This window comes from Anastrepha ludens, chromosome 4 (assembly GCF_028408465.1).
Source record: "Anastrepha ludens isolate Willacy chromosome 4, idAnaLude1.1, whole genome shotgun sequence".
Lineage (NCBI taxonomy): Eukaryota > Metazoa > Arthropoda > Insecta > Diptera > Tephritidae > Anastrepha > Anastrepha ludens.
The window spans coordinates 82,822,939-82,895,027 of record NC_071500.1 but is presented as its reverse complement, the minus strand read 5'-3'; positions in this window follow the sequence as shown (position 1 = coordinate 82,895,027).

Genomic DNA, 72,089 nt, shown 5'->3' with positions numbered 1-72,089 from the left:
TGAAAACCACGCCATCCATGGCTTTGGATATTATATTACATCTACCAGCGCTGGATCTCTTCTGCAAATACTCAGCGGCCTGTTCCGCTTTAAGGCTCCGAGCGAGCTCACAATGGAAGACTGTCACATATGGGCATTCATCCATCCTCCCATTCTCTGCTTCGAAAGAAATTTCTTAATGATAATCGCTTCTAGACTGGAATGGCTTGAAGACGATCGATCATCCAACACACCCGTTAAGACTTACACGGACCGATCTAAAATGGACACCGGTGTAGCTGATCCTACATTGCGAAAAACTTTCTATCAGTGAATCGTTTAAACTACCGGATTACTGTAGGGTTTTTCAAGCGGAAATAAACGCTATTCATTAAGCCTTAAAATGGTTAGAGATCAACAGAATATCATCAACAGATATCTGCATTCTATCAGACAGCCAAGCTGCCCTACGCGCTCTGGATGCATTCCAAACAACATCAAGGAGTATCTTACATTGTCGCCAATCTCTTAATAAGATGGCCAAACAATATCGTATCATCTGATGTTGGGTTCCAGGCCACAGAGATTTACCTCTTCCTGTACAAGAGAAGATACCTGTATGTCAAACATAAGTAAATTTAAGGAGTTACCTCTCGCAACTTGTAAGCTTCTTATTATAGACGCACTAATCAGTTCTGCAAATCAAAGATTAGTGCCAATGCCTGTAAAATTGCTGGGCAAACATGACCAAGACTAAATCTACGTCTGTCCGAGAATGTTATACAATTAAGTAGACTTCAAATTAAGACCTTAGTAGGGGCTCTCACAGGACATTGTCTCATAGGAAATCATACAAGGAGATTAGGCGTTTACATGCATAATTTCTTTCTGCAGGAATGAGGAGGAGTTGGAAACAATTCAACGCTTTTTGTGCATGCTTAGCTCTAGCCAAAAGCAGGAGCCGATATTTAAGATCCTACTTCTTAACGAATATTGATAATCTATACAATTTAGGTTGATACCTTTTACGCTTTGTCAAAAGCTCAGGATGGTTTAATATGGAAGAGGAAATACCCAGCCCCCGCGGTTCACAACGGACCCATTTCCTGGTCTAAGTGGCATGGTTGTCTCTATGTGCGATGCGCCTGTCAAACCTAACCTAACTAACCTACTACTTCTACTTAATTTTCGAAAAGAGAACTTTTTTGATTTCAAAGTAGAAATAAAGTTCTTTTACGTTGGCTTTTTATAAAGCATTCATATAACAAATTATTACAGAAACTGAGTTAAAGCTTTTTTCTAATATACTTGTCATATTAATATATCACATTTCCATGGAAATAATACAGAAGATCGTCTTACCGCTACTCGGCTCTCAGTGAGTATCAGGTATTTCTTCCCCACGAAAAAAAATGTATAATTCATTACATAGAGAAAATGCGCAAAACCGAAAAAAATTAAAAACAAACACAACAAATCAACACCATTTTTGAGCTACTTCAAATTTGTACTCCCAGCTTTTTAAAAATTGTAAAAAAAAATTTAGAAATTTTTAGAAATATATAAATGTTTTTTTTTAGAAATTTTTAGGAATATATAAACGTTTTTTTTTTAATTCGCTCACAGTATCACTCTTAGAATTTATGATTGTTTTAGGAAAATTAACTTTATTGTCGAAAAAAAATTTGTTTTAATTAAATAAAAAACAAATAAGTTGACGAAAATGTGCCAATAAGTCCTAATGCTATAATTATTTAGGTTGGGTTAAGTTGAAGCGGTTGTCCTGTTGGGCACACTCAGGCTCATGCACGGAGGGGGCTTTCCGTATTTTTCTTAAAACCAGTGTGTGCTTTTTTCAAAATTTTAGAATATCTCCTATTTCTGCAGAACCGATATCTTTCAATTGGTTAAAAAATTGTCTGCCTAGAATAGTAAATCTCCGTCTGGATAGAGCACGACAATGGCACTGAAGGTGCAAGATTTTCTCTTCCTCATCAGACAACTTCTACAGAAGTCATGTGTTTACAAACCCATTATTCGGGCGTATCATCCTATTAGGGAGTGCCTCTTTATGGCTGAAATCAGTGTGATAAGACTGTGTTTATTTTGGCTTAGCAGAGATTCTGTGCGTTTAGCATTTAGAGTCGGCTACCGTTGACGGGTGCTTTGGCAGATGACTTCATTACGCCATCTTTTGTTTGTTTTCCTTACGATCTCTTCAAGGATGGATGGCTTACATGTTTGTAAGGTTGTGCCTATGTCATTGTCTATGTACTCATCGGTCAATTTGGTGCCAAGTCTCGCTAGTTCATCTGCTCTGCAGTTACCCTCAATGTCGCGATGTTCAGGAACTCATGCTATCATTAGGTGAAATAACTTAGCCATCTCGTTAAGAGATGTGCAACTTTTCATGACAGGCTTGGAGGTTGCCGACTGTATTGTGATTTTTTTCCAGATATCGCATCAACTGTACCACTGTCACGCCTTTTATTATAGCCATCAGTTAGCCTCCAAAACACGACAGTAGTCGATGAACCGAAAACTGGAAGATATCTGCAGATGGTCGGAGATGTATACTCCCTACCCTCGGGCTTTGAGCTATCTGTGTGTGCATGGATAGACTCGCCTTGTCTTACATTGTCCCGTTCCCACTCTTCCCTTACGGGTAGGAGTGTCGTGAACATTGTAAGGCGGGAGTGCATAGTCCACCAATCCGGCAAGCTCCGAAGTGCCAGCCAGGACCGTAGTTCTTATTTGACCTTTATAATTATTTGACGCACTGTATATATTCGCGAACAACACCTTACAATATTTTCCTACTATGAAATTTTATTTGATACATACAGCATTTTTATATTTCTATTTTAGGGAATATACATTTTTTTCTTTAATTCCAGTTTTCCATTCGAATGCACCCTCAGCTGTGACATACATACAAGTATTTACATTTACAAGATACTCGCAAGCAAAAACTCACTTAAGTCACTCCCGACGTCTCTCTTATCCCGCTTAGACTATCTGTTGGGTTTATCTTCTTCCACGTATTTGCATTAGCTTTTTCCCCCAATGACCTGTTGTCAAAGATACGCATTTTTCAAAGTTCTTTCTCCCACTTCTTTCGTTCTTTTTTCTTTAAACACCATTTTTTTCTACTCTTCATAATAATAATCATAACTTGAAATTGCATCTGCCATTGGATTAACTCTGAATTACAACATTAATAAGCAATGACACGCAACAATGAAGCGATTCATGGCCTGTATCACCTGGCCGATTCCGATCATCCACATTTCACTTCACTGCCCATCGCTTTGAGGCCAGCATCGGCATCTTCCCGCGGCAACTTGACTGCCTATACACCCGCAAGACACCAGGCGCTTGCTGCAGGCAATAAGGGCGCTTGAGTAGTAAATATAAATGAGTCTGTAAGCGTGAGTATATACGTAAGTGCATAATTACCCCCTCTACCAGCTCGTTAGAGGCTCCATTTGTATACAATTTTCTGTGTTCAGGTACAGAAACAAAGGCACGCATTAGGTGGCATTATAAAATTATTCACTTGCGAATATTGACGATTATTGCCATATTTATATAAAGCGGCATAATCAATTTACGACTTGAAAAAGAAAAGTAAGGAAGAAAAAAATAAGAGGCTAAGCTCAGGCGGAACAAAGATTTTTATACCAGGCGTATGTTTTTACTTGCACGTCATAATCGATGGCCTTTATAAGTGTAAGAATGTTCGAAGCAGTCTATTGGTGTAAATTGCAGTAAGAAGAATTTAGAAGTTTTAGAAGAATTGACTTTTATTAGGCAAGAGCAGAAGGCAATTAGATGTATAGAAAAGAGTAAAAGCTTAAGCACTATGGACTGTTGTGTTAATTTTAGTTCGACTTAGTTCGACGAGAATGTTTCACCAGAAAATATTAGTTTGGTCGAAGCAGATAAAAAGAAATATTGCTGTCAAGGGCTATGGTTTAGAATCAATCAGTGGAACAAACTCGAGTAGAAATACTAGGATTCACTGACTTCGCTCAATTAATATATTCTAGCCAGAGTAACCAGTTACTAAGTTCCGCTACACAATTTTAATTTAAGTTATTCGTTCAACTAATTCTCTTCATGCCGCTTTAGGTTAAATTACCGATTTTTCTGTGGCAAAGTGTGGCAATCCCTAATCGTCACCGTTTCCGAATCTTCATTGGCCATATCATTTTTCGTTCTCTATCCTTTGTTTTATTAGCACCGAAGCGTACAGCTTAGGTAATTACTTAATTTGGTACCAGGTACCGCGCAGCCAATGAGACGGAAAGAACCAAATGCGATCATTTCAATTGTTCTATGGATAACTCTAAAAGTGAAATAGAAGCTTGCGATTTTATAGAAATAAAGAAAACCTAAAACCATCCTTTCACTATGTAGATAAGGAACTTGGCTCTCCATCCACAGACCGTTAGTGAATAATCGCCATTTCGCGAGATTTAAAAAATATGAATGCATCCATTACTTTACTTTTCGAATATTTTTATTTCTGTATTAGAAGATAATTAAGCGAAATAAATTCGTCTACATCACTTGACATCTCTATGCTTTGTGATTTGAGGTTTAAATTAAGTTTTGTTTACGCATCAGATATATTACCGTTATCGTCGCTGCACGACCTGAAGATGACACTACATGGTATGAGCGGAGGGGCTATGCAGATAACCAACCGATCATAAAGGTTCATCTCCAGTCGGATTCCTAAGCATCTGTTAGCCAAAAACAAAGCAGCTCTGCTGCTTTAAGCAGCTGACTAACGTCGCATTTAAGTCAACAAAGTCGCTACCAAAATGATCAGCAAACATTTTTAAGGGACTGGAAACTCATCAGCCAGACAAAGCTATTTGGTTATCCGTTTCATTAATTTGAAATTTGCACTCTAAAATTAGGTTTCTATTAACTACTTAATGGGACACAATCTATTACTTCATCTCATGGCTCTGTTAGATCTTTCTACTGAGACAGAAAGCTTGTTTTTGTCTAGAGTTCGATGAGAGGGCCGAATATAGTTTGAAACACATCGTCAATTTTCCAAGTTCCTAACATATTTTTATTTTGAAGAATAAAATATTAAATAAAAGTTTTTGCCATTTTTGGAAAATACCGTCATGAGATATATTTTCCTATATATTTATATTTTATTTTTTAATTCTAATCTTTAATCTAACACAGTCTAAGCGATTTAAAAAAGAATATCTGGATGGAGCGAAGTTTCAAAATTACAAAAGAAAAATTTCCCAACAATATTTATAAAAATATGTCATTTTTTCTCAAATAATTATTAAAAAAAAAATATTGTATTGCAAAAATTAAAATTGTAATAAAATACTGAGCATAATTTAAGCAATTTAAAAAAATATATTTAAAAAAAACCTGCAGGGAAATTTTTCAAAAGTTACAAAAAAAATATTTTCTCAAAAACGTTCATGAAAATATATTATTTCTTTCGCAAATATTTTTTGTTTTAATAGGTCTATTTATAAGTTCGTGCGGTTTTACAACAGATGGCGTAACTTGATTATTATTCCATCGATCCACATTTCCAAACATTCATTGGAGAGCTACTGTCGTAAGGCACAAACGTCAGTATAAGTTTTTTATTTGAAGCGTAAACAACAATATTTTTACCACACTTGAAAATGTCGAATTTCGTGCCAAATAATGTGTTTTTGCGGGGAATTCTTCTTCATTATTTTAATATGAAGAAAAAAGCAGCCGAAAGTCATCGTATCTTGGTGGAAGTTTATGGTGAGCATGCTCTATCTGAGCGAACGTGCCAGAAGTGGTTTGCACGCTTTAAAAGTGGTGATTTTGGCTTGGAAGACGAAGAACGCGAGGGTGCGCCGCCAAAGTTCATGGATACCGAATTGGAGGAATTGCTCGATCAAGATCCGGCTCAAACGCAAGAAGAGGTTGCAAAAACTTTGGGAGTTGATCAATCAACCATTTCCAAACGTTTAAAAGCCATGGGAATGATCCGAAAGGTAGGCCATTGGGTGCCGTATGAATTGAAGCCAAGAGACGTTGAACGCCGTTTTATGGCATGCGAACAACTGCTTCAACGGCACAAAAGAAAGGGTTTTTTGCATCGAATTGTGACTGGCGATGAAAAGTGGGTCCATTACGACAATCCAAAACGTCGGGCAACGTATGGATACCCTGGCCATGCTTCAACATCGACGTCGGCGCAGAATATTCATGGCCTGAAGGTTATGCTGTGTATCTGGTGGGGCCAGCTGGGTGTTGTGTATTATGAGCTACTGAAACCGAATGAAACGATTACGGGGGATGTCTACCGATGACAATTGATGCGTTTGAGCCGAGCACTGCGAGAAAAACGGCCGCAATACGCCGATAGACACGACAAAGTTATTTTGCAACATGACAATGCTCGGCCACATGTTGCACAAGTGGTCAAAACATACTTAGAAACGCTCAAATGGGATGTCCTACCCCACCCGCCGTATAGTCCAGACCTTGCGCCATCCGATTACTATCTCTTCCGATCGATGCAACATGGCCTGGCTGACCAGCACTTCCGTAATTACGATGAAGTCAAAAAATGGATCGATTCGTGGATTGCGGCAAAACCGACCGAATTTTTCACAAAGGGAATCCGTGAATTGCCAGAAAGATGGGAAAAAGTAGTAGTAAGCGATGGACAATATTTTGAATATTAAATTTGTAACCATTTTACGTCAATAAAGTTTCAAATTTCGAAAAAAAACCGCACGAACTTATTCATAGTCCTATTAATATATTTTGGTCTTCAAAATTAAAATTAGTAATCATTACTATCAGGAGTGAGTGCTTTCAAAAATTAGAAAAAAAATCTTCTCAACAACTTTTATCAAAACATATTAGTTTTTTTTTCATAAATAATTAAAAAAAATTATTTTACTCTAAAATACTAAAATTATAATCATTACTAAGCACAGCCTAAGCCACTAAAAAACAGCTAAAAAATAAATGAAATTTCGCACAAATTTTAATGAAAAATAAAATTTTTTTCTCAAATATATATATTTTTTTTAATTGCATGTGTATATATAATAATATAATGAGTATTTTACCCATAATTTCACTTTTGTACGATTTTTGCATACAAAAAATTATTCGCGGAATATAGCAAAACTACATATTTATATTTTCTTTGATATATTGTGCAATAAACAAGTGGTTTTAATCGAGAATAGAAGCACGTGTTGTTAAAAAATAAAATGAAATCTTCGAACGCGTTATAAGAGGCATATTTTGTATTTTTTTTATAAAAGTGGTAAAAATGCAACAACTGCTGCTGCAGAAATAAACACTGTTCATGGAGAGGACCCCGTGAGTGTGAGGACTGCGCAAAAGTGGTTTTGAAAATTCCAAAGTGGTAACTGCGACGTGGATGATGCCCCGCGCGCTGGTCGTCCCGAAGTCTTTAACTCCGACGCCTTGCTCGAACTCGTGGAAGCTGAGCCAAATTTGACAGTCGATATGTTAGCTCAGAGGTTAAATTCATCGCATGGAATACTTCACAGGCACCTGGTTCAGTTGGGAAAGGTTTCAAAGCTTTGGTAAGTGGATTACGCACAGACTTTCCGTCGCTAACCTTCAGCAGAGAGTGAATGTGTATTCTCAGCTGCTGCAACGGCTTGAAAATGAAAGTTTTTTGAGCCGTATCGTTACTGGTGATGAAAAATGCGTCCTTTACAATAATCCTGTTCGCAAACGCCAATGTTTAGATAAAGATGAAACACCATAACCGACCCCTAAAGATGATCTTCACCCCAAGAGGATTCTACTGTCTATTTGGTGGGATATGGCCGGTATTGTTTATTACGAACTTCTGAAACCAAACCAGACGATAACTGCTGATTATTATTCCCATCAGTTATCAAACCTGAATGAGGCACTTAACAAAAATCGACCGTTTTTAGTGAATACACGCAAACTTTTGTTTCACCACGACAACGCAAGACCTCATACCGCGAGGCAAACATCAGGCAAGCTAAACGAGCTCGGATGGGAGCTAATGCCGCATACCCCATACTCTCCAGATATTGCACCTTGTGATTATTACCTTTTCCGGAGACTTCAATCCCATATGAACAACAAGAACTACTCCTCACAAGAAGCTATGAAAAGAGATATCGAAGCGTATTTGGCTCCAAAACAAACAATTTTTAGAGCAGGGATTTATTTGCCTAAATGTTGGGAAGGCATTGTGAATAATAAAGGAAAATATATTATCGATTAATAAATAATAGTTTTTATTTTTTCCCCCAAAAATATATACTTTTTTAATATACAATATTTTATGCTAAAAGAATAAAATTATAACCATAACTGAGCACCCAATGTTTTTCAAAAATTACAAACAAATTATTTTCCTAAAAATTTTCATACTTTTATTGTAAATATATTTTATGCTAAACAATTAAAAATATAATCCATACTGAGCTTTGTGTAAGCAACTTAAAACTTAAGAAATATATCTATTGGGGTTTTTCAAAAATTACAAAAAACAATGTTCGTCCAAAAATTTTCCACAAACACTATGTATTTTCTCAAATATTAAAATAAAATAAAAACAAAAATTTCCAATTTTTTTTTTCGAAAATTTTTCAGTTTACTTCCTGCTTATTTTACTTCTTCTTCTTCTTAATTGGCGCTATAACCGCTTACGCGATTTTGGCCGAGTTTAACAAAGCGCGCCAGTCGTTTCTTTCTCGTGCTAACCGGCGCCAGTTGGACACACGAAGTGAAGCCAAGTCCTTCTCCACCTGATCTTTCCAACGCAGAGGAGGCCGCCCTCTTCCTCTGCTACCACCAGCTGGTACCGCATCGAATACTTTCAAAGCCGGAGCGTTTGTATCCATTCGGACGACATGACCCAGCCAACGTAGCCGCTGGATCTTTATTCGCTGCGCTATGTCTATGTCGTCGTAAAGCTCATACAGCTCATCGTTCCATCGTCTGCGATATTCGCCGTTGCCAACGTGCAAAGGTCCAAAAATCTTACGCAGAATCTTTCTCTCGAACACTCCAAGCGTCGCTTCATCGGATGTTGTCATCGTCCAAGCTTCTGCGCCATACGTTAGGACGGGCATGATGAGAGTCTTGTAGAGTGTTAGTTTTGTTCGTCGAGAGAGGACTTTACTACTCAATTGCCTACTTAGTCCAAAGTAGCACTTGTTGGCAAGAGAGATTCTACGTTGGATTTCAAGGCTGACATTGTTATCGGTGTTAATGCTGGTTCCTAAATAGACGAAGTCTTTTACAACCTCAAAATTATAACTGTCAACAGTGACGTGGGTGCCGATACGCGAGTGCGCCGACTGTTTGTTTGAAGACAGGAGGTACTTCGTTTTGTCCTCGTTCACCACCAGACCCATTCGCTTTGCCTCTTTATCCAGTTTGGAGAAGGCAGAACTAACAGCGCGGTTGTTAAGGCCGATGATGTCAATATCATCGGCATACGCCAGCAATTGTACGCTCTTATAAAAAATTGTGCTTGAGCGATTAAGTTCTGCGGCTCGCACGATGCTCTCCAACATCAGGTTTAAGAAGTCACACGACAGGGAGTCACCCTGTCTGAAACCTCGTTTGGTATCAAACGGCTCGGAGAGGTCCTTTCCAATTCTGACGGCGCTGTTGGTGTTGAGCAACGGCATCTTACATAGCCGTATTAGTTTTGAGGGGATACCAAATTCAGACATCGCGGCATACAGGTAACTCCTTTCCGTACTGTCGAATGCAGCTTTGAAGTCGACGAAAAGATGGTGTGTGTCGATTCTCCTTTCATGGGTCTTTTCCAGATTTGGCGTATTGAGAATATTTGGTCGATGGTAGACTTTCCAGGTCTGAAGCCACACTGATAAGGTCCAATCAGTTGGTTAACGGTGGGCTTCAGCCTTTCACACAATACGCTCGCTAGAACCTTATAGGCGATATTTAGAAGACTAATCCCGCGGTAATTGGCACAAATTGCAGGATCGCCCTTCTTATGGATTGGGCAGAGCACACTTAAATTCCAATCGGCAGGCATGCTTTCATCCGACCATATTTTGCATAGGAGCTGATGCATGCACCTTACCAGCTCCTCGCCGCCATGTTTGAATAGCTCAGCCGGCAGTCCGTCGGCGCCCGCGGCTTTGTTGTTCTTTAGCCGCGTTATCGCTATTCTCACCTCGTCATGATCGGGTAGCGGAACGACAATTCCGTCGTCAACGATTGGGGTATCGAGATCTTCACTTTCTCGGTGACATGCGCAGCTGTCACTGTTTAATAGGTTCGAGAAGTGTTCCCTCCATAATTTAAGATTGCTCTGTACGTCAGTCACCAGTTCGCCGTCTTTGTTCTTACAGGAAAACGCCCCGGTCTTAAAACCTTCTGTAAGCCGCCGAACTTTCTGGTAGAATTTTCGGGCGTTGTTCCTGTTGGCCAGCATCTCAAGCTCTTCGCACTCACGTATTTCGGCCTCTCGTTTCTTCTGTCGGATAATACGTCTCTCTTCCTTTTTCAGCTCTCTGTAGCGATCCCACATGGCTCGTGTTGCGCCCGATCGCAGCGTGGCTCTATAGGCGGCATCCTTTCTTTCTGCGGCAGCATGACATTCCTCGTCGTACCAATTGTTTTTTCGGGCTCGCCGGAATCCGATTTCTTCTTCGGCGGCGGTACGTAGAGAACGAGAAATGTTGCTCCATTGTTCGTGGATGCCGGTTTGTTGGGCAGTACTCTCTGAGAGCAGGAGTGAGAGTCGAGTGGCGAATCTTCTGGCTGTCTGTTGTGATTGCAGCTTTTCGAGGTCGAACATTCTTTGCGTAGGTAGATGCACGTTTTTTGCTGCACAGAGGCGCGTGCGCAGTTTGGCTGCAACAAGGTAGTGATCCGAGTCAATGTTGGGTCCTCGGATCGTACGTACATCTAATACACTAGAAGCGTGTCTTCCATCTATCACAACATGATCGATCTGGTTTCGCGTTTTTCGATCAGGGGACAGCCAGGTAGCTTGGTGTATCTTTTTATGCTGGAATCTGGTGCTGCAGACTACCATGTTTCGGGCCCCGGCGAAGTCGATCAGCCTCTGTCCGTTACCGGATGTTTCGTTGTGTAGGCTGAATTTTCCGACTGTGGGACCAAAAATTCCCTCCTTGCCCACCCTGGCGTTGAAGTCGCCAAGCACGATTTTTATGTCGTGGCGGGGGCAGCGCTCATAGGAACGTTCCAGGCGCTCATAGAAAGAATCTTTGGTCGCATCGTCCTTCTCTTCCATCGGGGCGTGGGCGCAAATTAGCGATATGTTAAAAAAACGGGCTTTGATGCGGATTGTTGCGAGACGCTCGTCCACCGGAGTGAACGACAGTACTTGGCGACGAAGTCTCTCTCTCACAACAAATCCGACACCGAATTTGCGCTCCTTTACATGGCAGCTGTAGTAGACGTCGCAAGGTCCTATGGTTTTCTTTCCTTGCCCCGTCCATCGCATCTCTTGGATGGCAGTGATGTCAGCCTTTACTCTCACGAGGACATCAACCAGCCGGGCAGAGGCACCCTCCCCATTAAGGGACCGGACATTCCAGGTGCATGCCCTCAAATCATAGTCCTTAGTTCGTTTGCAGGGGTCGTCATCAGTATAGGGAGGTCTCATCCGAGGCTTTTTTAAAGTTTTCATTGGGGGCGATTTTTAAGTGGCGGGTCCCAAACCCAACGCACAACCAGCTATCCTGGAATGTTTCGCCTTCTCACTTTAGCTCACTCCCGAACGGGTGTTCGGAAGCTACCCAGAGGATACGTGGGCTAATCCCGGCCGTTGTGAGCTGCTTGAACCATATGTAGAAGAATCGTCCTGGCCACTCCCAAGTGAATGGCGATCAGTAACTTTCCCCACTTGCGTGGACTTCTACACGTGGAACCATCCTCCCTTATTTTACTTAAGCCTTCAAATAAACCAATTTTTACTTGATATGAAGTCGCTCATTTATTGATCATTTTCAAGTTCTTGAAACTCTCAAAATTATTGCCAGCATTGTCTAAAGCCAGCAGCAACCTGACGAGATCTTCTGTGCTTGACCCCTTTCGGTCGTATTAAATTTGGACCTAGGTGTCGTACTGGTCGGAATTAATGAATACAATATATAATTAGTATGAGTCATTGCTACTTAATGATGCTACAAAATGATATGCTTTGGCATGGAAAAAATGCACACCTCTGCTATCGAAAATGCCCATGTCACTCTGTGCTTTACAAATAAAAGTTTGTTTAAGCTAATTTATAAGTTTAGGTTATTAAATTTGTTGTTGTTGTTTTTATTTTCGTGGGGTCTTTAAAAAGTAAAGTCTATGTGAATAAGTCAACAATGATACCAGAGCTAAAGCACAACATTCCGATCGAAATTGCTGAATTCAATGCCATAATGTTTGCCATAATTTAATTCTAATAATCGTCCGAATGAAAGGATTACCTAAAGGTTGGTGGAAAAATGTTAAGAAACTAGTTTTGTTGAAGATAGGAAAGGACTGGCAAACCTAAAGCTGGAGGTTCAACATCAATATCTCAATGTTCTCACCAATTAGGCATTTATGAATTCTTGAAAAAATATCCAAATAAAAACACACTTTCCTATTTAAAAAAAATGTATTTTTGTATAAATTTTGAACTTTATTGCATTACACAGCTGCAACAATATCTAAAAATATTAAGAAAACAACAACACGAATTTTATCAATTTTCTCATCACTGAAAATGTGATAATCCAATTAAGAATCGCTTTAATTTTCACACACCAAAGCATTGAAGCCGAACTTTTAAATCTGGCTAAAACTAAAGTAAACTGGCGCAAAAAGAGTCAAGTGGAGTTTTCGTGCGTTTATTTATTTTTTAATTATTTTTGGCGCTTGAGCGTGAAAATTGTTTGCCTTCACCATTAATAGTCGCGAATGCAATTTATGAAAATTACTTAAATGTCAGGCGCAATGTAGCGTAGCGATTGTGTAGTTATTACCAACAACAAGCAAATAGTTTGTTTTTGTTTACGGAATGGATATTAAAAGCAAAAGCGATGCTACTGGCGAAAAGATAAATTAAAAAAAAGAGAGGCGCGCTATAGCGCCGTTGAGGGCCAGAAGAAAAAAATTGAAAATTTAATTGTTTGCTACATTTTTTCACGCACTTGCAGTGTTGACAGTTTTCTCTTATTGCCGAACATACTTTTTATTTTATTGAAGCACGTGGTTTATTGCAGGCTTGTTTGTGTTTTTAAATATTAAATTAAATATTAAAAAATTGAAAGAACTACAAAACCTTGAAAACAAATTTGCCTAAGGAAGTTTTGATCAATTTGCAAACGAGACTAATATACGAGTAGGTGTGGAAGTACATCGCAGATTTTGCACTGGTTCGCTGTACGTATTAGAATATAAATAAAAGTTAATGGAATTCCACTTTGCACTGAAACTTTCAGGGGTTACTGAGCATAGAATCAGCTATTTACAAAAAAATAAGAAAAATAATTGAGGGGCGTGTTTTACAAATCACAAATAAAGTCCTCTAAAAATTTTTCACAAATGGAAAAAAATCCCTCGAAAATTTTTGGAAAAAAAATTTTTCTAAACAAAAATGTTTCTTAACAAAAATGATCTAAAGAAGATCCCTCAAAAATTTTGCCAACAAAACGCCTCTCAAAAATTTTTTCTTAAAAAAATTTATAAAAATTTTGCACAAAAAAATTTTCTAACAACCTTTCAAAATTTTCAAAAAAAATTTTTCTAAAAACAGAACTTTTTCAAAAATTTCTTTCAAAATTTTGAAAAAACATGTTTCTAAAAACAACTTTTAAAATTTTTGGAAATAAAAATTCTAATAACTAAAAAATTTCTAATCTTTCACAAATTTTGGCAAACAATATTTTCTAAAACTTTTGAAAAAAAAAATTTGAATAAATAAAAACCATGAAAAATTTCTAAGAAAAACTGAATACATTTCTTATAAAAAAAATGCTACAAAACTTACAGAAAAAACAATGTTTCTAAAAAAGTACATTTTAGGCCCCTAAAAATTTTTCACAAATGGAAAAAGCTCTTTTAAATTTTTTTAAAAACATTTTTTTCTAAAAAATTATTTCTAAAGAAATCACTCAAACTTTTGGAAAAAGCAGTTTTCTAAGTAATTTTTTTTTTGTTTTTTAAGTATATTTTAGTCCCTAAAAATGTTTCACAAATGGAAAAAATTTTTCACAAATTTTGGAAGAAAAAATTCTACACAAAAATGTTCAAAAAAAATTTCTCAAAAATTTTGGAAACAAAATGTTTCCAAAAATTTTTTCCTAAAGAAAATTCTTTACAAATTTTGCAAAAAAATTTTTCTAAAAGCAATATTTTTTAAAAATTTATTGTATCCAAAAAATTAAAATAATAAATTTCTAAGAAGAGCCGAATACATTTTTTCTCAAAAAATTCTTAAAAAATTTTGTGAAAAAAGCGTTTCTAAAAACAACCTTTAAAAATTTTGGAAAAAAATTCTAGTATATAGAAAAAAAATAAAAAAATTCTAAGAAGACCCAAATATATTTGTTCTAAAAAAAAAGCCCTCAAACACTTTGGAAACAAAAAATGTTTCTAGACAAGTTTTTTCTAAAAAAAGAATATTTTATCCTAAAATATAAGAAAAATTAAAATTTTCTAGAGAGAACCGTAAATAATTCACTTTGAAAAACTCCAAATACTAAAACTTTTAACATTAAATAAATCTGAAAATTTATGAAATTTCTTCATTTCACTTTTCAAGCCAACACCTGAACCATGTACAAAATACTTTGCTAACTTGGCACGCAATCACACACCTGTTTTCCTCTATCTTAGCGCTGCCTAAAGAGCACTCCTTGATCTGGAGGTAGATGTCGATGTTGTTGTTGTAGTAGTAACTGTTTCCAAGTCTCTGTTCAATGTGGTGAAGGCATCAATCCTAATTGCCATTTTTTTCTAAGAGTAGGCGCAGGAAACCATCTTTTTCAAACGCTTGGATCAAAAGAATTGAAGTCTGCATATCTGCTTTTTAGTGTCTCTCTTGGCTTGCGAATATTTGAATACTTACATGTTTGTGCTTGATTCCTCACATATTGCATTAGGCACTTTTCTCGTTATACTCGTCGCATTTTTGGTTCCAGAACACCGCTATTTTCCAGGGATTAATTCATGTTGAGCTAAAGCAGGTGAAGTAGTGGTATCCTCTATTTATGTGTACGAGAATACTATGCGAGACTATGACACCCACTTTACCGTTTGTATTTGTAATAAAGCCGAGTTTTGAGAGAGAAAGAACGAGAAATAGAAATAAATTCATTATGCGGAATAATAAAATGGCATATGGAATAATGAGATGTACGAGTAAGTGCCTTAAGGCGACATAGACAGGGTGCAGTGAATAAAAATGCAGGCTAGATCGTATCGTTCTAATGAATACAAATATTCCAGCTCGGAAAGTATTCCATGCGGTATCTGCTGGTGGTAGCAGAAGAAGAGGAAGGCCTCCCTTGTGTTGTAAAGAGCAGGGGAAGAAGATCTTGGCTTCACTTTGTGTGTGCAACTGGCATGAGAAAGACGCTGTTGTTGGCCAAAATCGCTTAAAAGGTTATCGCGCCTTCCAAGAAGAAATTCTTGTAAAGGAAATTTAAGCTAAGTCAACTGAATTGATTTTTCTACGCAGCTTTTCATATTATAATTGAAGATTTACATTACATGATTAAGCGCGCCGCCCATATGTATATGAATATACTCACATAAAGCTTAAGGCCCAACTGATATAGTTCCTAACACAAATAGCTTATAAGATTTATGTATGTTGTAAGCTAATTTTATATAAATAAATACACAATGGAGTATCCCTCCTTCTTTGACGCAAGCAAACAATTTTAGCATATTTTTAAGAAAGTAACTCTGCCTTTCTACGAGCATACATCAGAGCGAAGATGCCAGCATCTCCCTGATGTGGGTAAGAGTTTATACAACAAAAGCTATTGCAGCAATACATTAATAGTGCCTGGTACTTTAATAAAAAGAAAACCCACAAAAAATTGTACTTTTCACATAGAAATATTTTTATTTTTCTTTTAAAAAAGTTTATCTTGGTCGCTCTTACGAACATCCACCGAATTGGTTCAATTCTTCAAGTGCTTTCGAACAACAAGCAAGGAAACTTTAAGAAGTGCACTGCCACTAAATGTGTGTAATTTTCTGCTTCAGCAGCTGATAAAACTTTCTCACTCATTTTCATTGCATTTTTTGTCTCTTTCATACATAAGCAAATATCCTGTTTCTATTTTTATCGAACTGAACTTTTTAAGTAACTGATCTACGTAAGAAAGAGCTGCAATGTTGTGATGTGATATGAAAGTAGATGTTTGTATGTATGTATGTATTTAAATAAACAAAGTACTTCAGAGGATATGTGTTTGGGTGTGTGCGTGTGGGTGGCATCCCTGCAGAGAAAAATTAAACGAGTATGTAAACTTTCTAGTTCAGAGACTGGTATTTAATAGAAGAAACCAAACTTTTGTGGCCAGTTTTGTTGGACTTATATTTTTCTTTTACTGCTAATGACTTAAGCTTTCAGATACAATACATTCCTAAGATTTAATTTTCTATTGATTTATGAATATAACTTTTTAAAAATAATCCTCAAACCGGACGAAAAAAGCCAAACCCGAGTGCCCAAACGCATGTTTGAAAAAAGGTGCCCAACGGAGAGTTAATTGTTCGCGGTGAACTTTTTTGATTTTTCGATAAAGTCTCCTTTTCGCTTAACATATAAGCCTTCATCCAATTCCGTTTTAGTTTGTTGATTCCTTCCGAATAATAGAGTTTGTCCAAGACTGAACAATAGCTATTCGTTTCTGCAATCATATCTTCGTTCGAATAAAATCTATTTAACGCTAGCCATTTCTTCAAATTGGGAAACAAATGGTAGACTGAGGGATTCAAGAGAACCAAGTGTGAAGACGAAAAGCGGATGTGAAACGAGTTAGAACCCTATTTTTATAAATTTTCCGACCACAACTGCTGAGGCGCGAGCTGGTGCGTTGTCGTGATGGAAAAGGAATTTCCTTCGGCTTCCTCGATTCATACGAATGTTAAACACAAAGAATAGCAGCGATCTGCCTGAAGCTTGGCGTTTGGGTTCTTCCAAGTGAGGCTACTAACTAAGCATTACCTGGATACGCCAGTAATGTCATCTCTCTGACTGGGCACGGGATTTTCAAACGACCCCCGTAGTACGTCATTGACTAGAATAACACCGGCAGTATAATTATTGATTTGCCTGCAAACTAGTTGATTTTTTTCTTTTTTAAGTGAGAGAGTTTGAGGCTGCTCTATAAACGCTCCAATGCACCAATTCGTACGACCTACGGCCCTTTGTTCCCCTCTCAAACTATAGGAAATAATATTATAGTAAGATTTTTTGACAGGGTTGGACTCTGTAAAAGACTTAATTAAGGCGAATGAAAAGGTGTTTCCCTAAAACCATACCCTGATGATGTGTATTATCTTCGATCACAAAAAAAATTACAAAAAGCAAATCTTTAAATTTTCCTTTGACATATTTCTGCAATACAAAGTCATTTTCAGCATTTTTCCAGCAAAAATCTTAAAAATGTATTTAACACCGCTGTAGCAATGGAGTATAGTCCAGATGGGCCCAGACGGAAAGAGGCCCTAGGAATATAAAAATTTCTATACATTTTGCTTTTTTTTTTTTGTAATAAACTTTTAAATAATATCAAGATAAATGTAAATATGTATTCCAGTTCATTTGTTTTTTTTTTTTTCAGAATGTATCGTAAGCTTCACCTGCGCCGATGAACCAGAAATGCATTTAACAAAAGCACTTCAGTTAAACCAAAAACTGGTTTTCTATAATTTATATATTCCTAGAAAAATCCTCGCAGTAACCGATTACTTCAAATAGGAACCCGAGACTTAAGTTAGGTTGGGTTATGATGGTAGTTGGTCTGCACGACGAACTGACTTAGACCTTACAGATCCGTTGTGTTCGTAAGAGAATTGAAAACGTTTCTACCTAGAAAACCTGCTCTGATTTTAATTAAGGCTAGACAATTGCAAAGGAGGTGCGCAACTGTTTCATCCTCTTCCTCATCTCTACAACTTCTTCAATATTCATGGTAGAAAACTCCTAGTCTCAAAGAATGTCTGCCAAATAGTCAATGACCCGTCACACAAGCCTCGACCTTTGAGATATCCTCTCCTTAAAGGCTAAGCAGTTTCTTTGAATGTTTCGTATTTATTTGCGACCATAGTAACCTAACTGTTACGCATGTGCCGTCATCTCTCCGTGACTTATTTGTCTCTTGGATAATGTTGTTCTGAGTTTTAATTAATTTGCTCAATATCCCATTGGTATTTCTGTCATTGAGGAGTTGAAGAGCAGTAACTTTCCAGGCTAGCGCATCGGCTTCACAATTTACCTAAATATCCGAGAATATATTTATAGTAGTTTTTGTTACGGCTTACGTATTTAGATATATAGCTACTTCTTTTATTGCTAGAACTCCTGCCTGATGCAGTAGTCTGGTAGTCGAACGGATAGTTGAAGTCCTAGAAATAACCCATAGCGAACCTTATCGTCTAGCTTGGAACCAGCTTTTAAAAACTTAATTTCCCGGTTCTCAGTGACCTTGGTAATTATTTTAGCGTAACTTGCCATTTGAGTAGATGACCACCATACAAGTATTCCATGTATTAAGATTGGCCTAACTTCGGAAGTATAGAGTCAATGTGTAGCACGAGGTGTTAACTCTCCCGGCTTTTTTCAAGTAAATATATAATGCAACGTCGGCCTTCTTCTTGATATTTTCCTCAATATTAAGTTCCACATGAGTTTCCACGTGAGTTTCCAATCTAATATGAGCCCTAAGTGCTTGACATTCTCTCTCAAAGGAACCTCCACACTCTTAAAGACTAGCGGTGGGATTAGATGAAGTCTTGTTTTGTTTGTAAAGATAATTAGTTCAGTTTTTGCGGGACTTATACCGAGTACCCTACTCTCCGTGCCCATGTTAGAGTGCAGAATATATATAAGGGTGTTATCTTTAACAGCTATTGATAGATTATCTACGTAGGCAGTGACCCGAGACTTAACTAGCATTAATTTTATTTATATCTCTAGGGATAAGTCCCTAAATTGTATTTCTTTATTAACTGGTGAAATTTTAACTGACCTAAAACTGGGTATTTTAAAAATATATTGAACAGGATTTTTTTTGCTGCTCTCCATTGATATTTTTACTGGTAGGTTGCTAATGTGTTAAAAATAGCACTTTCTATTTTGAAAAAAAATAGAACAGAAACGGGTTGAACTGTAAAGTAAACTGGCATTATTCCAGTTCACAACTAGTATTTTTTTCCTGCAGGTACACTTAGGGTGTAGGTGTGCGCGAACTCATTTGAAGTAAACTGTAATTGCATACTAAAGCGTCAAGCTGTTAAAGCGAACAGCGAACAGCGAAAGAGCAAAATATACATAAAAAAATGAAGATAGTAAATAAATTAGTTTTTCTCTCAAACGTTAAAAAGCGTGTTTTTTTTCATGCAAAATTAAGAAAATAAATATGAAAATAGCGAATGCACCGTTAGAATAAATATTTGTTTTACTAAAACACAAAGTTTTTTACTGCCAAAAGCTTACAACTTTAAAAACATGCGTTTACATTTTTTTCCGCTACAGTCTCTTGCTCTTTGAGCCACCTGAATCTAATCCAAAGTGCTTCTCTGTAATAACCATAAATGAACTGTCTTTATGGTAATGCATAGTTGCAATTTTGTTAAAAAACAAAGATAAATACTAAGATGCTGATAAGAAATGTCGCAGAAGTGGTATTGAGACCTTCCTAGAGGCAAGTGGAAAAAAGGAATGAGACAGGCATTACCGCCACTGGACCCAGCTGCTTTTCACAGAAAGAAAATTATTGGATTTTTTTTCCTGTCTTTCTTAGTTTAAAAAAATGCTTGCTGGTCAGAGGTTGTTACGCCACTTTGGCAGGCATTTTACGTAGGAGCATAGAATATTATTTTGTATCACTTAGCAAGAAATGTATACGCATTCGCGGAAATTTTTCTGCTACTAAATGTGCGTACTGAATTAGTACCTACCAAATGTTTTTAGGCGTTAAAAGCATCCATTATATTTAGGTAAGTTGGAGGGGTGATCGTAATTGGAGAGACCACTTGGAGGTATTAGTACAAAAGTGAGGACTAGGATCGATTACATACCACTAAATGGAATTCTCATAGCAATGTTCTTTTAACTCATTTATTAACTCCATTTATGGAACAACATTAAGACGTATACCACAAACCACCTCTGAAAAACACCCAATAAAGGGTATATATAAGAATATCTCAGCAGACACATCAAACTCCGTTGTCATTTCTGTCATAGCAGTCAAAAAACTTGAATCCTAGTATTGAAGTGTTTATGTTGGAGCCCTGAATATTGGCTCGCTGTACATATTTGCATATAACTCGAAATGTTATAGGAATCACACTATGAAACTTGCAGGGATTACGCAGTTTAGTCTCAGCAATTAAGCAAAAATACGGCATAAATCTGACGAGACGGCGTTCTTGATATATGGCAAAAAATATTCTTTCCCTGTAAACTTTTAACTCTTTTCTGTAAAAATTAAATTTTTTTCCAAAACAAATATTTTTGAAAGGCATATTTAATTTAATTAAAAAATTACAAAAAAGGTTTTTTTTTCTAAATTTTTAACAAAAATATTTAATTATTTCGAAAACAAAAATGTTTTTTAAAAGAATGTTTTATACTAATATATATTACAATAAAAAGGAAAAAAACAAGTTTTTAAGAATATTTTAACCAAAAAAATTTTTTAAATTGAATTTCAAAATGGCAAAAAATATTTTTTTCTTGTAAATTTTTAGCAAAACATTTAACATTAAGCAAAACAAATATTTTTTTGAAAAGTATGTTTTATCTTAAAAAGTTAAAAGAAATCTAAGAATATCATATATTCAAAAATTAAAAAACAAAACAATTTTATTTAATTTGAAAACTTTTTTACAAAAATATATTTTTTTTCCAAAATTAAAAAAAAAATTTAAAAGCTATGTTTAATACTAAAAAGTTAAAAAAATTGTTCTTAGAATACATTATATTGAAAAATTAATTTTATTTAATTTAATTGATATATGACAAAAATTATTTTTTTCCGAAAAGAAAAGTATTAAAAAAATATATTTAACTCTTTCCAAAAAAAAAATTTTTTTAAAAGATATTTTTTATACTAAAAAGTGATGTATAAAAAAAAAATTATTTAATACAATTTAATTTAAAAATAACAAAAAAATTTGTTTTTCCGGTAAGTTTTTAACAAAAAAATTTTATTAAAAAAGACTATTTTTTTTAAAAGTATGACTTATCCTAAAAAGTTAAAAAAAATGTATGAATATTAAATACTAACAAATTAAAATGAAAAAAACATTTTATTTAATTTAATTGAAAAATGGCATAAATTTATCTTTCCTATAAATTAAAAAAGAAATTATATTGTATTTGTCCCAAACAAAAATTTTTAAACAGTATATTTTATACTAAACAGTTAGAAAAAAAATTGTTATTGTAATATATTTTACGCTAAAAAAACAAAAAAAAAAACAAAAAATAAAACATTTCTAAATTTTATTTTACACTAAAAAATTTAAAACTTTACTCACTTAAGTTCACATAGATTCGGGAATAAAGCGCTTTAAAATTTTTACCACATTTTCTTGATTAGTTATACTAACAATTTATGCAAAAAAAATCGTTTTGTTTTGAATTTTCACAGTGACGTTCCGTCTAAAGCAAACTACTCATAACAGCTCACACTAAAACTTGGCATATTCGACCAAACAGCTAACAAACGATGTACGCAACATATATGAATATAAATATCTTTCTTTCATTGACATTTTGTAACAGTCATGACATATTTGCTGGTTTTTAATTCCAATAATAGTAGAAGTGCTCCGTTCGTTTTGCCAAGTCATACCGGGCATCCTCGTCCCCTATTTCGTTCCATCAATAAATATAATATCAAAAATCAATATATTTACACAAACATTGAAATGTTAATTTTGCAATTGATAGATCAGAAATACAAGTAGTGACCCTCGTATTTGAGGTCACACGCCTTAATACGCGTGTTTCATTTTAAAGATGGCAGCTTTTATATATTTAAGGCTGGCAGTAGATAAGAAAATGTAAGAGTTTGATAAGCTGAGAGCTTCAAAGCACGGCACTGCTGAGATGAAGCGCTGGAGTGCATCGCCTCTGACCGCAAGGAATTTGAAAAATTATTCGCTCATTACTGCATTTGGTACAATTCAAATGAACCTTCGTGTGATTAGCGAGATTGGAGAGTTTTTTATTAAAAAAATGTATTATATAGTAGTGGGCTAACATCTTAGTCGCAATTACCAAGCTCAGCTACAGCATAAAACAAATTTTAAATATAAGTGAAAAAAGAAAGAACGTTTGAAGCTTGATTCCTTAGGAAATTATTTCTTGTTTTTATTATTATTAGTAACCTCAATGCACAGTTAACCCAGTTGATCAAAGCTATCAGCTACTGCTACTATTTCTCCCATTTCATCTGCTGCATGCCCCCAACTATTGCATTGAAGTAACTGTAATGATTGTAGCAACTACAACATAAACAGGAGTCATAGTTGAGTAAAAACACCAGCAGCTGTGGTGACTAGCAGGTGCGCCTTTGGTATTGTTTATCACCTATGCAATACTTCCCACAACATAGTTACATGGCATTCATACCCGCTCACAGGCACATCGACAACAAATGCTTCACAACTACTATTTACTTACAGGCGCTAGAGTTGTTGCTTTTTGTTGTTATCGATGTTGGTGTTAAAAATCTTTAGCATGCCACATATATCAACACCTTTACGATATTTTTCTTTTACATTTCACACCCAACATCCTTCAGCGGTTGTGATGGGTGTACAACTATGGGCGAAATAATAACAGTTATATATAAAAGTATGAAATTGTATTGCAGCGCAAGCTAATTTTCGAATATACGTCCTTGTCCTTTAGAGCCAGGCAGGAATAGTTCTGGCTGATGAGACTGCAAAATATGTAGCCGTCTAATTTCTGCGATCTCGAGCAAATTAAATTTTTCTCGGCTACAGAACGTGGCACTATTTTTTAGAGAAAATTTTGTGGATACCCTCTACCTTGTACCCTGTAAATTATTCAGGGGTGCTTGAACGTAGTTGTTAGATGGGCAGCGGATTACAGCCTATCGGTTTATTCTCTCAAGATGGAGCTCGACCTATTGAAAAACGCACAGAGTTCAACTCCCCTCAGTAGGAAGTTCTCCGTTAGTGCTTTCTGGCAAGGTGAGACATAGGTTCGTCTAATCGTGGACAGTAAGCTAACGTGAATTCCCAACATTGAGGAGGAGATAAAGAAGGCAAAGCTTAACTTCAATTACGAACACTCAAGTATACTGCGGAACTTTTTGTTCATCCTTTTGGCGATTAATCAATGCGTACATCTGCTTAGTCCGAGCGGAACATTCTCCCCTCTCAATCCTTCAAATGAAGGGTTGGCAGAGTACGTTATTTGGAGGCAGGGCCTGCTGAACCTGTTCACAGAAGACGCGAAATTAGATGAAAGGATTGGCAGAGGAGTATTCAAGGCTCCCTATCAAACTAAAGTATCAGTTACCGGACCGTGGTAGTGTATTCCACGCAGAGGTAGCGCTAATTAAAGAAGCAGCTGATTGGCTGCCCTAAGGCATGCCTCGCTTCACTTTCGATTGCATCGTAAGTCTTCGATATAAGGCTCATCTGGGTAGCTGGTCATAGCTGCACTACAAGAAATTGCGGAGCAAATGCGTTGGCTATACAGGAGACCTGTGAGGTGCTTATCCCGCGAAATAGGAGGATTGGAATCCCGTTGACTACTTGCTGTCTGCTCCTGGAGAGGTGAGCTTCGCGCCATCTTAGCGAACGCTGGGCAAGTATACAAACTTGTAAGGTCGCAAAATCTTTCTGGACACAAGTGGATCGAAGGCGCTCGAGGGATCTCCTGAGGTTAACCAAATCTCAACTCTCAGATTTGGTGGGTATCCTTACATGACATTGGTCGCTACCATGCTGGTGTACATGCTGTGAAACTCGGCATTACTTCGAGTCCCTTTTGCGTCAGTTGTATGGAGGATGAAGTGGAATCATCTCAGCGCTTTATCCTTAACTGACCTGCTTTCTTGGTTCTCATCTCTTTGCTATGCCTGCTGATATAGCAGGCTTTGATATTAAAAACCTGATGATTTTCATCAGTAGCAAGAAGCGGCTAACACCACCGTATATCAGTCATCGTTCGGGTGTCGTCACCAAATACACATTGAATATGCTTTTTTTTCAAATTAATGACATTAAGTTTTCTTCCACTAACTCGAAAACACATGTACGAGTTAAACAAAGCGCGCCAGTCCTTCTCCACCTGATCTTTCCAACGCAGAGAAGGCCTTCCTCTTCCTCTGCTACCACCAGATGGTACCGCATCAAATACTTTCAAAGCCGGAGCGTTGGTATCTATTCGAACGACATGACCCAGCTAACGCAGCCGCTGGATCTTTATTCGCTGCGCTATGTCTATGTCGTCGTAAAGCTCATACAGCTCATCGTTCCATCGCCTGCGATATTCGCAGTTCCCAACGTGCAAAGGTCCAAAAATTTTGCGCAGAATCTTTCTCTCAAACACTCCAAGCGTCGCTTCATCGGATGTTGTCATCGTCCAAGCTTCTGCGCCATACGTTAGGACTGGCATGATGAGAGTCTTGTAGAGTGTTAGTTTTGTTCGTCGAGAGAGGACTTTACTGCTCAGTTGCCTGCTTAGTCCAAAGTAGCACTTGTTGGCAAGAGCGATTCTGCGTTGAATTTCAAGGCTGACATGGTTATGGGTATTAATGCTGGTTCCTTAATACGCGAAGTCTTTTACAACCTCAAAATTATAACTGTCAACAGTGACGTGGGTGCCGATACGCGAGTGCGCCGACTGTTTGTTTGAAGACAGGAGGTACTTCGTTTTGTCCTCGTTCACCACCAGACCCATTTGCCTTGCCTCTTTATCCAGTTTGGAGAAGGCAGAACTAACAGTGCAGTTGTTACGGCCGATGATGTCGATATCACCGGCATACGCCAACAATTGTACGCTCTTATAAAATATTGTGCCTGAGCGATTAAGTTCTGCGGCTCGTACGATCGTCTCCAACATCAGGTAAAAGAAGTCACACGACAGCGAGAAATCGACGAAAAGATAGTGTGTGTCGATTCTCCTTTAGTGGGTCTTTTCCAAGATTTGACGTATTGTAAATATTTGGTCGATGGTAGACTTTCCAGGTCTAAAGCCACACTGATAAGGTCCAATCAGTTGGTTGACCGTGGGCTTCAGCCTTTTACACAATACGCTCGCTAGAACCTTATAGGCGATATTTAGAAGACTAATCCCGCGGTAATTGGCACAGATTGCAGGATCGCCCTTCTTATGGATTGGGCAGAGCACATTTAAATTCCAATCGGCAGGCATGCTTTCATCCGACCATATTTTGCATAGAAGCTGATGCATGAACCTTATCAGCTCCTCGCCGCCATGTTTGAATAGCTCAGCCGACAGTCCGTCGGCGCCCGCGGCTTTGTTGTTCTTTAGCCGCGTTATCGCTATTCTCATCTCGGCATGGTCGGGTAACGGAACTTCAATTCCGTCGTCAACGATTGGAGTGTCGGGGTCTTCACATTCTATGTGACATGCGCAGCTGTCACTGCTTAACAGGTTCGAGAAGTGTTCCCTCCATAATTTAAGATTACTCTGGATGACAGTCACCAGTTCGCCGTCTTTGTTCAACTTACTTGCCAGGTATTTACGGCATGTCTATATCCAGTCTATGCGATTCAAGAATCTTATTAGGTTGTTGACGTCTAAGCGAGACAGGGCATTCCCAGAGGAAATGGAAGGTTGTTTCCTTTTTCCGGTTGTTTGCAACAGTGACAATATGTGTTGTGAGCGATGCCCATTTTGGCTGCGCCCAGGCGCCCCATCGTTTCATGCTTATTAACATCGACAATTGCTTGAGGTTGTAGGTAGGTCATAACGTTATACTAATTTTGCATTTCGTCTGGTCTTTCCATATTTTTACAATCCGCTAGACGGCAAGACGGACTACTACATTACCTAAAGGTCTTGCTTCCAAAGGAATTATCGGCCATTTTATCTTCGTAACTAAGTTTTTTGGTTTCCGTAGCTCCGCTTCTCTGAGGATTCCAATCTAGGGTCAGTCTTGAGGTAATATGGTTTCTAAGAGCCTGGCTTAGCTATACTTGCATGAAATTAAAAAAAATTCTGAATTTTATACAAGGCTTGGAACCATAGTTTATTTGAGTTACGTTATGTTATGTTAAGTTTTTATTGAAAATTAGTTAAAATTAACTTTAAGGAATTAAGTCGCAATATTTTGCATCTCATGTTGGGCGTCGTTTTTTTTCACCAGGTGTACGTAAATAAGTAGTATTTGAAAAATATTTCAAAATAAAATGCACAAATATTAAAGATAAAATCGTGAATTGTGAGGAATCGAAGCTAAAAATACACTCATGTATGCCACCTTTTCTAGCTGTTGGTATATGCAGCAGCCAGCATCAATTCGCAATTCACACAAACACTTGACTTAGACATTTCCAGGTGCTGTACGTGGTAGTTGTTTTATTTCTGTTTATTCTCTCTTTCTTTGGCTTCCCTAACACGGCAGAGGATGCCAACACTTCTTCAATCATCTATAGAAAGCTGCATATTTTTGCACTTGCATGCTTTATTCATATTTATTTGCATAGCAAAAGTGTGAAGTGCCAATACCGGTACAAATGCCAACAGAAGCATCTGCGCACACGCGCACATTTATATGTTTGGGTGTGTGCGAGTGCGGGCATGCATGTAGGAGTAAATAAAAATGTCTGTCTGCAAATGCTCGAGTGTAAAATGCTTGAAATAGTTTCGTTGTAGAAAAATTGATTGCGTTGCTTCTTGACTTTAGAGACTCGAACAGGAAAGTGCGTTTAAAAATTCACTCACACATGCATGTGTATATAGATGCGTCGTATAAGTTCAAGTAAGTATGTAATGTGTATGTGTGTGTATGTGCTCTTGATTAAAAGCATGCATTTTGGCTTAAATAATTGCACCGGTGTGAATTTCTAGTATCAGTCAGATGTGGTATTTTATTCGGTGGTCTGCATGCTTGTGTGAAGTTTTTAAGTGCGACCAGGTCGAATGATGTGTAACCCTGTTGGCGACTAATTTGCTTTTCAATGTTTACCATAACCGCTTATGTTTTCTAATTTGTTTTTAAATAACTTTTTTATTGAATAAAAAATAATACTTTTGAGTGATGGACATCTTTATTTTCACCTCTACCTGCTCCATTGCGTGTCTATTTGCACAAGGTGAAGACCAAAATAAAGAAGATTGAGCTAAAATAGAAACGACAGGAGCATTGTGCTGATTACTTCGAGTTTATTTATTCAAAATAGTCCCCTCTGGCCTCGACACAATGTCTTGCGTGATCTAAAGGGTGTTTCAGGTCATTGACCGAAATGTCCCTTAGGATGTCGAGGCGAGCCTTTTGGAGGGCCTCTACGGACGCAAAACGTTTTCCTTTCATGACCAAATGCAATTTTTCGAAAAGGTAGAAGCACAGGAAGCCATATCAGGTGAATATGGTGAGTAATTGATGGTTAAAATGCGATTTCTAGTCAAAAGAATCAGTCACAATAGTGGATCGATGACATGGTGCATTATCATGCAATAAGCGCCAGCTTCCTCCTTCACGATATTCAGGGCGAGTTCGACGAATACGATGCAACAAACGCTTCAGTACGCCAAGGTAAGAAATTGCATTGACGGTTTGACCCGTTGGCACGAACTCTTTGTGGACAATTTTCTTGGAATCGTAAAAGCAAATGAGCATCGACTTGATTTTTGACTTCCCCGAACGCGATTTTTTGGGTGGTGGCTCACCTGGGGCCTTCCATTCGGCACTTTGACGCTTAGTTTCAGGTTCATGTAGGAAACACCACGTTTCATTACCAGTTACAATGTTGTAAAGGAAGTTCTCGTCTTTTCTTGCCTCTTTAATGAGGTCTTTCAAATATTTAATTTTGGTCTTCAGTTAATTTGTGCGGCATGAAACGTGCACAGACCTTTCGTAAGCCCAAATGATCAGTTAAAAAGCGATAAATCGATGTTTTGGAGATATTCAACTCCGACTCTATGAATTTCAACTATGATTTCGGCTCATTTTTGATAAATTTACCAACAATTTCGATGGAGCTTTCCTTGATTACTGATTTTGGGCGGCCCATATGTTCATTGTCATTTATGTCCTCATAACCATCTCTGAAATGTGTGAACCATTCATGAACTCTGGCACGAGATAGACAATGATCGCCATAAATTTTTTCATCAATTCAAAAGTTTCGGTAAACGTTTTACCGATTTTAAAACAAAATTTGATATTAGCGCTTTGTTCGAAACTAATTTTTGTACTGACGACACAAACATACCGACCCTTTAGACGCAATAACGTCGCTTTCACTGAACCGAATATCGCTAAGCTTTCACCGGAAGTCAGCTAGGGATATAAGTCAAGCTCTTAAACTTACTTAAACTCATTTAAACTCTTTTAATAAATAATCTTTAATATACTGAAAGAACAGGCCGGTTTGCAAAACAAGTATGTATGTACGTAGCTTCAGAATTAGCTCTACAAAATACTTTTGCTGTATATCAAGTGCTTTAAACCACTGAAACCCCCACACCTGCGCTGCGTATAACTGTATTGAACGACAAACTGCATGTAAAAGTTGCTAATTAACTTCCATTGAAATATCTTTCTTGTTTAAAAGACAAGTCTACGAAGCGTTAATACGATTTTTTGCAGCAACTGTTCTGTTTTCACAATGTTTTTTTAAAATTGATCTGAGCATTATTTCCACTCCTAAGTAAGTATATCGAGACACAGTCTATATTTTTCCTTATTACTATACCATTTCTACTCCTTGCTAAGTTTCCACCCTTTCTGAATTGCATTATTTTTGCCTTGGAACGATTTACTTCAGGATTCCGTCAATTGTAACTAATTATTAATCATCTCTTGTAGTTTTCCTGGATGATTCGCTAACAAAATGATATCATCCGCGTACATTATAAGTCCAATATTTTTTCCTTTCTACGTTTAGTCCTCCTTCTAAGGTCTCATGTAAACTTCCATTTATGTAAAGCGCAAATAGTATTGGCGACTATAAGCATCCCTCTTTGACGCCTGAGTTTGTTTTGATTGTATCTGAAATTTCTGAGCCATTTCATACAACTGGCTTTGTATCGCTGTATGTATTCTCTATCAGCTTCACTAGATCCGTTGCAACCGGCAAATATGGTACAGCTTATATATCAAGACGTTTTGGGATACTCTATCAAATGCCGCTTTAAAGTCTACAAAATACGCTTAAGCTTTCTACTTTTCCTCAAATTCTAAATGAATAAAGGCAGCTAAATTGAATTTATTGTCGACTGTGGAGTAATTCTTTTGGAGGGCAGCTTGATACTCGTTTAGAATACTGTTCAGTCCAAGAGGCTATTCTTTCATTAACTGTGCGCTTTCAGGTCTATATGATCGCTTTTGTGTTCCAACCACACTATTTAAGGGTACGTAGTACAAATAACAGAAGTGAAAATTTCAAGGCAGACAAATTCACAACATTTGCAGAGAATACAAATAGACAAAACTAAAAAAAAAAACGGAGAAGGGTCGACCGGTGTAGGTAAACGCCGGACACAAGCCGTGGCAACAACGCGCACTACAACGAGCGTTTATCACCCGCACAAACGCAGCGATTCCAGGACCGCAGCAACGGCACAAATTACCACAAGGCAACCAATAAATCCGATGCCGGAATGGATAGCACTTTATAGTATGCGCAAGCACTAGCCAGGAAACGGAAATGAGCGCCAAAAAGTAGGCACCAAAAAGCGCCAAAAGCATTGGGATAAAAACGACCCAAACAGTAGGGACCAAGGAAATATAACGCCAAAAAGTAAGCACCGTAAATATATTTCCTACAAGTTTGCAACAACAAGCAAGCGCCAAAAAAAAAGGCAGTGTTAATTCTCACTAGAAATTAGCAACCACAAGGAAAAGCTCAAGAGAAACAGCTTAAAGTGTATATAAGATATATATAAGGTATAGCTTTCTCTCTCTCCTTTTCCTCTACGTTATATCTTTTTTCTCTCTCGCGGAACGAAAATGCCCAAAACGTTGCATGGCCTTGAAATTTTACTCTCCATTCTCGCTCGTCCATTGACGACTAAGAAGATTCACTTCCAAAAATGTATTCGTAAAGTATGCGTTTACGTCATGAATATCATACTTTAATTATTTTTATCATACTTTTTAATAAAAATAATAAAAATCTCGCAGGACAGACTATAGATAAAATTCTTTCAAATATTAAAAAAACGCATCAAAAATATTAAAAGCTGTATGAGTTATCATGCAGACCGTGGCGGAAAAAATAGCTTCGAGAAAAATTAGCTAAAACTTTGTAGTACATTTCGCTCGAGGTCATGCGCATTTAAAGGAAGAACTTAAAATGCATTTTTAATTTTATTTTGCTAACTTACGTCTAATCTCTCATTCCTGCCTCATATTATTTGCTTGCCCGATGAGTAAGCATATGTTGTTGTTTACTTTTTTCCAATCGACGAGATGTTCCGGCCTCTTTTGTTGCCTTCATAGCCTTCACTCGTGCGTGTTTTAGAAGGTGCGAATTTTCTCCTAGACAGTAGTGGTACCCCTCATATCCAATGGTTGTTGTATTTTGTTTCACTCTCTACTTATCTGGCCTCTGAGGAGGTTTGTTCTTTCCAGGACGTGAAAATCGATCACTCTTACTGCCTTTACGATCTATACAACGACGTTTTAACATTTTCGAAAATCACAAATAAGACACACAACTGTTCGCTTCGGACGATCATCCTTAGCATATCGACCCTAAAAATACTCTCATAATGTTTTATAGATGTCCTTTTACATACTTTAGAATAACTAAAAAACCGACAGACTGAAATTCTCCCAAAGTAACGGCCAGCTGCCTCAACCGAATGACAGCTACCTGTGCGCATCAAACTCTCGTCGGGCAGTTACATTTTCTGCCATAACATTTGTGGGTAATTTTTACAACCGACTTCCACAAAAATACGCCTAAACTATAAAGAATAATAATCTGTAAAAAATATCGATTTTTTTTTTTAATTCTGGACGTATGTAACCCCTTAAATGTACTGTACTGCGAAAATACTAAGACTGTATTTTCTGATAAAAGTCCAATACGATTCTTTGGTACAAAGCTTGAAGTATTCTTTACAAGAGACCTCATCCCAAACGACTTCTTTCAGTTCAGCTACAATTTTAACAATGAGAATTTCCACAATAAAATTAATGTTATCCATTATTCTCCATAAGGGCTTAGTCTATACCTTTCAAGTCTTGATACATGAATATTTATACAGATGGAACGATATTTATATAAGCTTAATGATATTAAAATCTCTTTGATGAATTTGAATAACTTTCAAATAATTTTTTTCCTAATGGAAGCTCCGTGGAGAAACCAAAAATTAAAATTTCTGAAAAAAATGTATGCAGTTAGCTCAGGACACGATGCGTCTCTTCAATATTCATTCAAAAACTAAGAAAATTCTTAATAAAATCACCAATCTAACAATGAGCCCATGCTGAAGAAAAATCTATAAGAACGAGCAGTTCCAAAAATGTATGAACAGTGCCTGCACCAGTTTGCTATTTTTATGAGTTTTATATAACAAAACCTGGCATTCAATCCTTAACTTATGCCACTCAATAAATATGAGCTTATTGAAGCTTAAATGTGCCCCCATTTGAAATTTTTATGAATTTACATTATCTTCTTAATGTATACCATTTAATTGTGTGTGTGTGCGTTTGTGACCTTTTTATGCATTTAAAGATTTTTTCATCATAATAAATTTCCGAAATTAGTTGTCCAATTTTTTTCTTATGCGCAAATTACTTAATGTACCCGTCGAACTGTGAATGTGAAATGCAGATATTTGCAAAACTTGGCACTTTTCGTGCGCAAACGAGTATTAGCTCTGTTGCATAAATATTGCGCGCACTTACGTCACGTGAAAACACACGCCTGTGAACTAAGGCAGAAGTGCAACCGTATGAATAAAAATATCTGAACCTAATACCAAGTGATCCAAGCCAACGCGTTAGTCTTTAGCTGCCTAAAAATTATAACTAGCGTAATTTCGAAATATTTCTTACTTAAATGTGCTTGTATGTGTGAGCATACCTGGCTTGTAACATTGCCAAATTCCCATTAAAAGTACCTGAAGGTGATGTGTAAGTTTCTATATACCTACATTTTGAAACGCTTACATATTTTTCCACTAACTTCCACCAGCAATTTTTAAATATGGAAGTGCGCTGAAAAATTTAATAGTTATTTATTGGTCAACGCAGTTGAATATATCGGCTGTTACACCTAGAAATTTTCAGCCGATGTTTATTTTAGATATTCATCACTGGAAATATAGAAAATAGTGGCGTCTGCTCGGCTGAGAAATTCCGAACAAGTCAGCTGGTACTACTGCTGTGTGGTCAATTACGAAGCATCCAGCACGAGCTGATCAGCTGATTTAGCTGCTACCCACAGTTGCAGCGTTGGGTAAGCAACTAGCAGAAGCAAGCGGCATTCGATATGATTCCAAAACTTTCAATCAAGTATTTGAGAATTATTTTGTGCCAAAGTCTATTATAAAAATATGTAGTATAATAATGCTAAACCCGCCAGAACTAAGGCAAGAATGCATAGACGATGGTGACTTGTATTTTGAAGCCACTAAAATTCTTGAATGCAAATGTGCACAAAAATCACTTGAGTGTTCTCACATTTTCACTAGCGAAAAATTGTTTTTATTTACTATTTTTAAGCGCAAACGTGATTGCTTTGATATTCGTAAATTGCGAAGCTCCAAATGTTTGCGATTTCAAACTGGCTACTTTCCTGGCGGTGGCTACAAAACTGTTTTTCTAAAAAATCTGCCAAAAGTGGGAAATTTTGATGAGAATTTGTTGGTTTTTTCTTTAATTTCGTACAATTGAAACTTTGAGTCTTATGGTTACAACAAAAACCAATTTTTATAAAAAAATAAAAATTAAAAAATAAATATTGGGTATGGCAATAAGTTTCCGTCCTTTCTTAGTCAAAGTTGCGAATTATTTAAACAATTAAATAATACACGAAATTATGTGAAGTATGTGCCATTAGAAGCTACAACTTTACTCCATCTTTCAGGCAACATACGGATTCCTCTGACGAAAAGTACGACATCTTTTGACTTGATCCATTCATTGAGCCAGTTTGCGATGCTCTCTACTGGTGAGGTGAACCGCTCTCTAATAAGGGCTGACTGCATTGATCGGAACAGATGGTAATCCGTAGGAGCAATGTGTCGAAGATTCGGCGGGTGGCAATTCAGTTCCTCTAAATATTTCTGGACCGATTTAGCAACGTTTGGCCTGGCGTTGTCATGCAGCAAAATTCTGTTTGTCATGTCTACCGGCCACTTTTCTTTGAGAGCCCTATTCAAATGCATTAGCTGCAGTCGGTAAGGACCGCCAGTGATGGTTTCGAATAGTTCAAGGAATTCATAATAGATGACATCCTTCTGATCCCACCAGATTCACAAAATAACCTTTGAAGCATCTGTATTTGTATTAGCCGTCGATGGTTCAACTGGCAGGTTGCAACCTTTTCGACGCTTAGGGCTATCATAATAGATATATTTTTCATCGGCAGTGTCGATGCGATGCAGAAAACCTTTTCTTTTCTGCCGTTCAAGAAGCATCTCTCACGTCACCAAACGTCGCTCGATATCCGCCTACTTCTATTGATGTTACCTGCTGATCTAGTCCATCGCATGCAAACGTTTATCGACGGTTAATCTCTCAACATTTAAATCTTTAGATATATCACCAAGGGTTCGACATTCGGCTTCATCCAATAATTGTGGTTGAGTATCTTCAAATTTGTTAGGTATGGCGAAGGCATATATCGCTTATGTACATCGAAATTGCCACTTTGGTAGTGTCGAAACCACTCTTTACAAGTGGTATTTGATGGAGCGAGATTATGGTAAACATTTATCAATATACGACACGTTTCAGCTGCATTTTTTTTAAAGGTAAAAAATGAAGCGTGTCTTCCGCCAAATGCTTTTTTTCGGGCCCTACATGAGGTCGTAGGGACTGTTGAAAAATCTCTGGAAGGCAAACAATTCACTTTGGCGGCCTTCAAAGATATGAGGGGTGCTTTTAATAACATCAGGGCGGAGTCAATTATCACAGCGTTAGATACACTAGAGGTGGAAAGATCTATCTGTCTCTGGATCTCGTTCCTGCTTGGCTGCATGGAAATTAGTGCTGTCGCAAGAGGGGCTAAAGTCACTAGATTCATTCACAGGGGGACGCCGCAGGGAGGTGTCTTTTCGCCCCTACTTTGACCAGTTGTAATTGACGAAGTTCTGATAATGCTCAATAAGGGTGGGGTTAAGATAGTAGCATACACCGATGACTTGGACCTGATGATATCGAAACCGTTTCCCTCAGTCATGGCTGAAATTTTGGAAAGTTCACTGGCTGTACTCAGTCGCTGGGCTGCCTCTTGTGGCCTCCGAGTCAACTCTGATAAAATGGAAATGGTAGTATTTACCAGATAATATAAACCTCCACCCTTTCGACATCCCAAATTACACCACCACGTTCTCCCGCTCTCATCTTGGAGTGATACTTAACTCCAAACTCCATTGGAAGATACACGTTGATAATCGGGTAAAGAAGGCCAGTATAACCTTCTACTCCTGCAAATCTATGTTTGGTAAACAATGGGGACTCAAGCCCACGTGTGGGTCGTGCTGTGGATTTACAGCGCATTGGTTGTACCAATTTTAACGGATGCATGCCTGGTTGGGTTGGAAGCTCTTCGCAAGGGCTATAATATCACTAAACTGGGGAGGGTGCAAAGGGCTATATGCGTTGGCATCACCGGAGCGTGTAAAACCTGCCCCAGGGCGGCCCTGAATGTCCTTTTGCACATACTTCCCATCGACTTTTCCGTCATTTCCATCGCAACTCAACGTGCAGTCAGGTTAAAGGAGATTGGCCTCTGGAGACAATCTCTCAAAGGACATGATAGCAAAATCGGGCAGTTAACACCGTACCTCCCCGAACTTCGAACAGATCTCTCTATCCACAAACTAGAGATTGAGGGTCGTGCTAGAGCAGTATTTCCAAATAGGCAGGATTGGATCGAGGGGAAAATCTGCACCGTAGCTTGCACCTCTGTCTTTCCTGACGGTTCCGAGAAGGAATCGGGAGCCGGAACGGGGTTTTTCTCTAAATCAGCAAATTTATCTATCTCCTTTAAACTGTCAAACACTGCTAGTGTTTTTCAAACAGAAGTCTTTGCGATCTTGCAGGCATGCAAAAGGCTTAGAGAATGCGGGAGCAAGGGAGATATTAACATTTTCTCCGATAGTCAAGTCACCGCCAAGGCTCTGACGACGCCATGGTGCAGAACGAAACTAGTAAACTCCTGTAAGGAGGAGATCAAATCAATTGAGTGTGCAGATAACATTTTTCTGATCTTGGTTCCAGGTCATAGGAACATAGAGAGAAATGAAATTGCTAATGAGCTTGCCAGGAAGGGGACTAAATTGGCCTTAGAGACCTCCTACCCGGTTATCGGCATTCCCTTCACAGTTGTTAAAGGGGTACTGCACAAATTTTTTCTCATGAAAGCGCAGAAAATATGGAGCTCCATTTCTTCTTGTACTATTTCGAAAACCCTTTGGCCTCAATACGATACACGAAGGACTCAGGAAGTTTTTTGGACTTCTCGCCATTCAATTTCCAAACTCGTAGCTGTGTTTACCGGCCACTGAACGATCAGCACGCACGCGGAAAGCTAGGGTTACCATTTAATCCCCATTGCAGAAGCTGTGGGGACCTTTCAGAGAAGAAGACTGTAGAGCATTTTCTCTGTAAATGTCCGGGTTTGGCAGCTAGACGACTAAAGTCACTGGGAGCTCCTTTCTTTGACAGCCTGGGGCAGTGCACCAACCTAAATCGAATCAATCTTCTCCATTATATCAAAAGCTCTGGTTGGCTGTCGATATCTACCTATTGGAGGTCTCATAATGTTATCAAAACGGCGCCATAGTGCTACTTGAGAAGTACCAGGTGCACTTTAACTATTTTACTTACCTATCTAACGTAAACATTTTTGACGACAGTGAAAAAAGGATCTTTACGCTTCCAACGAATGTCAACTATTGCGATCGAGAACTAACATATACACCTTCAAATAACCAGATATTACTAGAACGAACACAAAAATAGTATCAGCACCTCTTTTACGTGGGCGGAAACTTATTCCCACCTACAACCTCAAGCAATCGTCGAAAATGATAAACATGAAATGACGGGACATCTGTAGACTCACGGCAGTCATAACTGGCTTTTGGTCTGTCGGAGAACAAGCGGCCAAAATGGGCATCCCTCACAATATATACATACATATTCACAGTTAGTTGTAAACAACCGGAGAAAAAAGAAACAATCTTCCATTTCCTCTGTGAATGCCCTGCCCTATGGAAGGACAGAATGTTAACCCTGGGCAAACCGCTGTTCGAGAATCTCGACCAACTGTCTGGCTTAGACGTCAACAACCTAATAAGGTTCCTAAACCGCACAGACTGGATATAGTGCTGCTGCAAATAACTGTTAAACAATTTGGTAACGAGGATGTGGCAACAAAATGGTGCGGAAGTGCTAGTTGGATTCTGGATGAATCACCACTCTAACCAACCTATTCCCATACCCAATAAATCAATGGTCAGAACTTTGCAATGCCTCGCGCTGCTTATAATACCTACGGCCACTGGTCTTCCAAGTACTCAAATCTACTTCAAGTAGCGTTAAATATTTTTATTTTTAATAACCATCGAAGTTCCAGTTTTACATAATTCAGAATTTTTGTAAATAATACTTCTTCTGATACAATCTAAAGTCTATGAATCTAAAGCATATTGATAAGGATGCTCAAAATATTATTTACGACTGATTCAACTTCCAAGCAAATCCAAACGAACCGAGTGTTTTTGTTTGAATTAAAGTTGTATATTCGAATTAAAGTTCCACAAATATGTAAAGTTTGTATGTCACCTCTTTTTTTCATACAAAAACAGTTACATTTACCCACTTTATTCAACCAAACATTTCCTTCAACTCCAGTATTGACTCGTAGATTTAGTTCACTCGTAAACGACTGCGGAAATAATATTTCTGATGTATGCCAAATGTTGTTTGCTACCGGTTGCAAAGTTGGCGGCGCCAACGAGCCCATATGTCACCATGTACGATATGTGCACGTAAACAATAAGCGTCAAAATAAAGTGTACCTGGCGTGCCATATTGACCAATTTTGTCTATTATTTTAGTTATTCTTTTATGTATTTTTTTATAGGTATGTAGTTTTATAGTCTATTAAATTTTAATACAACAAAGTGCAAGTTTTAAGGGGGGAAACCGGTTTAGATCGATCAAATAATATATTTTTTTTTTATTGCATAAATCGTTAGTATAACTACTCAAGAATATGTGGATTTTAAACCGAAATTCGCATTTTTCCCGATTCTATGAGCACTTAAGTGTCCGCCCCTTCGGTTCCGCACCGTAGCGCGCGTTAGTTAGAACGACGTTTTTCTCGAAACTACTTTTTTTCAACTGGTGGGCATTCTAGCTTAAAAATTTATCGACCAACCGTTCTAAAATTTTTCGGGAGTTTTTCTTTATTCAATTCTAATCTATATAAACCTAATAATGGGATTATATTATTATTTGAAATATGGTTTTTTAAGCAAAATAGATGAAAAAATATGGTATAACAAAAGTACATTGTGTTCAAGCGCCTCAAAAGCATGCAATTTTCAATATTTTTTTACCACAATTAGATTCATATTCTTAGGAAATATGTTGTTAATAAAAAAAAATACTGTTGATTTCAGCGAAAAATTGCAACTTCAGGAATTCCCCACACTCGGATGGCGTCGTCCATGGACAGCACGCTCTAACGCCACTATCTCCCGCGGAAATAGCTTCAAAAATTTAAAAGTGTACCTAAAAATATAAATAAAATATCCCCTAAACTTAAACAATTTCTGATTATTCCTTCTTTGTTCAAAAAATTCTACAAAAACACCAAAATTTTGGCCTCCTAAACCGATAAGTAGTTCGAAGTTTGCATTGATATATGAGAATTTTTTTTCACAGGTAATGTGCATTTCTCCATAAGACGAATAAAAAATATCTTTTCTGCAAAATCCAAATGAATGAGAGAATTTGAATAATTAAATTAATAGAAGAAATGAAGAAGAATTGAATGTAATTCATTTTTTATTTTATTTTTTACTTTTTTTATTTTTTTTGTTTAGCCATGCAGTTTTACAGCTCATTAAAATTCAATGTAAGAAAACTCCAGTTTTAAGTAGCCAAGGTTTGCGTTGATTTATACGATTTTTTTTCACGATGTATTACGCATTTTAGCATGAAACTTTCTTTTTTTTTTATTACAAATATTTAAATATTTATAGGTATGCAATACTTGTTGACACTACAACTAAATAGATTAAAGGAAGCTAACAAGCAATCTGATTTTAACAATTTTGTAGGGTTTTTATGAAGATAGTTTAAAAATTCTCTTATTTACATTAACTACCAACAAGATGGTATGGTTTTTTTCGCTGGAGTCGTCGGGTTAGGCCTGCGGTGATGAGAAGTTTGCTGGCTTCCCCGTTTACGTGCCTCCGAAACCTCTTAGAGTGAACTTCTGCTTGTATTTTAATAACTTCAGCGAACGTAGCAATGTTGAGGTCACGATGAATATCAGCGTTGCGAAGATACTAAGGTGATGCTTTCCATTTCAATTCAACCGGGCTATTCGGGTCATGTTCTTCGATTTCGATGCAACTCATACATGACCCGAATAGCCCGGTTGAATTGAAATGGAAAGGTGTGTTCACAATGTTTTGAGAATTTTATTTTGAAATCGTTGGATTATGTTAATATTATTTTGACTGGCACAACCCCAAATTTGTGCGCCATAAGACCACACATATCATTTTTTTATTATATATGGCCAGTTTTGAATTCCGTCCAATGAGCCAATTCATTTTTAGTATTTTGAAATTAAGTTCGCTTCATTTTATTTTTATGTGCTCCTCCAACGTAGCTTAGCATCGAGGGTTACACCAAGATATTTGGGTGATGGTTTGCTTTTTTAATGGTGAAGGTCACATGAATTGATTTGTTACTGATTAATTTTATTCACCAAATTTTCATCCATCTTTCTACAGCGTCTATAGCGGTTTGAACTTTAGCTACCGCTACTTTTTTCCTGTTGCCAGAATTGCTTACATGCAATTTTATAAATGCATTACATTACAGTGGAAGGCATAAGTTCAATATCTTGATAAGGCCTTCATGCCAAACCTTGTCGTATGCTTGCGCGAAGTCCAGCAACACTGCTGAGCAGATGTTTTTCTCTTCAAACGATTTTTCTATTTCAGCCGTTATTCTGTGCATCTGGTCTATGGTGGAGTATTTACAACAGAAACCAATCAGATTACGAGATTCTATGATAAGTTTTGAGCGATTTAGGATGAGCTTTTCTAGTAATATTGAAATTTGTGGCACCAAGGAAATTGGCCGTTATGAAGAAACAATACGTGGATCCTTTCCTGGTTTGACAATCATAATCATCTCCGCAACTTTCCACAGGCTTGGCAAATACTGGGGTCGGATCGACGAATTTAATAGCTTGGCTAATTAGGCTTTTGTTGGGTAGTTGCTTTAAAACTCCGCTGTGATTAAATCAAATCCAGGTGCCTTTTTGGCCGCCGTAGCAGAATGGGTTGGTGCGTGATTACCATTCGAAATTCACAGAGAGATCTTTGGTTCGAATCTCGAAGAAAGCAAAATTAATAAAAAACATTTTTCTAATAGCGGTCGCCCCTCGGTAGGCAATGGCAAACCTCCGAGTGTATTTCTGGCATAAAAAAGCTCCTCATAAAAATATCTGCCGTTCGGAGTCGGCTTGAAATTGTAGGTCCCTCCATTTGTGGAACAACATCAAGATGCACACCACAAATAAGAGGAGGAGCTCGGCCAAACACCTAACAGAAGTGTACGCGCCAATTATTTATTTTTTATTTATTTAGGTGCCTTTTTGTCTTTTAGTTGCTTGATTTCTCTTTTCAGTTCGCTTATAGTTATATGTGGAATTAGAGAGCTTTGTTGATCTAAAGAGGAATAAAGTCATGGCATTGGTTCTCGTACGGTTGAAAGGTGTTGGATAGATGCTTTGCAAATGTTATAGCTTTATTCTTATCCCTGCTCCCTCAAGTGTCATTTGTATGTTTCGCTGGCAGAATGTGACAGTTTGGTCTTTTTAAATACTTCATCAGCTGTTAACTCAGATAAATATCGACATATTGACTCATTTTCTAAATTTTCAAGTTCCTGAGATGCTTTGTGATGGGACGAATGCAAAATATTTTTTCTGAAAAATCAGCGTGAATTTCACTACCATTTGTATAAATAAATTTAATGCACTATAGTACCACATACATAGAAAAAAACTACAAAAAGTAAATTGATAAAAACTTTAAAACTTGTATGTCAATTTACCGACGTTTATTTAATTTGCTGAATTTTTATAAACTTTGCACAAAGCTTGAAGCTTTTCATCATATAGCTTTTTTGTAGTATGAACAATATTTTTATAAAAAAAATTTTAAATTCAAAAATAAGTAAATCAATAGTCAAACCTAGTCAATATATGATGAAAATTTTATTTCTTCTTGCTGACAGTAGGTGTACATATTTATATGCTACGCGCGCACGAGATTAGCTTTGCCAAAATGCATGCCAACCTGTGCCAATAGTGTTGTTGCTAATAGCTTGTTTTACCATTTCAATGCAATGCTTTCGAGGAGACATGGTTTTTTTCTACTACTGATGGGGATGGAAATAAAAACTACAAAATGTCTTCTAATGCGCTCCAGTGGCTGTTGTTTGTCATTTGTACGTAACGACGCCGTGGGAAGGCATTTTTCTCATTTTCATTGATAAGCACGGAAAATTTGCATATATTCGAAGTTACTCAATGTCGAAGAATATCTAATAATAATTCCTTTAATTCTATAAAGAGTTTATAAAAAGAAAGCGACCAGTCAAAAATTCGTGGAGGTGGCTCTAGGTAAGTAGGTACAAGGTGGCGCAAAAGTAACCTTGCGGTGTTTTTTGGCTGTAATTTAAAAAAACAATGAAAAACTTTGAATCTTCTTGTGGATTATTTTTATTTGGTCTTTTAATTTTTTTTACATTAAGTGGAGAATATGATGTCATGTAAGTGGCCGCCGCCACAGTTGATTGCCATTTGAGCCCTTTTTATGGCATTTTCCATCACTTTGGCCAAAACTTCCGGTGATAGGTCCCCACATTCTTGACGGATATTGTATTTAAGAGCTGCAAGAGTCTGAGGCTTGTTGACATAAACCCGCGACTTCCAAGAGCGTCACAAAAAGAAGTCTGGAGTGGTCAAATCAGGCGATCTTGCTGGCCAGTGCAAATCGCCCAAACGGGAGATTAGGCGCCCGGGAAATACATCCTTCAGCATATCGGTTGTGGCACGTGCAGTGTGAGCCGTTGCACCGTCCTATTGGAACCACATGTTTTCCAATCCCAATTTATCAAGTTGCGGCAAAAAGAACTCGTTGATCATTGCTCTGTAGCGCTCAACATTCACAGTAACCGATTGGCCCGCGACGTCTTCGAAGAAAAAAGGTCCGATGACTCCTCCAGCGAAAACAGCACACTTTGAGCGGGTGTAATGGCTCTTCGTGGGTTACACGCGGATTTTCAATGCCCCAGAAGCGTAAGTTTTGCTTATTTACGTACCCGCTAAGATTGAAATTTGATGAAAAATCATCTTCTTCTTGGTGGTGATTAAGGATGGCTTGAGCGTATGTTAGACGCGATTGGCGGTCAGCAGCTAACAGCTGATGCACCGTCTGGACTTTGTACGGAAACATCTTCAAATCTTGTACCAAAATTCGTTGTAAAGACCGTCAACTGATACCCATTTGCGTGACACGTCGTCTACAGCAGCAATATTCTCTGCAGAAGGGCTACTCCGGCTCCGCCAGTCTCTTCGAGGCGAGCGGCTAAACGTCGCAGTGTTTCACCAGTAGGCGTTGGACGGCGAGGAAATCTGCGACGAAATTCACGTTGTGCCAAAGTCACCGACCGATTATTGGTCAAATAAATAGTCAGCAATATTCCGCGTTCTGGAGCAGTGTAGCGTAACATTGTTTATTAACGTGTATTTCGCATGTGTTTACTACACAAATGTCAAAACAGAACTGACATTAGGGGCCAATCGCAAAATTTATAGCATTTTCTGATAGAAGGATTACTTTAGCGCCACCTGTTAGATGTAGTGGTTATCAGTTGACACACCCCGGCCTGCTGTAAGCCCATTATGATACCACCAGGGCTGTCCCCTCTCCCCACTATACACTGTCCTCATTGAACCAACCTGTGGCTTTAATATATCTAACAAGACTTGTTATTTTTATACTGGCTACTTCTGCCAAGTTACTCAGAGAACTTTTTTTTTAAATATTGAACCTTCTTCTATCTAGAGCCGTGCACCCGCATAGAAAGTGTTCTATAGTCCCTTCTTCTTCAATGTCATTACAGCTTCTGCAATAGTCGTTATAAGGCGCTACCAGTCTACTGGCATGGCTGCCAATCAGACAATGACCTGTTAGGACCCAAACCGATTTCTCATGTTCTTGTTGTCCACTTTCAACAGTCGATTTGTGCGGCCTGTGTTCCACTCTGGTAACATCATTATACATACTAGTTGAACAGGTCAGAGACTGAGACCATAGCCTGTTGGTAGCACTAATAGTGAGTTTATCTATAAGCATCTTGCAAGTTGCTAAAGGTATAGTTATGTTCGCTTTGTCTGGTTGGATCGGTAATGTGGTACCCAATCTCGCTGGTTCATCTGCTTTTCAGTTACCTTTTATATCTCTGTGACCCGGCACCCAGAGCAGGTTTATTACAAAGTACTTTGATAGTTCTATCAAAACGTAGATACATCCTTTTACTGTCTTCAAGCTAATATAAGGCGATTGTAAAGCTTTCAGGGCCGATATTCAAATGCCCAATATATATTTATATCCCTTGTAGTGGGAATACTTTTGTTTAGGGCTAACAGCTCGTCCCTGATAGCCAGAATTTCAGCTTGAAATACACTACAGTGATCCGGTGGCCGGAATGAGATATTGGCATTCATTTCCTCAGAGTTAAGGCCTCCGTCTACTTGTTCGTTTAGGTGGCTTCTAAATTATCTCGAAATTTAGATAAATATTGCAGTAGTTTTTTTGTTAAACTGGCCTTGAGCTCTCAAAGTAAAAATACGAAAACTGTATATTTGGACGCACAGTTCAAGCCAAACGAAACTCATTTTGGTGGCATGTTTCTTAAACTCTTCCCTGAAGAAAAGTAAGAATATTCGAATCCTATGTCAGTTCTCCTAAAAGGAAAAGAAGCAAATTCAAATTCAAATTCTCAATGTTGATCGGAAAGTTAAATAGAGTTTTTTTCTATATTTTTGATTTCATAGAAATGGCTCTTCTCCGGTGGCAAAAATATATTTTAAACTAAAATTTTTCTCACATTTCTTCTGCTTATTTACTGTATGGGCGCATGGCATGCAGATTTTTGTGGATCAAGTACAGAGTTTAGCTCAGATGAGTCGAAAATCGTTCTTGAAAGATCTAAGGTACTATCATTCTTTGCGAAGCCAAAAAAATTGATAAACTCCATCTTTTTTTTTCAGCTCCTCTATTGCATTTATTTTTTTGATGTGTGAGGTAGTGTTCCAAATGCCTTCGCACTCACAGCGGCTATCGTCTACTGCGTTGAGTTGTGTAGCCAATAAAACAATCACTCATCTTCTTCTGCAAAGTCACTCTCCCCAGGACTACTTTCTACATTACTTTCAGAGGGCCCAGAACAGCATCTATAAAGAACCAATTCTATTCAGCCACGTCTGTGTCCACTGTATTTCTAGGCAGCTTTCCGGATATAGCCTCGCCTTCTTGCTTCCTATTAAGTAGCTTCGCTTTGCAGCATTCTGCCGAGGTCCATCCTTTTCCGCGTAGTACGTCTTCTAAGTACCTCTTTACCGCATTCCAGCTGTCCGCGTGTTCGGCAAAATTTGCGGATTATGTTGCTCGGCGCGATGTCGCCAGTCACAACTAAAAAACGAGTATTCAGCATTATTTCTCGCAGTGTATGCACTTGGCATTGGTTACCTTGCCCATGCAGTATATAATAGGCATCTCCGGTAATAGCCGTGGTTCGAGAGGATCTGAGTTAAGAAGTCATTCACTTCCTTGAAATTCTTTTGAAAAATAAAAACAAAATCCGCTTCTGATGTTTTTACTATTTTATAGAGGGAGCCAAAATGGAGTCCTTTAAAAATTCTCATCGCCTGGTGGACATTGTTGTTTTTTTTCTATGTTCACTCCTCTCGAAGCATAGGGTCTCGACAAGATTCAGTCTTTCGTTGGTTTCGTTAATCTATTTAGATTTCTGACAGGGTAGGTGATTAGCTTGCCACTACCAGTCCTAAGTAGTGGGAATGTCCACCTGTCGTTGCTTAGGAACAACGCCTTCTTACTGCTTGGAGCGCCATCTGTGTTTCACATTTTTCTGCCAGAAGGAATGCACAGATGGTTGAGGGCTTCGCTAAACTTTGTGTGTCAGCGCTATTACCGCTGTTACCCACTTCCTCTTGCTGGTGCCACTGATGCATTGTGCAACTGTGTGGTTTTCTGTGTTTTTGCTTGCTTCTTTTAGCAGCTACAATGCAAATACTGTGAGTAAGGATGGAAAGGATAAGTTTTTGGATTAGAGAAACGATTTTTTTGTTGTTTTTGTTTTTGGTTTTGAAAAGCAAGGAAAGTAAGTAAATTTGTAAAGGTGCGCGGACCGTGCTTTACGTGGGATCCGAACCCACAAAGTTTGGGATGGCAGGCTAGTTCACTCACGCCAGACTACCGCCAAAATTTGATCTCAATGTGGCTTTTGTTGTTATAAAAAGGGATTTGTCTGTCTTCATTCCTTAAGCATAGACAAAAATGGCAAGCTTCGAAAATACCGTGATTGGCATTCCTTATAGGCGCTCTGCATTCCTTTATTACCTTTGCCGCTCACTTTTTTCGAAAAGTGTTTAGCCCACCCGATTATGGCAAGTACAAGCGGATTTTTGCTTTCAAGAAGTTTCTGCGTTTTACGCCAATTACTGTGGCGGCCTACAAAATAACTTCAATTACAAAGAAATTAAATTGATTAGCTTTTCTCTGTAATTACATTCCATTTCACACATTTATTTTTATAATTCATACCCAATTAAGGCGTTTAAGATGCTGCTTGCCCACAATGAAAATTATTTAAGTGCTTTCACTTGAGTGCGATGAAATAAGCAACTTATCATAAGAGCGCAGAGTGAAAAATCAACTCAATTATAAATTCAGCAAATTTTAATTATTGCATAAAATAAATCAGATATTTCTTTTGACCACTAATAAGTTGTTTATTTGCACATTTATCGTGGTTTATATGCATACACCTGTTTTATATGAGTGTATATGAAATTGCCTCCAGTAAAACTTTCATTAATTTAACGCAAAAGCGGATGCGCCATTGACTGCAATTAAGGCACTCATACACACATCTGAATACAAATGGATTTATACACGTGTTTGTAAGCAGTTGAAAAGTGAAAATGTCAAGGCCACTGGTGGACGCTGCTGCTGCGTACACCGTTCAAACTTGCAACTTGCCTGCAAACAAGTAATTCCTCTCTCAATAACTTTTGCTCGCCACCGTGGCGTATACGTAACCCACATTTGGTCGTGAAGCCGCCACCGTCGGCTATGTGTTAATGCCAAATGACTCTATTGACTTGCTATTTGGTATATCTTTCACCTTTTTTCTTTGCTATTTTACGAAATTCATTTTTGCTGAGCTCCGTTTATTTGTGCCATTCTGTAGTTATTTATTGCTGCGAAGTTTTTGTCGGTGGAAATGTTTGCGCATATTTTCTGCAGCGATTGCTTCTTTTACTGGCTTGATTTTGACTTTTCAATACCTGCAAATGGTTTTTTATTCTACAATTCTCAACTTTAAATTTATCTACCTTCACGCCCAGTGTAATATTAATTAACCCTGAAGAGCAGCAAACGAGCTTGCGCAAGGAAATTTATTGTTCACTCACACACAACCCCAGCGCACACACGCACACAAGACAATTGGCACTTACATATAACCTTCGCAAGTAGCTACATACACATTTGGCATAGTGTAGATTATCGATTTGCGGAATTACTTTCATTGCACAGCCGATGGTAAATACTTTAAGGTGCGTAAAAAATTTTGTGATGGGATTTTCATTATTCTGTATAATTCTACAAGTAATTATCTCTTTGTAGCGTACTTTTTTTACACAACAAAAAGCTCGACGACTGATGTAAATATGAGGTAAAGTCGCTCACAAAGCTATTAAACCAATGTTATTATACATAAATCAGCCAGTGCCAGAGGTAGTGCTACGTTCAAAATCACGCACCATACGACACGGTTCATTGCGTCACTCCTCCTAGCATTTGTAAGGCGTAAATCTACATCAACATCATCTGCCCATCTTCTTGGCGGTCTTCCATCCTTTTTACTGTCCGGTAGTTTCCGTATGTCAGCTGTCGTCCATTTTGAGTAGGTGTTCGAACCATCTCAGCCGCTGAGCTTGAACAAAATGCACAATATTTTGTCCTAATATAAGCTGTTCGATTTCATCATTGTGTCTGATTCTTTAAGATCCATCAGCTTCCCGCACTGATGCAAATACCCTGCCTAAGATTTAGAGATGTCAATACTCATGCTTAGCAGCCATATTTTACTACTGGTCTTATTAGCGTCCTATAGATTTGTAGTTTACGCGACCCCCCGCGAGTTATTAATTCTTTAAATGCAATTATTTTTGATGCAAATGTAGAAGACGAGATGTAAATCTTAAAATTACATGACAATAAAGTTTGAGAACCTACGCCTTTCTTAATTGGTGATGGAGGAATGATTTTGCACTTTTCGCAATATATTCGACAATATATTGGACTTCATCAAGGGCAGTTCCAACCATTTGAATCGGACAGCTACATCGGGATTTGCATTCAAGTTGCTTCCAACAACAATTACAGGCGCTTTACAAGTTGTGTTGTACATTATTACTACCATTTGAAGCAGAGCTCAAGCCAACAGAGGCAGCGGCGTCAGCGTACTAAATAATAGAAGCATAACCTACGGCAAAAAATGCAACATTCTTTGCACATCCAACATTACCAACAGGTGCAGTAGTAGTTATTAGTATTAGTAGGCGCAGCAGCAGCTACCTCCAACGTCAACGTTGACGTCGAATTCCCTCGAATTGCATTATTGGTGTAAACGGCATGAGAGCTCAACGCAGTCAGTACACTGGCATTCCCATTATGTGATGCGATAATAGGCGAATAAGGAGGCAAATTAACCAAGAGGGGGCGTTATCATTGCAGTGAAAGAGAGAGAGAGAGTTATTGCAACGTTGCCTTTGTTGGTGTCTTCGATGATAGAGATCAACGTTGGCGTCGAATTCGCTCGAATTACATTATTGGTGTAAACAGCATGCGAGCTCAAAGCAGTGAGTACACTGTGATTCCCATTGGATGATGCGATAATAGGCGAATAAGAAGATAAATTAGGCGATTAAGAGATAGCGTTATTATTTCAGAGAAAAAGAGAGAGTTATTGCAGCGATGCCTTTGTTGGTGTCTTTGATGATAGAGTTCTGATGCTTCGTTTTCGCTGTCAAATACTTGCTGTTATTTTTCGTAGCTGCATTCGTATAGACTCTGTTTGCATAGATAACAACAACATTGCGTAAGATTGTAAGTTCCGAAGTTAACGATTGCTTATTCCGCGTACAGGGCGAGCTTCAGCCAAAAGCTACCACACTTTTGTAATAACTGAGAATTAACAGTACCCAGAGCAGTGTTCCACAGTAAGTATTTGTGCATTTTCAGAGTGCAGAGTATTCAAACATTTAGCAATATCAAGCAGCATTATTTCTCAACTATTGAATTCATCACTTGAATTTTCACTCTGCTCAAAGTTTTTATCAGCAAAAGAGAGGACTATTGAGAGCGGAAAGCGAATAGATGCCCGACAATCAAGTGAGCAAAAATTAGAATAGAAGTATCTTTTTCATGTAAGCACAAAATCAAGATTATATAAAAGCATTTCAAGTGAAAAATGTCATTGCTTCTTCCAACATCAACTTTTTGATTATATATGATTTTATATACTTAGATTTTTATACATTTAGTTAAGTTCGCTAGGATTAATTCCTAAAATATAGTCACTGTCTCAAAGCGTGAAATGGGCATGAATTTAATTAATATTTATTCATTCATCAAATTTAGATTCACTAGAATATAAACAAGGCAGGCAATGGCAAACCTCCGAGTGTATTTCTGCCATGAAAAGGCTCCTCATAAAAATATCTGCCGTTCGGAGTCGGCTTGAAACTGTAGGTCCCTCCATTTATGGAACAACATCAAGACGCGCACCACAAATAGGAGGAGGAGGAGCTCGGCCAAACACCTAACAGAAGTGTACGCGCCAATTATTTATTTTTTATTATTTAGAATATAAACAAAGACTGCGGAGCGAACCAAAACACGTTCATATACTGCAAAGATTGCTTTTTTATATCATAAAGACCAAAGATTGACAAAATTTAAAATTTTCAAGCAGACTTGAAAAAAGTAAATTCAGCCCAATAAATCTTAATACAATAGAACGCAAGTTTGAAGTGGTTCAAAATTTCTCGTGATGTTTGATAATTATTTTCCATCTAAAGAACTCACATTTTTAAATACCCTCCATTAGCCATATTAAGGATTATTCACTTCATTCTCTATACTTACATTTTGTTAATCAGCCAGCCAGCGGGTCAATTTGAACTTGAGGATATCCTTAAATGCGTTTTCATTTCGCTTTTTAACAGATTTCGGCGTCCGCAAAATTCTAATAATGTTCTTGAAAAAGTACGGGCATCAATGCAACATCGGCAATGTTGGTTATCTTAGTCACCCGATTCAGTTCCACACCGAAATAAATTTATTAATCCACTAAGCTGAAAAATGGTAGAAAGGCAGCGCCTAACCTCTTATGAAATATATAAATGCGATGATACCTTGATTTTGCTGAATTTTCTGAAATTAAAAAAATGTTTGCCCCAAGAAATATCTGCATTAAAAGAATAAAATGAGTGTCACTTAAACTTTACATTATGCTTAGGGGATTCGTAGATGACTTCACTACTTAGAGTAAATGTCCAACTATACCTAAAATAACCTAAAAAAACATCCCTATTCAAAACCTAAATTACTGGCGAAAATGTTGCTTTTCTATATAACTTTTTTCTTTAATAACATCTGGGAAGCTCAGAAAAGTTGAAAAACGCAAAAACATTTTGTAATCAAGAGCAACACTACCTTCTTGGCTGGTTAACTGGTCACATTGCTGGCTGCTCGCTTGTTTGTCTGCCACAGGCAACTTGTAGCAATCAACCGCTGCAGCAGCAACACAAAACTCGCAGCAATGAAGTTTTTTCTCCGATAACCAACGCATCCCGCGTGCGCGGTCTGAGGAGGTAATTTTGCAGCAAGCACAACACCAAAAGTTTCTCACCAACAAACAACGGAAAATGAATAAGATTAAAAATGGCGAACAAAACAAATTCTTCGTAAAGTTTTTAAGATGAGAAGGGGCGTAAGTACAACTAAGAGAGCTTGTAGATATGAGTGAATAAATGGTATGAGTCAAATAGTAACGGAAGAAGCGAGTAGATAATTTTGAAGAGAACCTAAATGATCGAGTATGTAAGTAAATGAGTGGCGAGTAACTAAACTTGCTTAGCAAGAATGATAGAAACAAGATTGCGCCCACCAGAGCGTACGTGACGTCACGTTTGCTGAGTTGTGCAGTATTGCCAACCATTTGCTCTTCACAATAAATTTAGTGCTTTTTTATACCGAAAATGCGACAATTTTTAAGTTTGGTGTTTGTTTTTTTTTGTTTTTAATTTACGGCTAGCGAAACTTTAGGTTAAAAAAAACTGTTTTTAGAAGTTTAAAAAAGGCCACTCTGAGAAGATTTTAGTGCTAATGAAAATTTGTTTATTCCTATAAAATTTGATAATTTGAAAGTGTAAATTAAATTTTTGGCTCCATTTAAGGTTATGCAAAAATATTAAATGCCCCTCTCTTAACTCTTCTTAAGATTGAAAACCTTTTTACACATTTTAAAAAGCCTTTGAACTTATTGAATGCGAATTAAAACCATAGAGGTGTAATCGTTTATTCCGGTCATCAATCCTTAGTGAGACATAGAGCATCAAGAGGTGTATTCATAGTAAAAATAAGCAACAAAATACCAGAAAATACTAAAGAAACCATACTGACATTTTTACAAAAAGAGTACCTTATCTAGTTACATAACTTCAAATATAGCAAAAAAGTCGTTCCCTTAACAAAAGAGTTTCGCTTAACAAAAAAAAGTCATTAATTAAATTGTACATAAGCATAACACATTTATTTAAAAAAAACGCACATTCTACAGACAATTTGTCACGCTCAATATCATGACGCATACAAAGTTCTTACTTAACACAATAATCTTTCGTGTTTTATTTTCTTTAAATGGGCATTTAGTGCGTTTTTATATCCAAAGCTAGGCAACTCTGCAGTAGCGAGAGAGAGATTTGACTGCCGAAAGCAGAAGAACACCAACAACACCGGCAATCGCGGGCAATGCCACCAGATGTCAAAAAAAAGGAAAGCTAAATAAAACTGAGTGAATTATTTAAATAATTATTAAAAAATGTATATTTTACAAAATTATAAACATTACTTTTAATTAGAATAGGCTAGAAAAATGTCATGTGAAATGAACTAAAACTCCGAGACAAAAAATAATAAAAATAACAAAAAAAAATGCTAAATCAAGTTACGAAAATGGTAATCTGGCCATACTGAAGCTAAAATCACGTAACTAGTTGTCAAATTCGCTGAGCGCAAAGTAACGGGACCACGATGGGCGCCATCTCATTATTCTTTGCATCATGCTTGCTTAGTATCAACGAACAATAGCGTGAATGGGTGATTGAGTGAGTGGTTTGACGATAGAAAGAGTTTGAGTGAGATATTAGAATATTCGACAGTAATAGAAGAAGAGAAAATTCAAATACTCTGAGCATGAAACAGAAAACGGAGCTCCTGAGCTTAGTCTTTTCATTGGATATAATTTAGTGAGAGAGGCAAACATGAAGTGACTAACTAGTTGTGGTTTTAGTAAATAGAGTTTTTAGTTGATGAAGGAAATAGTTTACTAAATGCCTGCACTTACAAAACTTCAAGTTAAAAAACTGCTGAACTGAGTGACTCAAGTTCTAAAAAATGATAGTAAAGATAAAGACAAAAGTAAGTTATAAATAATTCTGAACTTCTGCTTGTTAAATTATTATAATGGTTGGAATGAAAAACAACATCAATGTGAAGAGAATAAATGATTTTACAGCACCTTACAGACTAAATTTAAATTCACAATATTAAGTATCGGATGTTTTTTAGCTGCACGAAAACTATCATAAGTGATATCGTAATTATGGTTTGACAGCTAAGAATGGCAAACTGTGTTGACATTTCCGTTTAGTGAGGTGTGACAAGTCACCCTGAATCATTTGACGTAAGAACAACGCTTCGAAATTGTGGTTCATAGAGCAAAGTGTCGATTCATCGACATATTTTCACACTTTTATATATATATATTTTTTTGGTTTTGAATTTCGTGGAATCAAATATACCTTAAACAATTTTTTTCACATTTTTAATTTTTTTTTTAGCTGTACATAATTGAATACACTAGGAATGCAATATTATAGGAATTTCATTATGAATCTTTCTGGGATTTCTGCTGTTCTCGAAAGAAATAAAACAATAATCTAAAGCGGTACTGTTTTTAAATTACTAAAAAATCTTTAAGGCAGAAAAGACATTTGTCTCCAAAAATTTCAAATTTTTCCAAAAACTCTTCTAAGCTAAAATTGTATAAAATTTGTAAATTTGTGTATAAAATATAATGAATTTTTTTGTATATAAAATAAACGTTTAATTAAAAATTAAAAAACGTGTAGAAAAATGTAAAAAAACGGAATGTTTCCCTATAAACCAAAAGTTTTGATATTGATTAAATCTTAAAATTACATTCTTTTTTTAATAATCGGAAGGCGTGTTTTTTAAAACTTAAAAACCAAACTCCAGAAATCTTTAAGAAAGAAAAAAAATTTCAAGGTTTCCAAAAATATATTTGAAAAAAATGTTTTATGTACCGAAAACAATTTAATTGGAAACTAAAATCAAAAATTAGAAAAATTTTAAAAAAGGAAACTATTTCACTGTATTCAATTTTCGTATTCAATTTGCAATTTTGAATAAACTCAAATTTAATAATTTTTTTCAATAAAAATGAAGAAAAACAAATCCTAAAAACTTTAAGATAGAAAAAAATTTGCCCAAATTTTTCCAAAAATTTTCAATTAAACCTTTTTCAAGTTTTCCAAACATATAAAAAGATAAATCTTTCTCTGTACAAAACACAATTTGATTGGAAATAAAAACAAATTAGAAAAAAGTTAAAAAAGGAACTATTTCCCTGTAAACCAAAGCTTCCCACGTTAAATAAATCTCAAACTTACTAATTTTTTCAATCATCGCAGATATAAAAGAAAAAAAAAATTTAGAAAATTGTTAAAAAAGGAAAATATTTCACTGTAACCGGAAATATCTAATGTTGAATAAAGCTCAAATGTACTATCATCAAAATTAGAAAGAAACAGAAATCCTAAAAACTTAAGACAGAAAAAATTTGTTTCCAAATCCCCAAATATTTCCAAAAGATTTGAATTTTTTTTTTTTTGTATATAAAAAAAATTCTTCCGAAAATTAAAACTAAAATTGAATCAAAATTTCCAATATTAAATAAATCTCAAAAATATTAATTTTTTCTATAATCGGAGATATAATATAAAATAAATAAAAAATTTAGAAAAATGTTAAAAAATACAATATTCCACTCTAATCCAAAATTTCTAATATTTAATAAACTCAAATTTTGTACTATTTTTTTCAATAATTTCAATTAATTGAGAAAAAAAAATCCTAAAAACTTTGAGTTGGAAAAAAATTTGTTTCCAAAATTCCAAATTTTCCCACAAATTTTTAATGAAAAATTTTTTTATATTTAAAAATCACAAATTCCTCCGAAAATTCTGCCAAAAGTTAAAAAAACACTTTTTATTGTAAAAAAGAAAAGGAATTTTAATTTTTTATTTAAATTTTTAATTTTGATTAAAAATTAAAAAAAATTTATGAAAATATTTAGGAGAACCCAAGATATTTCACTGAAAATTAAAATAGCCAATATTAAATAAATCTCAAAACTATTAATTTTTTTAATAATCGGAGGCAATGTTTTTCTTTTATTAAGAAACTCTTAAAAACACAAAAGAAAATGTGTTCCCAAAATTCCAAATATTTTGAAAAATTCTTCTAAAAATTTTACAAAACAAAATTGTTTTAATTTAAAAAAAAAATATTTTTTAATTAAAAAATAAAAAATATGTCGGAAAATTTAAAACAGGAAAACATTTCACTGTAAACCAAAATATTCAGTCTTGAACAAATTTCAAAGTTATTAATTTTTTTCAAAACTTTTAGTTTATTCTTTATACTCAAACCAATACATAAACGAATTTTCAAACAAATTTACAACAATGTGAAAAATATTTGTATCACTTAACATAGAATCTCTCATATCTACTGAAGGAGCTGGTAGAAAGAGTCTTCCTACACTGAGCGCGCAGAGATTTGTGGTGGTAGGCGAGATGTGTATATGGCATTGAAGGCGATTATAAGTAAAAATGTGTGAAACCAAATTAAAATATTTTGCAGTGGCAACCTCGTTATTTAGTATAAGTGCCACACCTTATATGCGTCAATTTAGTCGAAACAGTGGAATATTTTCCTTTCACCTTGATTGAATTTTATAAAATATGTCTTATGTGACATTTTCACAGTTAATAAGTACCTGAACTAAAAAATATATAAACAAACAATAGGGTATTAAATTTAATCAATCTTAAGGTCAAACTTGATATTAACGAACAACTTTTTTACGATTAATCTGCATGCCATTTTTTCGTTTCGCTTGTCCTTAAAGCTCCTTGCATTTTTTAATATTTTTATTTTCTGATAAATATCCCCCTTTCCTTAAGCTAAATATTTTCATTTTTCCCCTAGGCACAATCATTCATAAACTGAATTAATCTCTTTCATAAAATCCGAAAGAAAACAAACTCATTTTTGTGCAACGCATCCAATCGAGGGACATATTAGGAGCACAGCAGCAGACAACAACAAAAACACAACAAAGAAAGAAACACAAAAACAAAAAAAAAACCAATATAATTATGTAGTACACTCTCGTCTATAAAAATATTTTTCTTTTTCGCAGTACAAACAAATGCTGCAAATAACCAGTTAACAACAACAAAAACAAAATTTCAAATTCAAGACAAAGTTTTGAGCGCAGCAACTGCAGTTACGAGTAAAATTCCCTGTGGACATACGCCATAGCAGAGTGAAGAAGATCTTGGATTCATAGAAAAGAACGAGAAGACGAAGGAGAAGAGAAAGAGGAAGAAATTGACTACAAGCCAACTTCACACTGCTAAGAGGGCAAAGTTTAGCAGGAATGTGTGCTTGTACGCGTGTGCGCGTGTCTAAATATTATCAGCCCTGTGGGAACTTATTGCTGCTGCAGCTGCAAACGAATTTTGCACCAAAACTGATAAGTATTGCAGTGAGCGTAGCTGTGGCTTACCTCATCAACCTTGCGCATAATTTTGTACTTTTTCGTGCTTTTGCTTAATTTTTTTTTTAATTCTCAGATGCAAAGGTCGTATTCTCCTTGGTGCTTCTAAGAAATTTTCCGCAACCGATAATGCTTTAACTCTCCGTTTGTCTATTGAGTGGGGTTGGGAATTTTTTTAATTAATATATAGATAATTAAAACATATATTAAAATGTTGGTCAGAAAAATTCAAGACAAGTAGATTTTAAGAGAGCAGAATTATGAATTATTTTCCACACGAATTCAGGGTTAAAAAAATGTGCATATAGGTAGGGGAAAATGGGGAGTTGTGAGACACAGGGAGTTGTGAGACATTGTTACCTTTCGGCATTATTCATTTGTTTACATTCGATTTTAAGTGTCAACAAGTGTTCTCGATGCGATCTCTCTTTTCAACTAGCATTGGTCATATTTACACGCATTCGACGCGTCTCTCCAGATACTGTGTTTTGGAACTTCTCTGTAAGTTTTTTTCATCATTTGTTTTGCGATACATTCGATCAGTTGTTGAAGCGAATTGCAAATGTTAATACATACAAATTATTAATTGTCCTATTAGCTTTGAATTTACACATTCACTTCGGCATGAACGTTCGATGTGTTTATGACTACGCGGCCATTTATAAAAAAACGATTTGGGGAGTTGTAAGACAACAAATGTGGGGAGTTGTGAGACACCATTTTTTTCGACGTTTTAACGCATCTTTCATCAGTACTTCGCAATATTCATGCATGAAATTTTTGGTTAAATTTGAGTTTTTATTGTTTTAAGTTAAGCAGAAACAACTCCATTCATTGCAATGTATGCGATCGAGCTGTGCACCTAAAGTGCGCCAATTTACGAACTGGTTATTATACATGTTCTCACTGCGAATCATCAGATTGATGGTATTGCATTTTTTATACACTTTTTTATAACAATTGTCTTTTCTTTTTTATTTTTCATCTTAATAAAGAACTAACAACTAAAATAAGTCATTTTTATTGATTTAAACCATGGTGTCTCACAACTCCCCACATTTTTGTATTTTGTATTATATTTTATATTATTATATACAATTTTAATTTTAAGGAAAATTGTAGTTTTGTTAAATAGGCCATACCAATAGCTTCCAGTATTCATTGACTAGAGATTCCATCGTTGACATATGCAGAATATTAATATAAGATTTTGAGTAATACGGGTCCAAAAACAAAACCCGTCTCAAAACTCCCCATTCTCCCTTACCAATGTATAGCTTTTTTTCAAATAACTGTATGTAAGCTAAAAATGGTCGCACGTGCATTTTAGAAGAACAATGTGAAACTTCAAATCTCTGTTTCTTCGATCTCTTCACGATTTTTTTTTTATTTTTTGATGCTACGTGTTGAGTATCGTACAGTTCTACGAATGGCAAGAAAATTTTAGATTTTTTGGTTTTAGATAATTTGGTACCTTCTTTGGGCTCACGAGCTTGTGACTAAGCCACTAAATAGACCAAATAACTATTATATACAGCTTAATTTTTTTGTTTTTTTGTTTTTGTAGCATAAAAAACTGAACACTGGTGTGAAGAACTCAGATAAATTGTTTTTAAGGATTTTCAATAGCTTTCGATTTTTTTTTCCTTCTTGGCATTATTCTGAAAAAGCAAGAAAAAGCGACTCTAAGACCTTGTTTACCAATACATAACGACTTGTGTTAGCGTGCCTTCTCTGCTCACCATAGCCAGAATAGCCAAATGAAGTTTCATCTTTATTCTCTCCAGGCGTTCATTTATTGGTTAGGTCGAGTTTTTGAGAAAATTAAAGAATCACTTCTTTTTTTCTTAAACGCTGCTAACCTACCAGATTTTTCCGCATTTTTAAGGAAGACAGTGTTCAAATTTATTAATATATTATAAATATTTTTTTTTCTAAATAAATTAAAATTTTATAATTTCGAAAATTTTATTTTTATTGAGAGCCCTTAATTTTATTACTTGAATCAAAGTTCGCAACTTTTGAAAATTTTTAAAATAATCGGAAAAATATATATATATAATTGGCGCGTACACCCTTTTTTTGGTGTTTGGCCGAGCTCCTCCTCCTACTTGTGCTGTGCGTCTTGATGTTGTTCCACAAATGGAGGGACCTACAGTTTCAAGCCGACTCCGAACGGCAGATATTTTTATGAGGGGCTTTTTCATGGCAGAAATACACTCGGGGGTATAGCATTGCCTGCCGAGGGCCGACCGCTATTAGGAAAATGTTTTTATTAATTTTGGTGTTTCATTGATTCGAACCAACGTTCTATCTCTGAAATGAAATTATAAACAAACATAAATTGCAAAAATTTCAATAAAGGTTTGAGATTTTTTTTAGCAAAATTTTCAACTTAAAATTGTTTCTTACTATTTTTTATAAATTAAAGTTAAAGTCCCAACCCTTTTCAAATAAATAATAAAATAAAAATTTAATTAATTTAAATAAAAAAATAAAAATTTTAATAGCCACAAATTTTTTTTTTTTTAATTTTTGGGAATGCAATATTTTCATCGTTAACTAAAGGGTGATTTTTTGGCTATTATCTTTTTAAACAGTTGGTTTAATCAGCTGACGCGCATATGGTGTTTTGTTTCACTGTCAAACATCTTTAGTTTGGTCTATAATTTATCCATGAATCGTCTTACAAACGAACAACGCTTGCAAATTATTGAAGTTTATTATAAAATTGCGTGTTCTGTTAACAAAGTTTAAAATAGAAAAATTGTGTTCAGCGACGAAGCTCGTTTTTGGATCAATGGGTATTTAAATAAGCGGAATTGTCGATTTTGGAGTGAAGATCAGCCAGAAGAATTGCAAGAGCTACCAATGTATCCAATGTGGAAAAGGTCACAGTTTGGTGCGGTTTATGGGCTGGAGGCATCATTGGACCGTACTTCTTCAAAGGTGCTTCGAATCGCAAGGTAACTGTGAATGGTGAGCGCAACCGTGAAATGATATCCTACTTTTTTTTGCCCAAAATGCAAGAGCTTGACTTGCATGACATGTGGTTTCAACAAGACGGTGCCACATGCCACACAGCACGCATAACAATGGACTTGTTGAGAGGCGAGTTCGGTGAACATTTTATTTCACGTTCGGGACCTGTCAATTGGCCACCCAGGTCGTGCGATATAACGCCTTTAGATTATTTTTTGTGGGGCTATGTTAAAGCTCATGTCCATTCAGACAAGCCTGCTTCAATTAACGCATTGGAAGACAACATTAAAGCATTTATATGTGACATACTGGCCGAAACGTTGGAAAGAGTATGCCAAAATTGGACTAAGCGGATGGACCATTTGAAGCGGAGTTGCGGTCAACATTTGCATGAAATAATCTTCAAACATTAAACTATATGGGCTGTACTATCGATTTAATTAAAAATTTCATACATTTTTCTGAATTTTACGTGTGCAATTTTGAAAAACTTTACTATAGCTCTTAAAAAATCACCTTATATTTTTGCAAACCTTTTATGAAAAATTGGTTCATTTTCTAGCTAAGGTACTATGAATCAATGTATTTTTTTCAAAAATCTTAAAAAAAAGATGAAAATTCATCGAAATTTCAAATTTTTAAAATTTTTGTTTTAATATTTTAGAACCTTAGCATTGCTTACTTGCTGGGTTTACTTTTTTCGCTATTTTCTTAAAAAGTGTGGTTGATATTCTAGCAAAAACTAATTAAAATTTAATTTCATTTTTAATTTAATTGAATTTAAAGTTTAAATATTTCAAAATTTAAAACTTTTATTTTTTTAATTTAATTAAAATTTAAAGTATAATTTTTTTTATTTTATTTAATTTAAATCAATTTTTTTTTGGTTAATTCAATCAATGCCCCCTTTCTTTCAACTGTTCAAAAATCATAAATAAATATACAAAATTTAGCCAATATCAAAATTTTTTTTAATTTTTTTGGCTATACAATGGTCTCAATTATTTCTTTTTCTCTTATTTTTTATTCAAAGTGCCGAATCATACTAAACTTGAAAATGGGCATCAAGTGTGCAAATATCAGCTAGGCATAGCTTAACATTTTTGTGCAAAAATTTAACCCTCTAACAGCCTTTTCAATGAACTTTTTTTGAATCTTTAATTTAAATTCCTTCTCTTATTTACAAAAAAAATTTTATTTTAAATCTTTCCAAAAATTTTCGAAAGAATTTTTGATTTTCATATACAAAAAAGTTTTGTATTCAGAATTTGTGAAAGAATTTTCGGAAAAATGTGAGATATTGGGAATAAATTTTTTTCTGTCATAAAGTTTAATGTTTTTAGCATTTTTTTTCATAATCTTTATCAAAAAAAAAAACTTAATTTGAATTTATTCATTATAAGAAATATTAACTGTGAAATATTTTCTAAATTTTTTTTTGATTTTATATCTCCGATTATTCAAAAAATTTATAATTTTTAGATATATTTAAAATGGGAAATTTTAATTTTTTTAACATTTTTCTAGTTTTTTTTAATTTCCAACCACATTTTTTTTTTGTGCATAGAAAAATTTATATTTCTATAGTTTTGGAAAGCTTGAAAGATTTTCGGATTTGGGTATTTTAAGTTTTAAAAAATGCGCCCTCCGTTTATTGAAAAAAAATTATATTGAAATGTGGTATCAAAAAATTCTCCTTTATAGAAAACTGAGAAAAGATATTATATTTGAAGTCATTTTAAAGACAATATTTTTGATAGCCTCTATCACTTTCGCCCAAAAATTTTAAAACTTCAGCTCTCAGTACAAAAGAACTCATAACCTGTGGACTACTAATGTCTTCAGCAAAATTGCTTCTAGCATCTCCCTTCATAATTATTAGCGTTTGTTTATGTTGTGTAACAATTTTATAAAATTGTTGAACTGTGCTCTTAATTAGTAAAAAAAATCAAAAATGACAATCAAATCTAAAATATCGTTTATTAAATTTTTGCACTAATTTTAAGTCATAAAATAATCATGCAGCGTGCAAGATTTTAATTGAACTAGACTTCACTTTATATCTGCTTTTTTCCGTAACATTTTGACAGTTATTCTCTTTTTAATTTTCTCCCTCCATTTCAGGTTCATCAAACTCAACGTTCGGTGAACTCTCCACTCGAGCATTTTCGATAAGCGCTTTTTAATTATTTAATGACCAAATGCCAGTCGGACCAAAACACTAACTCATTTATAAAACGTCTGCGCTTAAGCCGCATATTGATGCACGTACACGCATACATACATATACATGCACATCGGCTGGGAGAATGAAAGTTAAGTTTCATAACAAACGAAAAAAAGCGATGTTCATACACAGCTGCTGCCACTACAAACTACCGCCGCCTCCATGCCGCAGAATCGTACCTTTTACGTAATTCGTTCATTTCACTTTAACTACAACCACAAATTTCATTTCTGAAAAATTTTTAAATTCAATTGGAAAACAAACTTTTCCACACTAATTTGTTTCAAACTAAGCGGAGCTCCAATTTAACAAATTCAACAATTTTCGATATTGCAATGAATTTGCCACAGCGCCCACTCACACACACCCAATGCTGCCTGTCAGCAAATAAACACACATGCACACACATCGATTAGTTAGTTGAATGGTGTATTTGACACTCAGCTTCTCGCCCACCCATCCATCTAAATATTTGTGTGGGTGGCAGCCGTTATCGCCGGCGAATATCTAGCCATTTAGAGCAGCCATCGATAACGAGTAGGTAGCTAACGCCTTCAATCAAAGTAACGAAAAACAAAAACAAAAAAAAAAAAAAATACAACAGCAGCAACTAATCTTGCCAAAGACTAAAAAAGCTCTCCAACAGACTGTTACTCACAGGCTCACTTGGCTCATTCAAACACTCGCAGCTCTAACAAATCAGCTAACAACCCCTTTAACTTTTTCGTATGTATTTCGTTTTTTTTTTTTTTGTTTTTCAGCTCTACTTCTTGCTCTGTTCACTATTCAATAAAACTGTTTTTCTTTTTATTTTATCTGCTTCCTCCCCGTTTTTTTTTTGTTGTTTTTTATTTCAATCGACATCGATGTGTGCTGATCATCTAAATCCCATGTCACACCCCGTCCATTTGTTATTTAGTGTGTCAGTCAGTCAGTCAGCGGGCGTAAATGTTGAAGTGGGTTTTATCTGCTCTTGAAGTTGCAGCGATGTGTGTTTATGTTTGAGTTTCTATGGGTATGTGTACGTGATTTTTAGCTATTTACTGCCTTTTTTACATTCTTGGTTTTTTTCTCTTCACTTACAAACTACAAATCTAGTCATAATATTAAGCACATTTTTCAATTTCCTCTCACGCTGCCCAACGTGGTTTGCGAAAGTGTGCAAGTTATCTGGCTGGCAAAGTATTTCTCACATCGCTTCTAATTTTCTTGTTGTCTTGTTTCGTTTCTAGTGCTTTTCACTTTTTATGCTCTGCATGTATGAAGGAAACATACAACTACTTCATATATTTTGTGGGCAGCTGCGAGACAGATGTCGAAAAGAGGCGATTAAATATTCGCAGCCTGTTTATCTATTTTAAAGCTTGAGTCAGTACTTTGAAGTTTTAGTTGAGTAAACTTTGGGCGTGTGTGTAGTAGTAATTAAAAGTAGGCATTTCATTTGAAAAAGAAATTCAAAAAAAGGGTCAAGCTGAAAATGCTGAATCTTTTTCGTTTTGTTGCGACGATGAGCCTAACATAGCTAAGATTGTCCCACTCAGACAAAATGTGCTTCATTTTGTTCTGCAGCTGTTTTCTAATTTGAATTTAATTTCGCAAAATAGCGATTGCAACTCTCATCACTACATATACCTATTAAAAAAAAGCGTCATGTGTTTCATATGAAAGAAAAATGTGTAAATTTTATATGGAAGAAAATGCGTAATATCACCAATAAAAAGGTTTTTTGCAATGAACACAATTTTCAAATCACTTCAAGCCCACACTTTATTGTACTAAAATAAATGATTCATAGCTCGGAAGATGTCCAAAAATTCTGAATAAAAAATGTAAAATTTTTAAAACAAAATTTCGGAAATTTCCATTTCTTTATAATATTGACCAGAAAGACAACAGCCTCGCTATCAATACGTTCCGAACCTTACGTTAAATGGTAAACCTAGCTTTTCCACGTGTGTGACCAATACAGCTCCGCGTTCGGAAATCGAATGGCGTGGTGTCCCCGTCTACTGTACTGGGGCCAAAGGGTTTTCGAAATAGCACATGAAGAAATACAGCCCCATCTTTTCTGAGCCTTCGCGAGACATAAGTTGTGCGATTCTCCTTTAACAAGAGTCAGGGGGATGCCGTTGACCGGCAGGAGGTCTCTGAAACCAATTCAGTCGACCCTTTCCAAGTAAGCTCATCAGCGATTTCATTTACCTCTATGTTTCTATGTCCTGAAAACCAGAGGTAGAGATTTTACCCAGATTTTGGAAATTTTAGAGTTTTCACCCAAGAGATTTTACCTCCTCCTTACAGGAGTTAGCTAGTTTGGATCTGTACCATGCCACGTCGGAGTCTTGTTGGCGACTTGAGTATCAAACAAAATGTTAATATCTCCCTCGGCCCCTCATTCCCTAAGCATTTTGCAAGCCTGCAGGATCGCAAAGACTTCTGCTTGAAAACACTCGCCGTATTTGGGAATTTTAAGTAAACAGATAAATTGGCTGATTTAGAAAAAACTCCTGCTCTGACTCCAGGTTACATCTTGGAGCCGTAAGTCAAGACAGATTTACCAACTTCGGTGCAGATTTTCTTCTCGTTCCAATCCAAAGTTGGAAATTTTGGTAAAGTTTTTAAGAAATTGTGCAAAAACTTAAAAATTCTATATATAGACTGCGCGACGGATGATATAAAAACTCCCGTTCAAGCTCTCGAAGCTTCTAGAGCATAATTAATGATGTGTGAGCCAAGCTCTCAAGCCACAGAACCTCTCCTTTTCAGCAATTCTGACTGCTTCTGATCAAATGCATGCCAAATTCTGGTCAGTTATAAAATGTAGAGCTCAGAAATTAATAATTTACCTATGGCAGCAATTAATTCGGGTGATTTCCTCTCATTACTATGAACAACCAAAACCTCTATGTCCACTAATCCTAGTTTGATGCTTATTTGGGCCTGCTCACTGTGAATTCAACACGATCTCTTTTCGTCCGGTGTTCTCGTTTGGGATCAACTTTCCATCGCCTTTTATCGTTCACTTCAAAAATCTTTCGGTTTCTTTAATTTTCAATAGAGTATCGCAGGCGCCAAAGGTTCTTTTGCGCTAATTCGCGTGGTAACTCTGCATCGAGCTTTACTTTGAAAAGAGCCTTTTGTAAATGGTTTTCTATCTAATCTGCACTTCTATTGAAAAATTTTACTTTTTATTTCAAAAAAATTTTTCCAATTTTATCGTTTCTTACTTCCAACTTGAAACGTTTGGAAAAACTAACTGGGTTTAACAAACACAATCCCTTCAAAGAACTTTCTTTCAAGCGTAATATCGCCTTATAAGCGTTATATAATAGGACCCAACTCGATGTATACAACGTGGGATATGACTCAAAAAATAGATCTAACAGAAAATAGTTAAAACGTGTTACTTCACCTTTTCACTCAAAATCTTGAAATGCATGCGTGGTACTAATCCCATTCAGCTACCCTAGACTTTAGAATCCAGTTTAAAGTAAAGTTCTCCACGCGAAAGGAATGAGATTTGGATTCTCTTATCAAAGAGAATACAACTACACTTCACACTGACGGATACAAAATGGACTACGGCGTCAGCGTCGGTGTATATTCGAAAAACCTCCAATTCCCAATTCTTTTGGCCTGTATAATCATAATAGCATCTTTCAAGCAGAAGCTTTCGGGGTAAGAAAATCTTGCAGGATAATTAGAAGCCATCCACAACAACTATCGGGAGTATGCATTTTTTCAGATAGTTAAGCAGCCATCATAGCTTTGAAGTCACCTACAACCAATTCAAAAATCGGGAGACAATGCGAAGAAGAACTTATTGCTTTAGCATGCAAGAGAGAGATAGATGTCTCTCATCTGGCTACCTGACCATAGGAACATAGAAGGAAATGAGGAAGCTGATGAACTGGAAGGACAGGGAATCCGAAGCGATAGAAATGGGCTGCACACAAAGAATGCACAAAAGGAGACCTTTTCTCATTCCAGAATCAGGTCTTTGACCGACGAACTAACATGGATACCTGCAAAATAACTCAGCAAATGTGGCCCAATTTCAATAAATCCCGAACTGACGAGTGGATGAGAAAGCCACAAGCAAACGTACTCAGAATTACGCCAACAATAACCGGTGACTGGCTTTGGGAGGCCATCCAACGATAGATGTAAAAGCTGCAATCGAGAAGAATCTAAGGGAACAGACTTTCAATACCTGTGTGAGTGTCCAAGTCTGCGTACTCTACAATGTAGAATGCTGGAGGAATTCTCGATGGTCAATTTGAAAAAAGCTGCTGTAACGAAAATAGACGACGTAGATAGGTTCAAGAGTTGTCTCTCATGAATATTGTAGTAGTTGTAGAGATGAGAATGAGGAAGAAACAGTTGAGCAATTCCTTTTCAATTATCCACCCTCAGCTTAAATCAGAGCAGGTTGTCTAGGTAAATATTTTTTCTATTCTCTTACAGAACTGTCTGGCGTGGGGATGGGACTAATCCTGCGCTTCATTAGAGCCACAAAAATCGTCCGTGAAGAAAATTAAATGAGGTTCCCGTGTAGCACAGTGGTACCACAACGGATCTATAAGGTCTAAATTAGTTGGCCGTACAGACCTAACCTAAGTAGATTCATAGAAAAAAATCGACAAATAAAAAGCAGTGGTTGTGCAAGTGGTGTATGAAAATGGCTCCTTTTATGCTAATTGGCTCTGGACTGTGTCACTCAGACAACACCTCCATCACCAACACCACCCATTCAGCTAACTCGTTCCCCTGAATCTTAGCACAAGCAAGAAAGCTTTAATTAAATTAAACAGTAAACGCTTAAATGTCTATGTTACACATACACTTGCAGTATCGTTCGTCTAACGTTTGGCACATCACCATGTAACTACAGGGCGTATACGCAACAGCTGTGCCAGACATTTGTTAGCTTTACTAATTTCACACACTCAACAGGCGAATTAGAAAATACGCTACTGAAACAAAACCAAAAAAAAAAAAAAATAACATCAACATCTTTACTGTACCACATGGAGAAGAAACCAAGTACAGTTTATACTGCCCAGACATGAGCACCCACATCCTAACATATGTAGCTTCATTGAGTTCTATTTTTTTTCTTTTAAAATTTTATTCCACATCAACTATCCATTTAACAGCTGTTGAAGAGCATGTGTGAAATTCAACGCAGTGGTGTGCATTTTTCTTTCAATATAAGTACAAAAAACAACAAAAAAGGTGTACATTATTTTCAGTATAACTGAAAAAAAACGCAATAAAAATACCAGTCGAAAGTAAAATCTAGTTTGGAATGCGTTACAGCATCAGACGAGCAACACTCGATAATTTAGACTGGTGCATAGTTTATGTCTCAGCATCGCTGTCTATTAGTTGGGAAGGCGCGTGTTCATTTACCGAGTGCGCTACTCAACTATTTGCTCAGAACGCTATTTTGTACTTAAGCGTTCTTTTTTTTCACTTCTTATACGAATTGCCGCAAATTCTCATATATTTTTAATTTTCTAACTGTCTGTTCGGCTGTCTGCCTGTGTCTGTCTGTTTGCTGGTGCTTAATGTCCACTTAACTGTCGTCTATGTTGGAGTGTGAAATTTCATAGTTGCCACGCACTAACTCATGTCTACCCATTGAGTGGCAAACGTGGCCGCATACACATTTACAGTGGATTTCATAATTTTGTCAAGTGTTAACAATTTATTGATTTCTAATTTGATTGCAATAATTTTTTTATAAAATTATAGTTCATTCTACTCAAACGCCGTATAAAGCAAGGTTTCTTACTTTATGCAAATTAAAAAAAAAATTAACAAATTTATATTTCAAACTTTTTAATTAGAAGTTCTAGAAAAATGTTGTTGAGATGATAGGTTATAGCCCATTGAATTTTGATGAAAGAATGTGCAAGTCGGAAGCTACTCAAAAATAGCTTAGATTTTCCGTGCATTTTTTTAATGACGGTGTTGGGTGTTTTCTTCCCTGCACACAAAAAACATTTCGATTTTTTGTTATATGCACAGGACCACCTTGAAACAAAATTTCCCAAAATCTATGCGATTTTAGTGCGACTTCAAACTTCCATCCTATTGCATCAAACTTTAATGAGCTATAAAACTGTTTACTTGAAATTTGTTTAAAAAAATTAAGAATTTCTATGAAAATTTGTTCATTTTCACAAAGTTTGAAACTTTGGTTTATATTTTTGAGTTAGAAGGGACTATAAAATTCCCTATAGAACTATAGAAAAATGTTGTGTACACAGGTTTATAGCTCATTAAGTTTTGGTGTGATAAAGAGCAAGTCTGAAGTTACTCAAAAATCGCGTTGATTCCTGAAAACTCTTCTGAAAACGGTGTTGGGATATTTCTTCTATTCACACAAAAAAAAATTTTTTTGTTTTTTAAAACAAAACCATCAGGAAAAAAATCGACAAAAATATACACAATTTTTTCCCGACTTCAAGCTTTATTTTTTTTTTACATCAGAATTTAATGGGCTATAAAACTGCATACTCGAAATATGTTTGGAAATCAAGAAAAAATTTAAAACTTGTTATAAAAATCTGTTACATTTCACAAAATATGAAACTTTGATTCATATGATTTCTGAGGTAAAATGGGAAGAAAAATTTCTGGTACACAGGATTATAGGTATTCCATTAAACTTTGGTATAAGAAGATGAAAGTTTGAGGCAGAGCTCGGATATTTGGAATTTTTTTTCAGTTGGTCTTGTGCATTTCTCCATATAACAAAAAATCGAAATTTTTTCTGCAGCATCCCAAAAATTCCAGCACCGGCATCAAACAATTTTCAAAATTTGCGTTGATTCTTATACCAAAATTGCAATCTGAAGTTACTCAAAAATTGCGTTAATCTTCATCAGCGATCAATTTTTATATGAAGAAAACGCAAAAGACCACCTTAAAAGCAATTGTCAAAAATCCATGCTATTTTTTGCTGACTTAGAAAATCTAGATAAAATTTAAAGGCTGTTATGACAATTTCTAATTTTTTTTTTTATTTATATGAGTTTTGAAGTAGAATGGACTATAGAATTTCTAGAAAAATTTTGGGTGCACAGGATAACAGCCCATTCGATTTTGAAAAAATAAAGTGCAAATCTGAAGTTACTCAAAAATTGCGCGCATTTTTAACAGTTTTTTTTTGCTGGTAGTGTTGGGTGTTTTCTTCAATGCACACAAAAACAACTTCTATTTTTCGATAATATGAAGAAAACGCTCGAGACCACCTTAAAAAAATTGGCAAAAATCCATGCAATTTTTCCATATGCAAGTTCGAAGCATTTTGTTATATTAAATTTTAATGGGCAAAGAAACTGCATATCAAAAATTTATATAAAAAACCAAATTCAAATTTTTAAATCTTTTTTGAAAATTCTTTAATTTTTTTTATTTTACTCAAAGTTCAAAATGGGATTTATATGGCTTTTGGACTACATTTTCTTTAACATTTTATTTAAATTAAATATTTTTTTTTTTACAAAAATTACTCAGTATGTCCCTTTACTATAGCTATGAAACGCACTGTTTACACGGGTATAATAACAGAGCTGAAAATATAATGAATTCCATGCAGTTATGTGCGTACAATATATATGTCTGCGTATTCTTGCACTCTATACGTTTCACATTTTCTAAGCTTCAACACGAGTAGCCATCGGACTCAAGCTACAACCATTGCAATCGCTACGGCTACCTATTTGTGCTGGTCATCCCTATGGAACGGGGTGTGATTTACGCTAAGCGGTTTTAAGGATTTCCGCTTTTTAGTTCTTGCTGTAACTATTTTCTCTTTTAATTCCTAGTTCACCGCTTTTGTGTGGCTTTGCTTTCTTTCTTGTTTAATTGACATTATCAGCATTGCGGGATTTGCTTGCGTTCTCCTATCTGTATGTAACTCTTGGACCTTGCTTTTCAGTGGAGCAAAGAAATTTTATAGTAAAAAGCAGAAAAAGGGATACAAAAATTAGATTACTGCTGTAACCTAGTTAGGTGTGTCTAGGTGGAAATGCACTCAACAACTCGCTGGTAATTTTTACTTGCATTCTCATGTACTAGGAGGAGTAACAACCTTCTGAACGGGTTAGTTTTTAGTTTTTTAAGTGATTCGATAATTCTACCTGCGCTACATCGATTATTATTATTTATCTATTTTTTTCCTTGTTCACTCTTCTCGGGAGCATAGGGTCTCGACAAGACTCAGTCTTTCGTTGGTTTCGTTAATTTATTTGGATTTCTGACAGGGTAGGTGACTAGCCTGCCACTATCAGTCCTAAGTAGTGGGAATGCCCACCTGTCATTGCTTAGGCACAACGCCTTCTTACTGCTTGGAGCGTCATCTGTGTTTCACATTTTGCTGGCGAAGGATCGTACAGTTGGTTGAAGACTTCGCTAAATTTCATGTGTCTGCGCTATTACCGCGATCGCCCGCTTCCTCTTGCTGGCGCCACTGATGCAAGGCCACTGATTTTGCGGTTTTAGCAGTCACAATGCAAATAATGCGCTGACTATTGTGCGATGGAAAGCATAAGTTTTTGAGAATGAGAAATAATTCTTTCATTTTTCGATTAATTAAGGATTAATTTAATTAGAAACTTACCCGCACTTTAAATCAAAACCATCCGTTGCTCGAATTCAAAGCTCCTGCAGTGCACTTGATCAAACTACTTTTCGGGTACTTCCAAGAAAAATAAAACAATAGAAAACTATTTCCCAAAGCAAATATTTAGTTATTAAAGCTGCTGCTATAATTTTATTATCGAATGATGACTGGTTTGACTTTGATTGTTTTAATATGCTGAGTAGCGTAAATTCCCAATTTTAGTACCAATTTTTGGAGCTCCTTTGCGTGGTATATATTTTTATAGCCACCATCCATTTACTGTTTATTTATATGTATCTCTGTACTTAATATCTTTTCGTTGATTACCTTTTGTTATTTACCTTTTCACTCTATATTTTATTGCGGATTTCCAAGCACTTCCATATCTCCATATGTACTCTGTCAATATGCCACATGATAGATGTATGAATCGGCAATTTCTCCTCTACTTTAATCTCCCTTCACAAATAACGGTTCGTTCATAGTTCGATCCTAGTATGTCCTTTCTGCAAAACATTAATCCCCTAAAAGTTATTCCCATGCATGAGTGGAAATAGGAGGTTTTGTAATTTTTTTTTTTTTTTGCCTTCATCTGTGATTTCTCAAGCTTTCGTCAATTTTGCACATACAAATAAGTACACACCCACTTCTGTGCACATAAAGCTCTTCCTTTCTCCGTGTGATTGTTTCACCGCATGCTGGAAAGACAGCAAAGTAGTAAAATTTCTTAATCTCTTAATGGATGGCAATAGTGTAGAAAAGTTGTACGACCAAGTTGGTGATAGGAAAAATATAAAAAATTGCCAATCAAAACAGGAAGAAAATGGACAGAGAGCGAATAAAGGAATCTCATCACTTAAATCTACGATTTTTAAAGTTTTTTGTTTTTTTATGTTTTTCGTTTTTTAACTAACTCTTTAGATGTAGATTTTAATACGAGGGCGGATCAATAAGTCCGTGACTTTTTGTATTTCTGACCTCTTTACTGAAAATGAAATACTGCTCCTGTCAACAGGCATCTGTCAGTTGACTCCTGTCAAAATTTGAACGTGCTGCGTCAGTTTGTGTTCTACAGCTACCTTTATCAGACTACCCAGTAATTCACAGTCTACTACAAACGCAATCGTGTAACAACTTCACAGGAAGGTTTGGCGTTGTTTAATCGCAATATGGAGGAGTTTTTGCGCCGTTTTGTAACAGTGGACGAAACATGGATCCATCACCACACACCAGAGACCAAACAACAGTCTAAATAGTGGGTTTCTAACGGTGAATCGGCTTAATAAGCACACGAAATTCAGTTTTTTCCATTTTCTCCTGAAATTACGGGGTAGTCTGATAAAGGTAGCTGTAAAACACAAACTAACTCACACAGCACGTTCAAATTTTGACAGGAGTCAACTGGCAGATGCCTGTTGACATGAGCAGTATTTCTTTTTCAGTAAAGAGGTCAGAAATACAAAAAGTCACGGACTTATTGACCCGCTCTCGTACTATTGAAAAAATATATTGCTATACTCGTTCTTAGCACAAGAGCAAGCCTGTCTAAGACAAAAATAAAAATACCATTCAGAACCGGTTTCAGGTCATCACTTGAGTCTTCTTCTTCTTCTTGATTGTTAAGTTTTCTAATGCTTAGGATATACTTTTTTAATTTTTTTTTTTCTACTTTTCATTATCCAGTTAATTTTTTTTTTTATTTCGCATTTTTTTAGCAACAATAATAAAAAGTTTAACCAATTAAATTCAAAACACAACGATTTTGGCCGAATTTCACAGAGGGCGTCAGTCATTTCTTTCTTGTGCTAACCGGCCAACTTGACACACCAAGTGAAGCCAAGTTCTTCTCCCACCGGTCTTTCCAACGCAAAGGAGGACTTCCTCTTCCTCCGCTACCACCAGCTGGTACCGCACCGCATACATTCACAGCCAGAGCGTTCGTATAAATTCGGACGACATTACCCAGCTAACTTAGTCACTGGATCTTTATTCGCTGCGTTCTGTCTAAGTCGTCGAAAAGCGCATGCAGCTCGCCATCGCTAACGTGCAAAGGTAAAAAAATGTTCAATCAAAAGACGCCTCATCAGATGTTATCAGCGTCCAAGCTTTTGCGCCATGCGATCATGCCCATCGATTAAATAAAAATTAAGTAATTGGCGCGTACACTTCTGTTAGACGTTTGGTCGAGCTCCTTCCTCTATTTCTGGTGTGCGTCTTGATGTTTTTCTACAAATGGGGAGACTTACAGTTTTAAGCCGACTCCGAACGGCAGTCGGAGCTTTTCATAGCAGAAATACCATCAGAGGTTTGTCATTACCAGAGATTCTCTGTTGGGGGATGATTTCATTTGTAGAGGTCCACGCAAGTTCCGGATTGCCATTCACTTGGGAGTGGCCAGAGCGATACTTCTGCATACTGTTCAAGCAGCTCACAACTTCAAGGCTCCGTCCTCAAGTATCTTCTGTGTAACTCCCGAACATCCGTTTGAAAGTGAGCTATGTGAGAAGGCGAAGCAACCCAGAATATCTGGTTGTGCGCTGGGTTTGGGACCCGCCACGTAAAAATCCTCGCCGAATGAAAAACAAAACAAAGCCTCAGCTGAGAACTGCATATCGCTTATACCTTAGTATAAGCAAAAAACAAAAACATCTTTCATGGCAGACTTTTAAATGACCGATTACGCCTGATTTTCTAGATTTTAAGAAGAATATTCGCACAGCCCTGATTGAGAGAGAAAGTTTACTATTATACGTAGCCGTTCTGCCCAAGTGATAAAAAAAGTTTTTTCGAATAAATACTCGCCTGGTGAAATACTCCACCGCGCAAAAGAGACAAAAAATTTCCTTATATTTAGAAGGTGGTGAAGAGTTAA